At 42.6% G+C, this 71,115-nt stretch overlaps 6 protein-coding genes across 12 annotated transcripts in view; 4 read left to right on the forward strand and 2 right to left on the reverse strand.

Moving 5' to 3' along the window:
* The first annotated feature begins 1,349 nt into the window (after positions 1-1,349).
* Positions 1,350-2,560, forward strand: apoda.2 (apolipoprotein Da, duplicate 2). The gene is made up of 4 exons (XM_012815283.2): positions 1,350-1,469; positions 1,731-1,849; positions 2,060-2,148; positions 2,270-2,560. The coding sequence occupies exons 1-4, from the start codon at positions 1,350-1,352 to the stop codon at positions 2,506-2,508; spliced, it is 567 nt and encodes a 188-aa protein (XP_012670737.2). The 3' UTR covers positions 2,509-2,560.
* Positions 2,561-10,010: 7,450 nt separating this feature from the next.
* On the forward strand, positions 10,011-18,861 carry samd7 (sterile alpha motif domain containing 7). The gene is made up of 10 exons (XM_012815284.2): positions 10,011-10,472; positions 12,907-12,990; positions 13,748-13,858; positions 14,204-14,327; positions 14,522-14,646; positions 16,232-16,310; positions 16,594-17,282; positions 17,541-17,662; positions 17,788-17,898; positions 18,120-18,861. Exons 3-10 carry the CDS (start codon positions 13,756-13,758, stop codon positions 18,357-18,359), a joined length of 1,593 nt encoding a protein of 530 aa, XP_012670738.1. The 5' UTR covers positions 10,011-10,472; positions 12,907-12,990; positions 13,748-13,755; the 3' UTR covers positions 18,360-18,861.
* An 89-nt stretch (positions 18,862-18,950) lies between these two features.
* On the forward strand, positions 18,951-25,321 carry sec62 (SEC62 homolog, preprotein translocation factor). The gene is made up of 9 exons (XM_031560354.1): positions 18,951-19,211; positions 21,246-21,354; positions 21,580-21,685; positions 21,858-22,080; positions 23,558-23,653; positions 23,779-23,839; positions 24,053-24,172; positions 24,543-25,037; positions 25,302-25,321. Exons 1-9 carry the CDS (start codon positions 19,176-19,178, stop codon positions 25,319-25,321), a joined length of 1,266 nt encoding a protein of 421 aa, XP_031416214.1. The 5' UTR covers positions 18,951-19,175.
* Positions 25,322-28,385: 3,064 nt separating this feature from the next.
* nadkb (NAD kinase b) lies at positions 28,386-46,026 on the reverse strand. 6 transcript variants are annotated; one of them, XM_031560515.2, is made up of 12 exons: positions 45,901-46,026; positions 38,405-38,680; positions 38,145-38,228; positions 37,367-37,496; positions 36,318-36,426; positions 35,915-36,000; positions 35,502-35,604; positions 32,301-32,452; positions 30,372-30,471; positions 30,054-30,211; positions 29,673-29,755; positions 28,386-29,409 (listed from the first exon to the last, which is right to left on the reverse strand). In XM_031560515.2, the coding sequence occupies exons 2-12, from the start codon at positions 38,677-38,679 to the stop codon at positions 29,250-29,252; spliced, it is 1,440 nt and encodes a 479-aa protein (XP_031416375.1). In that variant the 5' UTR covers position 38,680; positions 45,901-46,026; the 3' UTR covers positions 28,386-29,249. The 6 variants fall into 6 exon arrangements, with proteins under 6 accessions (XP_031416375.1, XP_031416377.1, XP_012670836.1 ...); XM_031560517.2 differs by lacking the exon at positions 45,901-46,026 and adding an exon at positions 45,698-45,821; XM_012815382.3 differs by lacking the exon at positions 45,901-46,026 and adding an exon at positions 39,503-39,663.
* Positions 46,027-57,990: 11,964 nt separating this feature from the next.
* gpr160 (G protein-coupled receptor 160) lies at positions 57,991-67,361 on the forward strand. Its single transcript, XM_031560355.2, has 4 exons — positions 57,991-58,497; positions 63,270-63,508; positions 65,990-66,301; positions 67,047-67,361. The coding sequence occupies exons 2-4, from the start codon at positions 63,299-63,301 to the stop codon at positions 67,359-67,361; spliced, it is 837 nt and encodes a 278-aa protein (XP_031416215.1). The 5' UTR covers positions 57,991-58,497; positions 63,270-63,298.
* Positions 67,362-67,915: 554 nt separating this feature from the next.
* skila (SKI-like proto-oncogene a) overlaps positions 67,916-71,115 on the reverse strand; it is a 34,560-nt gene continuing 31,360 nt past the window's right edge. For both annotated transcript variants that reach the window (XM_031559274.2, XM_012815303.3), the window contains one exon: positions 67,916-71,115. This exon is cut by the window's right edge and continues 750 nt beyond it. The gene's annotated coding sequence lies outside the window, so the exon portion shown is untranslated.

A 71,115-nucleotide genomic window follows, 5' to 3' on the forward strand; every position in this document is an offset into this window, starting at 1 on the left:
ACATCTCTGACGTTTATAACAAACCAACCCGTTTAAAAATCGGTTGAAAATTGAGCAAGTTATGGTTATTTAAAAAGTACATACCACTACCAACACAATGATATGGGTGAGCGAGCTGCCTGGGGCAAGATGGCCGCCATGTGCGGACGTTCGACTCCATTGGCTGGCAACGCGGACGAGTCATCTAGCCTTTATATATATCTATGGTTTGCCCTCCTCCCCTCAGGGAGGCTCTACAGGGCCTTCCGTTCCCGGACCAGCAGGCTCAGGAACAGCTTCTTCCCTGCGGGTGTCACCCTGTGTAACTCTGCACCACGGTGATAGCCCCCCCCCTGGCTACCTCCTCACACTCTTTCCTACAGTGACTGTATTCCCCCCTCTACCCTGGCCTGACTGCCACACACCTCCCTCCAGCCACTGAACATTTGCACTAAATTGTTCATTTGTCTATATCTATTTAAAATTGTTGTCCATATCCATATTCATCGTACTTATATCTTATCATGTCTCCTACCTCATTTATAACTTTATAACTTCTACTGCCACCTTCACCTGTACTCCACCTGCACTTTACATATATCTATATCACATCTGCACTAATCACCATTATTGCTGCTCATGTTCTTACTGCTCATACCACTTATATCGTATGTCATACTGTATATATCCTATTTATCTATATTTATATTACTATTATGCACATACTCTGCACTCTTCTGCTTTGCACTTCTGGTTAGATGCTAACTGCATTTCGTTGCCTCAGTACTTGTACTCTGTGCAATGACAATAAAGTTGAATCTAATCTAATCTAATCTAATCACTAGCAGCACAAGAACACTTTCCTCCTGGGCATCTACATCTACACTGTCACAATCAATACATATTGTACTATAGGGTCAGACCCATTCTTGTATCTGTAAAATCCCCACTCCTTGTGAACATGTTCTCCCTATGTGTATGTGATTGATGTATGTATGTCTGTGAGTTGTATAAGTGTATAAGTGTATAAGCTACAGGATGACCTAAACATCCCTCAGGATTAATAAAGTCTATCTATCCATCTTCACTGCAATGCACATGTTATTGACTGACATAACACCCCCCCCCCCCCCCCCCCCACACACACACACAAGCATCGGTTTTGTTAGCACAGGTGCCAAATCATATATTTTGCCAAAAACATTCCCAGAGGTGCAGGCCTGTGGCTTTATTTGGATGGACTGGGGTTTGGTCTGTGGAGAGAGAGAAGCTGAGCGTGAGCTATAAATTCACTCCCTCAGTTTCAGAAAAAAGCGTAACTGCTACGGCACGAGTTCTTATTTTCTCAGTTTCCAGGTGAAAGCAGAACCATGCAGACTCTACAGGTGCTGTCTCTGACCCTACTGCCTTTCCTGATGGCCAACGCACAGGTCCTCCATCCAGGGAGATGCCCTGTGCCCCCAGTGAAGGAGAACTTCGATGTTTCCAGTGTAAGTATCATTAACATGCAATGCATGCTGTTTAAAAGGAAGAGGGTAAACAAAAGGTTGAATAATTAAATTTTAATTCATTTTCAGTATTCTTATTCTATTTTAATAATGTTCCTCTTTTCAGATCTAACAAATGCATTTATCCTGACAATTATTTATTTCTTTGAGCAAGAAAAAGGCACTTCAGCCTTGATATCTGATGTCATGTAAAAAGTGCAACTGCCAGCTGTGAGGTTGAACATTTTGCCCTGCCTTTCGCAGTACATGGGCAGGTGGTATGAGATCCAGAAGCTTCCCTCAATCTTCCAGAAAGGCGAGTGTGGCCAGGCCACCTACACCCTCGGTGATGGAGTTGTGCATGTCCTGAACGCTGAGCTGCTGTAAGAGCTGTGATTAATCCCTCTCTTAACAACAGTGTAAATGTAACGTGGTATGATTGTAACATGGTATGCGCAGTTAGTTTACTGTATGATTGTAACATAATATGCGCAGTTAGTTTACTGTATGATTGTAACATGGTATGCACAGCTAGTTTAGATGTGCCGCACATCTCATTGAGCAGTGTGTCTGTTGCTTTGTTTTTGGGTCAGGGCTGATGGCACTGTTAGTCAGATTGAGGGCTCCGCCAAGCCTGTGGATCCTGCCCAACCTGCCAAGCTTGCTGTTACCTTCTTCCCAGGTAATAATACCCAAAGCATACAATACAGCTTCATTCTCTACTAAGTTCAACATTACAGTTAGATTACAGATCAGGTGTGAAATATCAAAATCCCTCAAGATCTCACGTTGACCTCCCACAGGGTCCCCTCCTGGTCCTTACTGGGTTCTGGACACTGACTACGACAACTACGCACTGGTCTATGGCTGCGAGAACTACGGTGGTCTGTTCTACGCCGACTTCGCCTGGATCCTGAGCCGTTCCCCTACCCTAACTGAGGAGACCATTGAGCAGCTGCACAACATTATGACCTCCAATGGCATCAGCATTAACAAGATGACCACCACCAACCAAAGCATCTGCAGCTCCATGCCTCAGTAAGGCAGCTAAGTAAAGCAGCTGAAATTAAGGAGAAAATAAATCATGTATCTGTCATCTATAAATCATTGGTCATGAAATAAGCAAGCAACCTAAGAGTTATCTCAATTTGTTTCTCACTATCTGATCATTTCAAATGTTACCATACAGAGCTCAGAATCAGCTCTGAATGTGTATTACTTTACAAGAGCTTGCTTTTGTAATGCTAACTATGCTAATGCTAATAACAAGTTCTTCTTGTTTTTTCTCACTCACAATTCAACTCAATTAAATTTTATCTATTGACGAAGATCATTTCGAAACACTGTTAATGACTTAAGAATATTAATCAAGTGCCTTGTATTAATAATTACCTTGTATGAATCATGTACTTATGTAAGTAGGATCATGGCTTTTCTCTGTTTCTGTGTGTGTGTAACTTAGATTATTAGGCGCCACTTAGTCTGCATATTTGCAAGAGCATGTTTGGGTCAGAGGTTATAAGAAGGGTCGAACTGTGCTTGTTGTTGTTGTTCAATAAACATACTTATATGCAACTCCGGAGTCCTGAGGTAACTTGAGTGAATTTTCACCTAACATTTATATAGTGCCAAAACAATACAATTGTCTCAAAGCGCTTTACCTAAGTTTATGTGGAAAATTATTACTACTTTACCTCCACGTCCTGTACTGTGGGGCATGTGGCAGTTAACATAACTTGGTTTTAGCTAGTTTTCAATTTCAATATTGTGGTCTGTTATCAACTAATTTACAAGTGCATCTTTTGATGTTAAGGACCGTATGTTATTAAGGCCCAACTTTAGGTTTGTATTTGTAGCGTTTTGTACATTTGTAGCGCTTTCCTGTCTAATACCTCCTAATGCCTCCTGCTCAGACAGAAGGTAGTGGAACTAGAAGTCAGGTTAGCGAACCTCTACCAGATCAAGCTGGATGAGCAGTTCATTGACTCCATTGTCTCTGTGGGTCCTCTTCACACACACACACACACACTGGACATCTCGATTCCACTCTGCCCTGCATGAACACAAACCCAGACCACACCACTGCTCCCTGGCCACTGGTGGGGACCAAGCCCACCCTGCCGGTGAACTCCACTCCTCACCAGCCCCAGCCATGGAGAACAGCTGGCAGAAGCAAGCGTGATGGAAGGCGGTCGGGACGACACACTGAGCCAGGCCAGCCCCTGAAACTGGGAAACCGCTACACCACACTGATGAATGAGGAGGAGCCCCCTGGGCTTGATGACACCCCTCCTCAGCCCGCCCTGCAACGCCCCCGCAGACCGGCTCCAGAGAAACAACGGCATCACACTGACATCCAGCATCGCCCACGCCGCCCTGCTTCCCATCCTGGGCCCTCAACACAGTCAGCATCCCCTAGACGGCTTCTCCCACTTGACATGACAACCTCCACCCTTGTCATTGGCAGCTCCATGATCAGAGATGTCTACATCCCCCCTTCACCAAGCGGTCCCTGCAAGGTCCACTGCTTCCCCGGAGCGAGGGTCCGTGACATTCAACGTAGACTCCCAAGCATCCTCGCCGGCTACACCAAGGTCAGCACCATAATTGTACATGTGGGCACAAACGACATCAGAGCAAGACAGACAGAAGTCCTGAAGGCAGACTTCACAGCCCTCCTCACTACCCTCATGGACACAGGAAGACGGATCGTCATCTCTGGGCCTCTCCCTACCTACCGGAGAGGTGCCGAGAGATGGTCCAGACTTTTCAACCTCAGCACCTGGCTGCGAGCGACCTGCGCTTCATTAGACATTGACTGTGTTAACAACTTTGACCTGTTCTGGGAGAGGCCCAGCCTGCTGAAGCATGATGGCCTCCACCCGAACTGGATCAGAGCCAGTCTGCTGTCGGACAACATGAAGACCACCCTAAGGCATTGACATCCTGTAGAAAACATCACAGACTCATGCCCCCCAGGTAGTAACTCTAATAACACTGTTTATGAAAATGAATCTGAATCTGTCAATGTTTTCTACATAGCAATATATGACACCACTACCTCAGAACAGGCTGCTTCATATAATATTATGGCATGCGCCTATAATCCTATTCCAGTTTTAATCTCTACCCAACGCACAGTTAAAAACAAAGGCCATAGATACAATAGAAACAATAGAAGCCCAGCAAATATTCTATCTATACCCCGGCATATTCCTCCTTCCTGTGAGCCACTATATCCAGAAAATATTTCAATGGCAATACTAAATATTAGGTCACTATCAGGGAAAACATTTCTCATTAACGATCTTATATGTGAACGTAAATTAGACTGTATGTTTTTAACAGAAACCTGGCTAAACAAAAATGGGTCTGCAGCTCTTATTGAAGCATCCCCTCCCAATTATTTTCAGTCCATTAGAACAGGTAAAAAAGGGGGCGGGACAGCCACCATAACCACGGATGCCCTGTGCTGCAGGAGCATCTCCTTCGATGATTTTGCCTCATTTGAATATCATGCCATAGTTCTGAAGTGCCAGCCTCCTGTTCTGACAGTAACTGTGTATAGGCCACCCAAGCAATGTCCCACTTTTCTAACAGACTTTTCAGAACTACTCTCCATTATACACACAAACTACGATAAGATTATTATCACTGGTGATTTTAACATACATGTTGATAATGGGAACGACTCAAAGGCCCGGGATTTTATGAATCTCTTGAATTCCATGGACTTTACACAACACATCACTGAACCCACTCACAACCGTGGCCACACCCTTGATCTAGTTATTACAAAGGGTCTTACAACTGTTATATCATCTATCTGTGACCTTGCTCTTTCTGACCACTTTTGTATTTTAGAAGTTAGAAATAGTGCTGAATGTTTTATTAAGAAACGCTATCTTAACTCTGCAGCAGCTGAGAATTTCAAAGTAATGATGAACATAACTAGTACAAAAAACCCAGATACGGGGCCATCATGTGTTAATGATCTAGTAACTACTCTAAATACAAAATTAAGGACAGCACTTGACTCTGTAGCACCATTGAAACAAAAAAAGGTTTTAGCCAAACAAAAAGCTCCATGGAGAAATGAGGAAATGATTAAACTTAAGAGATCCTGCAGAAGGTCTGAGCGTACATGGAGAAAGACCAAGCTACAGGTCCACCTTGATATCTTTAAGGATAAACTTTCAGTCTTTAATAAAGCAATAAGAAATGCTAGGAAGGATCATTTCTCTAATTTGATATCTACAAATTCTAACAATTCCAGGGTCCTCTTTTCAACAATAGACAGCCTTATAAATCCTGCACCTAAAGTAGATGATAGTCTCTTTTCCACCTCCAAATGTGAGGAATTTGCAGCATTCTTCAGAGATAAGATAACGAACATTAGGAAGAATATTGCTCAAGAAATTCCAAATGTCTTGTTTTCTGATCCCCTTCCACCATGCTGTAACAGTATGAGCTTTTTTTGCACTGGCTGATATAGAAATGCTGAGCAAAGTAGTGTCACAACTGAAGCCGTCTACATGCCCTCTTGATCCCCTTCCCACCAAATTTTTTAAGACCATCTTTGTCTCTGTGTCTAAGGACATTCTAGCCATTATAAACTGTTCCCTGCTTACAGGTATTTTCCCATCAGAACTTAAAACTGCTCTGGTGAGACCCCTCCTGAAGAAAAGCAATTTAGACTCTTCAGTTCTAAACAATTTTAGACCCATCTCTAACCTTCTCTTTCTAAGCAAAATCCTGGAAAAAATTGTCTTTAATCAGTTAAATAATTTCCTAGATGCTAACTGTGCATTTGACACCTTCCAATCTGGTTTTCGCTCCAATCATAGCACAGAAACGGCATTAGTCAAGGTTGTAAATGATCTCAGGATTAATGCTGACTCCAAAAAACTATCTGTCTTGGCCCTTCTGGATCTGAGCGCAGCCTTTGATACTGTTGATCACAATATCCTTATTGATAGACTTGAAAATTGGGTTGGCCTCACTGGTCCGGTCCTAAACTGGTTTAGGACCTATCTAACTGGCCGGGAATACTTTGTCGCCCTCGGAGACCACAGCTCAAAAAACATTTGTATGACCAGTGGGGTCCCTCAAGGATCCATTTTAGGGCCCTTACTTTTCAGTCTATACATGCTACCCCTTGGTAGTGTAATTACGAGGCACAACATCGACTATCATAGCTATGCAGATGACACCCAGCTCTATATTTCTGTAACACCCAACAACTACAGCTCTATTGATTGTTTGGTAAATTGCATTTCTGATATAAATGTATGGATGTCACAAAACTTTCTCCAGCTAAACCAAGATAAAACAGAGGTATTAGTCATTGGTGAAAAAAACGAGAGAGAGAAATCTGCACACTTAAAAACACTAGCACTTAACACCAAGCACCAAGCCAGAAACCTAGGCGTCATACTTGACTCAGATCTCAATTTTGAAACCCATATCAAAAATATAATTAAAACATCTTTTTATCACTTAAGAAACATTGCTAAGGTGCAACCGTTTCTCGCTCAGGCTGACACCGAAAGACTGATGCACGCGTTTATCACGAGCAGGCTAGACTACTGTAACTCGCTTTTGTCTGGTCTACCAAAAAAAGCCATTAGTCAACTACAAACAATACAGAATGCAGCAGCGTGAGTCCTCACTAAAACAAGACGGAGAGCGCACATCACACCAGTATTAAAATCACTGCACTGGCTACCTGTTAGTTTTAGAATAGATTTCAAGGTTCTCCTACTAGTCTATAAATCACTCCATAGTCATGCACCTGAATATATAACAGACATGCTCTCAAGGTACACACCCAGTAGATCCCTGAGGTCCTCCGGCACTGAACTTCTAACAGTTCCAAAAGCCAGGACAAAGAGACATGGGGAAGCAGCTTTTAGTTTCTATGCCCCCAACCTTTGGAACACTCTGCCAGAATACCTAAGAATGGCTGAAACGGTTGAAACCTTTAAACATGCCCTTAAAACATACCTCTTTGATCTCGCTTATCACTCACTGTAAAATGTATTTAACATTTATGGAACATTTATTTATTTACTTATTTCTGTCTCTTTTCAAGTGTTTGTACAAATAAAGTTTGATTTGATTTGATTTGATTTGATTTGATACCTCTATCAGTGTGATTTACAGTGTGCTTAGATGTTGTGGGTAAAAATATAGTTTGTATTTGATTGAGTATGGGCAATGCTTCTATAATATAGGGTAGTAGTACTGCCACCTAGTGTTAATGTTGGATAGTCAGCACTGACTACCACAGGTGATATTTTCTCTTTATTTCCTGGATCTCTATTCAATTGTCTAAAAAGCGCTGTAAAGCACTTCAAATTACAATGTTTCAAATGTGCTATACAAATACAGATTTGATTTATTAATTTGTGTAAGGTGAAGTCTGTTACATTGGATATAGAAGACCTTTATGTTTATGGGCATATTTATGGTTTGTCCTTGGTTGCATGCTTACACCTTTGCTAGCTGGTTTATTTTGAGAAAATGGAGAAAGTATTGACATTAGTATATGGTAGTGTATAGTTATCCTGGTGTATTTGTGGCACACTTTACACAATGTCCGAAAGTCTCTCGATAGCAGTACATGGCCCGACCCATTGGCTCATCAGCTTAGGAGAAATCCCCTTCTTGTGTTCAGAACTGAAAACCCATACCTGTGAACCCAGACTGAAGCTTACTGCAGTGGGTGTCATAAGCCCGCTTCTGTCGACCCCGGGGTCAGCAGTAGCTTGCTTGACCTGGTCAAGAAAACTAGAACTACCTTACTGTTCTCTGACTCAGTATTGCCCTCACTGCTTTACCTGACAGCTCTCTCCCGCAACTGACTCCTTCAAAAAACTTTTCTTACGGCAGCAACTTGAGAGCCTGTCTAATATTTCTAGTAAGCCAAGAATGCACTGCTAACAGAGTAACATAGTTTATTTAGTGCAAGCAGCTGCAACAGGAGTGAACAAAGCTAGTTAGCACAGAGACTACTGGCACTCTGCAAGGAGAACAGGACTGAATTTGTGTCACTGGTAAATATAGTGCTTAAATCACAACACTGACCTCCCCAAGAGAACACAAGAAGGGAGTCAGAAAACACCAAGAGTGGTCATCATACCTTGGGGGTATTCCAAGTAGGTGGCTTGGTGACAAACCTGGGTAAGTAACTCATTCTAGCAAAATAAAGCCATAGGGCTTTTCTTTTAGGAGGTTTACCACCAACTCTGAGTAAACTTACCCATACTTGGAATGCCCCTTCGGGCTGACAGGAGAGTTGCATCGGCCCTGAGTGTTTGCATATTTATTTTGATCTTGCGTTGTGGATTTAGACAGTGCAGTGGGATTATCGTGTTGTCATCTACTGAGAAGCCTCAAAAGAAGCGGGAGAATTTATAGCTACAGCCGTTTTCAGGTTAAACCCACTTTTATCCCTTCGCCCCACTGTGACTCCATAATGCAGAGCACAAGCAAGCCGGACAGAAATCCCTTCTAAAAAGCTTACTCAGGCAGATTCCCAAATTAAGGGTTTAGATGTCTTAATTCTCTGTTAACTTAATCTGTAAACACGTTATAAGAGATTCCTCTCTTTTTTGATGTGTGCGTCCCACTTGTTTGGATGAGGCAGATGGCACAAACATAAACAATAATGAATTAACATGGTGTGTGGAACAGAGTAGGAAATAATGCCCCAGCAGATAGACTATTTCAAACAATTAGCCTAATCCTACTGAGCCAATATGGTTTTGAAACCATTAGTAAATATCAATCCATTTTTGGTTCTGGAAATGATAATACTGTAGGCTGTATTTTTTATATTTAAAGTATTATAAGTATATAAATATATATATATATATATATATATATATATATATATGTGTGTGTGTGTGTTTATTTATATATGTGTGTGTGTGTGTATATATATATATCAAATTATTACATTTGGATTATTTTATTAAAAGTAAATCAAATCAAATAAAAATATAGTGTGTGTGTGTGTGAGAGAGAGAGCGAGAGAGAGACGTTAGTGTGAAATACTCTCTGAGTACATCAATTGAGGTGCACATGCAATACCGACACTGCAGTAACGAGAAGCCTTTTCAGCTCTGCAGGAGGTGACTGGTCAGTGGCAGACATGGTCATAGTCTGACAAACTAAGTGTCTGACACAGGGCAAAACACCCATATCCCACCAGGCGGTCGCACACCTACATCTAGAGTCTAGACTAATTCCCCTTATCCCCACAGAATTAAAAATATATAATTCCTGGGATTGCTGGACATATACTAAAAAGTTGGTGAGCACAAACTGCCAGATTAAGAAGTCTGAGAAGATGATCCTCACAACACATTAGGCAGCATATTTGTTAAATTACCTGCAAGCGGTTTGGTGAACAATAAGCTAAAAAAAAACATTTACGAAAACAAACCTGTCCACTGGAAAATACTGAACACCACCCCCACCCTCACCCCGGCATGCCTTCTCACAGTGACTTAGAGCGCCACATGCTACTGGAAAAGGAAGTTAGGCATTTAGGTGTCTTACCCACGGCCTTCAAAGTGCTAACAAGGGATTACTGAGGTAAATGTTGAAAGAGGTTTATCCCCAATGCTTAGGCAGTACTCTTAATTACATTTCAAGGCAGGGTCCAGCGCACCGGTGTAAGGAGAGATCACAGTGATGTCAGGGAAGGGAGGGCTTAACAGGAGAGATAAAGCCAGCTAATAGCGATAGAATGAATCGGTATTTAAAGGTCTTTTTCAGTTAAGGCAGCTTGCTGGCACAGGAGTGTGAGGGTGCTGTTTTGTCCGAGGCAAAAGTGCTTTAGTGCTGGAGGGCACTGGTGTGGTTTCAGTAGTGGGCCTTCTCTGGAGATCTACTCGGGTCGTTTTCTAGATTTCTTTGTTTTTTTGGGGAGTACATTTCCTCTGCCTGGCCAGCACAGTTGAGGATCCTGCTCAAATCCTTGGCAGGAATTTCAAGGTGAGTTCCTCACATGTGTCTTTTTTATAATACAGTGTCCTAATTTAGCTTTGTTGCTGTTTTCAAGACCTCCTCTTCCTTCTTGTTTGGTTTTGTTGTTGTTGTTGTTGTTGTTGATGTTCAGTCAATAAATGTGTGTAATTTTAAGGTCAGTTTACTCTATCTTGGACGCAATTTCCACATATATGTTTTAGTTATAAATTATTATATATTATGTCTTATTATACATTAAGCCAGCTATTCATAAACGTTGGATATTGCCTTGGACACGGGGTGATAATTGATATGATTTAATGAGCTACCAGTAAAATCATACAAATAATTGTGGAAAATTTACAAATTACATATTCCTGTAGTGATTGTGGTTAAAAACAAACCTAGACTTTGTGACACAAAAAAAATATTTAAATTTCTCTGTCAACTCCTTGTCCTCCATCTTGGTGTCTTATTTAGTATGCAAGACAGATATATATTTTTTCACAAGGTTTAAGTTATATTATACAGTTGTGTGTATCCTCAAAGATAGTGTGTGTCGCAGGCAGCATAGTTACAGGGACCAGACAGTGATAATATCTTGTCTGATATGACCTCCGCAAATGTACCGCTTAATACAAGTCGTCAGCAATTTTCCTGTAATTCATTCATAATGAGATTAGCGACCTGCAAATCCAGCCACTCCGAGCCCGGTGCTTAGACAGTGAGTGGCTTCACTTTGTCACATGAATGCCAAAATCTGGACTTGCCATGGAAACATGCCAGACTGCTTGCAGCTTACAGACAGCTCTTTAGATGCCAGTTCTAGCCATCTAAATGCCTTTGCACAAACATGAAGACCCTGCCATTACTTACAGGTACCTCATACCTGACAAGGACAGAAACTGCTTGATGCCAAGTTGTAGGGGCACACTAATGTGCAGTATGTCAGTAGGATTGACCAGTATGTACAGTAGGATTGACCAGTAAGTACAGTAGGATTTACCAGTAAGTACAGTAGGATTGACCAGTATGTACAGTAGGATTGACCAGTAAATACAGTAGGATTGCCCAGTATGTACAGTAGGATTGACCAGTAAATACAGTAGGATTGCCCAGTATGTACAGTAGGATTGACCAGTATGTACAGTAGGATAGGTTGTCATTACAGCATGAGGAGTAACATTGTACGTGAATGCGTGTATAAGGGCCCAAGTTATGCCATAAAACAAAACAAACACATATGACTGGATTGACATCATCAGTCCCCCCTCTGTTCACACATAGATAGGAGCGCACATATTGCAGTCCTGGCGGGTGTTGCCACAGCCACCATGTTTTTCAGCATAAACCGATTGCCTCCTCAGATTTATTCCCCAAGGTGTTTTGGGGACATCTCTGGGGCTAATAGAGGTTAATAGGATTAGCACTCTGGGTGTATTGTCCAGTATACTTACAGGCAAGGTTTGCTGAGGGTAAAACTCTAAACGCAGGGATTACCTCCCACACATCCCTTTAAAGTGCTGTATAGTCAGGATTTAGCTAATAGGATCCAGGGGGAAAGGGGGGCCCTGGAGGTGGTTGGGGGGTTGGCCGACAGCCGGGCCTGGATGCATGCGGGTCAGCAGATGTTCTTGGCAGGCTGCTGGGCTAACAGGGGGATTACAGGCCCCAGATTAGATGGGCTCCTGAGGGAACTTTAGGCACTAGGGCTAATACACAAGGGCAAATCTTATGCTCTCTTATAATGGAAGAGGGTGCCTTGATCTGGATCCGCTCCAAAATGTAAAGGGGTTCTTCCTTGGCCCGAGCCCCACACCTCCACCATGTGTCAGGTTTGTTTGTGTGTAATCCTGCTGACAAACAGACAAACAAAACAAACCGAAAACATAACCTCTTTGGTTGAGGTACAAAACAAACTAAAGAAATGTAGAGTAACACACATGATGAACATTGCCTTTAAACAAATATAATTAAAATCAATATCAAACATTTAGAGCTCCTTAATTCAGCATGTGAATTATAGTTTCTGTGTACTCTGACCCAAATTTAAATCCTCCCCTCTAGATCTTCATTGCAATATCCTCTCTTTGCATAGCCAAAAACAAGTAATAAAGTTGACTGCAAATAGAAGTGTCCTGGCAAAGCTCTGAAACTTGGTATTCCCAGGCTGGACTTCTAGAGAAATTCTAGAGAAACTGATTTTAGTTTTGTACCCGTTATAGGACCCTTCAGGACAATTTTAATCTCTGTCTCTCTAGCTATCTCTCTTCTCATCTCTTGATGTGAAGATATGTGTCAGATATGTGTTGTAAAAGATTATGTGTTGAGTGTGGATGCAGTGTGTTGAAATGTCACACCCTCTCTGACGGCAGGACAGCAGTCCTCAGTTCTGCCCAATAACACGGCATCTCTCTCTTATTCACTGTCTTCACCCTGCTTCTCTGCCACTCATTTTCAGAAAGTCGAGGATTCATACTGAGGGAGCGTTGGGGACTAAAGCTGTTATATATAGAGGAACAGCCCCACAAATACAAAAGCTCAGGTAAAAAAACTGCTTTCAAAATTGTGCTTATAACATACCATATTTTTGCAATTGACTATACTTCATGGCATGTTATTACCTCCTGCATTCCCACATCTCACTGTATACTACAATGACTGCTATGTGCTAATGTACTACAATTATACAATACTAATACTACATAATCATCCAACTTTAATACTAAACTTCCTTTAAATAGTAAACAAAGTATCTGCTCTAACCTGCCTGGGGTGATATTAAGTGAAATATTATTCCTATGACTGCTGTTTCACATCCCTTTCCATACTCTGAAAAGCTCCCCTCAATACTCCCATCTAGAGGTGACTTTGGTTTCCTGTTACACACTAAAAATACCAGTTTTATAAATATGATTATGTTACCAGTACAACCCCTATTCCAAGGTCCACGCTGTGGCATTAGACTTTTATTGGGCACCTGTGGTGTCTACAACCAGTATCCATCTGCAATGCTAGGCCCACAGAGTAAAGCTGCTGGAACTGTGCTACACAGGGCCTCCTGGTGGCAGCTCAGTGGAACAGGAAATCACCTGCCTCTTTCACCACATTCATTCTCTCTGTACATGTAGCTTGTGAACACTGCATGTACAGCTGGTGCACGTGAGCTCATAATCTAAAACTGCTGGTTAAAAGATGTTGACTTTTCGTTCGTATTCATGTGTGTCTTTCTTTGTGTGTGTGTGTGTGTGTGTGTGTGTGTGTGTGTGTGTGTGTGTGTGTGCGCATGCGTATCAATGCAGGTTGTGTCATGACACCGCGTGAGCAGCTGAGGAAGATGACGTCACTAGGGGAACAGGGAGCCCTGGATGAGAAGAACTGGTACCGCCTGGTCAACGGCATGTCTGCTGGAGGTAAGTTAAGGCCACTCTTCTTCGTCTGAAACAAATAGGCTGTTCTGTAGCTGTTCTACAACCTGAATGCAGGGTACTCTCCTCCTGTCCACCCTCTCTTTTTCTGTCTTCTGTTCTGGCCGGCCCCAAGCAGATGGGTTCCTCCTTTTGAGTCCTGCTTTAGGTTTCTTCCTGTTAAAAGGGAGTTTTTCCTTGCCACCAAGTGCTTGCAGTAGGGGCTTCAGGCTCTGGGCTCTGTAAAGTTCCTTGAGACCATTTCAATTGTTTTTGTTTGTTTGTTCAATTGTTTAGTAGGGCACTCTGGGTGGAAGGTAATGTGTTGTTTGTCTTTATGCCGTGTGGCAGAGATGAGGCAGAGACAGGAGCTGATGATGAGGAACCAGATGGCAATGGCCCCCCAGATCCTGGCCCAGGGGCAACAGAGGCTGCAGGGCGTGCCATCCCAGTTTGAGCCTCGCTTCATGGAGCGGTGAGTGCAAGACAGTGGCACCCGGACACATCTCTCTCCGGCGCGTTCCCCAAATCTTAAAGGCTTTGGTCTTGACCTTAGCTGCCTGTTTTAGGTGGCTGAGCCCAGCTTTGGTACTGGATGCTCATTAGTAATTAGGGAATTACGTGCCACTCAAGTACCCTTCCCAGACTCACCCTGTCTCTTCTCCACAGGGAGCTGGGGCCCCCCACTGAGATGGTATCCTCTGATGCCCGGCAAATGCATATGGGTGCCCACCTTGGACCCCCCCTGCCACCTCATTCAGGTGTCATGCCTGGCCGAGGATTTCCTGGAGCAGGTGAGAACGTACATTACCGTATAATATATCTGCAGCTGCTGGGCTCCCCGCTGACAGTATGCAATCAAGATCGCCCAAGCGCACAGCCTGATAGGTCTGCAGGGAGGTAACCGACAACATAGCCCCAGCCATGGTAGCCTGTGCGTGGTAAATCTTCTCCAAGTTGTGAAGAAGAACAGCAATGTTTCAATGGAAGAGTCGCTCGGCCCATAATCCCCAAGTTGTGAGAGGGGGCCATAGAAGGAGAGTACAACAGGCCCGACTTCTCAGCTCCGTCGCGGTCCAGGAGCTGTGTGTAACGGTTAGGCAGCAGTTACTCCAGGACGATGTCAGCTCCGTCACAAAATCAGGAAACAGTGGCAGACACTGTTTCACCATTGTAGGAGTTTGGGGCATGGAGAATCTGGTGGGTCTCTGGGCTGGAGAAGGAGAAGGCCACTCCACATCCAGCTTCTGACCTGCATGTCGGTAGAGAGCGTCTATCCCGTCTGTAGCTGGAGATTCACACTGAGCTCACGATGAGCAGTTCTGTTTCTTGTTGGACAGGCAATGCTTGTCTATACCCAGGTCAAAAATATCCTCCTCATCACCTGGTGCTTGTTTCGCATGCTGCTGAGACTGGAGAGACCAAGGTGCTAGCTGTAATTGGCACAGCTCCTCCATCTGATCAATCCAGCTGGCAATCACTTCTCCATCTGACACCTCGCCCTCAGAGTCAGACTGAGAGCAGTTTGGTCGATTAAGAGAGAAGAGGGTCATGCTTGACCAAACATTTTTGTGAGTCTGACAAAAAGCACACACATAAGGCTGCGCCAACCCTCTTAGAGCGTGGACAATTCCCAGGCAAACCGGGAATGGGCGATCCTTCTCCTGGGGGAGAAAAAACATAACTCTGACAGGGTCGAATGCCTGGTTTAGTTGCACTCGATGGAGGCAGCGAACTCATGCTAGACAACCATTAGCTGGGCTAAACAGTACCTAGTTGGAAACGCACCACATGTTGAACCTGTTGCAAACAACTCTCAAAAAAAGCAGAAACGGACAAATGGAAAGTCACATGTCAACAAAGGATGTTGTTGATTAAATCCTGTTTGGAACAGTTTAACCAGAGATGTTCTAAAAAGGGATGTTCCAATCTTCGGGTGAAAACGTGTAACAGCCATGGACTCTTCGAGGGGAGACCAGAGGCTGTTCTGTTTGATTCAAATCTTATGGGAGAAGTGGCTCAGTACCGTGATCAAACTCCTATTTTGTGAAAATAGTTGGTTTTACAACAATTAGACTACCTCTGTGTTTATCTTCAAAATCTGATCCACAGCCAAGCTCATTATGATGCCATCTACTAAGATCTAAAATGAAAGAATGATCGTTTTGTGAGACAACTGATAGTTGGAGGTGTTGCGACAGATGGAACACATTGGCTCTACATTCTGTTATGTATCGCATATGCACAAGATTGTCGCCTAATAAAAATAAACATATACAATATATATTATCTTGCATCTTGCGTGTCAGAGAGAGAATCAACTAAAAGGGAACGAATCTCAATGTAACCCTTCTCTTTCTGTTTCTCTGGTGGTAACAGGGTACAGTTTTCTGCCGTCTGAGCCTATGGAGACCGTTGCCAGGAGACAGGAGCTCATTCACAAGCAGAACATAGCCAGGTACAGGAATGAAATGCAGCTTTGCATATGAACTACATCTACCCATGTGTAAAAGATTCACTTTTAAGAGTGTTAGAGTGTATAGTCAATTTCTTGTCATTTTCTTGTAAGGTCATTTTATTTATATAGCACATTTAAAAACAACAAGAGTTGTACCAAAGGGCTTTCCAGTCAAGTTAAATAAAGCATAGAGTAAAGAGAGTAGAGTGCAAGCAATACAAATAGTGATTTCATTAGTAGAAGCCAACTACTGACTTGTGGTCTATCTGTGTTCTCCAATCAGAATGGAGATGAACGCTATCCTGCACCAGAAAGAACTTGAGAACGCCCATCAGAAGGGACTCATGGGTATGGAGAACCCAATGATGTACCCAGGCATGCAGGCAAACCCCATGGCATTCAGGGGGCGGCAGCGGCACCCGGAGGGGCACGACGTCTTCGTCCACCGCACGACTCTCGACGACCTCCAGGCCAATAGCCTGCTCATGTCCACCAGCCCCTACCCACCAATCAACAGCCTGCAGAGGGAGAGGAGCCGCCGGGTTGGCAGGAGGGCGCCTAATCACAAGACAGTAGACAGCAACAGCTCCGGCCCCAAGGGCCCGTCGGAGGACAAGAGCGTGGACCAGAGCCCGGGAGGAGCCTCAGGGGAGGAGAAGGAGACGGAGGGGAAGGGAGTGTTGGGCGGGGACACCTCCGACAGCAAGCCGCACCAGGTTAAAATGGACACTGAGCTGGTGTCCAGCAACGGCAGGAAGAGCTACAAAGAAGGCGGCGAGCAGGGCCTGAGGAAGGCCTGCATCAGCAGCCAAGATGTCTGCTCAGATGTGACCAACTGCAGCTCCAGTGTGGGAGACAAGGACATGCCCAATCAGTGCTCTGCGTTCCAGGAGAAGTTCATGTTCCCAGCCGGGCCTCTCGCAACCCTGCCCTACATGTTCCCAATGCCAGGAAATGGCCTAATGCCATCTGGTGAGTTTAGTCAGTCCAAAAAAACACTGGTAAAAGATGTAAGAATAATAATAGCTATCCTCAGGGGGAAGGAGGGGTATAGTCAAAAAGTGATTTGGGAAAAGATGAGCATAAGACTATTGATATATTTTTATAATTACAAGACAGTGTCCATTTCAGGGGCTTACTGAAATTTGAGTATAACTTCTCAGATTTTTTACTGCTTGTATCATTAACCACTGAGATGTTACTTACGCTGATATTATTAATTCTAAAAAGGTGCTCAAAATGTTTTCCTCAATGGAGAAGAGATGTCAACACTTGAAGATATCAGGAAGTGGACTGTTGATGATGTCTACAATTTCATTGCGGAAATACCTAGCTGCTCTGAATATGCACAGGTGATTGTCCTGTGCCCATGTTTATTCATGTCTGTTCTCGCATTGCTCTTATGAATTATGGAAAATATAGTCATTATATTAATACTATTACGCAACCCTGACTTTGTTGTCATATTTTCTTTCAGACGTTTAAAGACCACATGATAGATGGAGAGACATTGCCCCTTATGACAGAGGAACATCTGCTGGACACGTTCAGTATGAAGCTAGGACCGGCCCTCAAAATAAGATCACAGGTACAAACCTCAGCATTTATGTAAATGAATCATGACCACTTAAGTCTTCTCTTATAGATCAGTGATCATGACTTATTGTCATGAGATATTTCTCATTGAAAACCAGTCACGGTCACACACTCTGTGGGCTCTGTAAAGCGCTTTTAGACAATGCCTTTTGTTAATGACGCAATATAAATCAATGAAATTATATTTAATTGAATGTAATTGATTCTGAGCAGGTGTCTCGGCGAGTGGGCAACATGATGTACATGATGAACATGCCCCTGCCTGCCCCTGTGCTGCACCCCACGGCGGAGAAGGCAGGTGGGGACCGCTCCTCAGAGATCAGCTCCCCCCTAAACTGCAACAGCGCGGAGCTGCTGGGAAGCCCCTGCACCAGAGACATGGAAACCCTGAAGCCATCTGAGCCTGCATCAGAAACTGAGAACCCTCTCTCTCCAGCGAACAAAACAGCATAGTCAGAACTGGTGCTCTTACTGTGTGTTTGAGTGTGTTTGTATGGGTGTGTGTGTGCGTGTGTGTGTGCGTGTGTGTTATCATTTTGTTAAAAGGCTCCCATTCACAAAAGGGCTTTTATTCTCACTGATTTCCACTTTCTGTCTGATATATAATGCAAAGTATTTTTAAACTATAATATTAAACTTTGGGGGCATTTGTAAGCCTGTGTTTTATAGATACTGTCTATTCAGAATGATGAGTCATCTTGCTATTCAAATGACAAGGGACTCATTTTCGTAAAGATATTACCGAGGAATGTCGTGACTCAAGACTCCATTCACCATGCACCTGTCATTCATTTGCTGATAAAGTGATGGATGAATTGCTGTACTCTATAGTTTTTTTAGTTTATGTTTTCATACTATACTGATACATTTTTATTTGTAAATGTTTTATTTCTTAGACTTTTGCGGCAAGATTGTACATTATTTTACACACTGAAAAATAAAAGTTTCAAATGAAGATTTTAATTCCTTTCATACTCTAAAGCATTCCAAAAGACTACATTATGTAAAGGAATGTGATTAATCCTATCGAACACCAAAATCAGTTGAAGGTAACCAATCAAATAAATGATAACCAAAAAAAACATAGTTTTCAATTGGCCTAATTCGAAGAGCCTGATCATCAGTCGACTTCTAGTAAAAACGAAATCCACTAGGTGGCGCTATTGGGAAAAGGCTAATCGCTTTAGATCACGGTCTGGTTCGGGTTCTCGCGGTACGTTTAGCTTGTCGTGGCTACCACGTCAAGTGGAGACTTGAGAGCGTTGGATCATGGCGGAGCGCAGGAAGCATAAGAAGCGAATTCAGGTATAGCTTCAGCATTTAAAACATGCTTTGGTATGATATATCCATAGTGGAGTTTCTTGTTTCTTTGTCATTTAGGATGTCTATATGTGAGAGAATGAGAATACAATTAATTTCTAGATTATGTCCACAGTCTCCCAATACTGAATACTCTTCAGAAACTGGCTAGCTAGCTAGACAACTATCTCGGAACTAGCTAGTTTATTGTTTTTAATGCATGGAGGAAGTGATACTCGTAAAGTGTCGTTGGTTGATAAACAGATTGACATTATTTAAATGTTATTCTTGGAGTCGATACCAACTGGACAACAAACGAATGTTCCTAGCTTATAACGGGAATAGGGGATCTGTACACCCTGCTAACCAAGTTGGCCATCTTGGCTTTAGTTTAGGTTGCAGAGTTCCTAGCATAATTTCACCTAGAAGGCTAGCTAGCTGGCTGATGTAAATAAAAGAGCACTGGATAGTTTGAGTTGCCAGCTAGCCCATTAGTTGTGACGTGAATGGCTAAGGTGGTGCCTAGACATGTTCATGTTTACATTTTAACAAACAGTACTGTTATTATGCAGCCATGCGAATGCTGTGTGACACGGACACGTCAATACTCATTCAAGCGCGATGAAGCAACCATGGCAATGTTGAACCAAGCTAATTGCCATGCTGGTAACAGAAATGTTCTGTATCGCCTCACTACAAGCTGAAAATAATGTTGGCTAGTTGCAAGATTAGCATTTACTAGAAAGTCCAACATAACATCTGAATGTGGTGATGTTATCAGCCGTTTGACAACAGCTGTTTTTAACCTGACTGTCTCTGGATGCCACATTGTTCCTTAGCTGGCTTATAAGCGAACAGTCTGTTAAGCGAACAGTCTGTTATCTTAGCGCTGATGGAAACTAGCCTAAACAGTTGCAGAAAGATGGATTTCATTCAAAAACAAAACTGATATCTCTCCGTGGTGACGTTAGATTTTTATTTGTTTTGATGGCGTTATCATTCTGCCTGCAATAGTGTTGCTCTATATAGAACTAACATTAACAGAATGGACTCGATGGAATGTTTCTTATTAACCAGGGCAACTTTTGTGTTTCATAAGAGGTGGTAGAATGCTGCGATTGGCAGAATTCTTTAAGCTTTTGTACACGTAAAAATAGTTCATTGCCCATCTGCTCGCCATGGGAAGCGCTTTCTTACCTTTCCACCTCGTCCATTAGCAGCTAGACACGTTGGCGAAATTATGCAACCGCTAACTGTCAGTCAACGTTTAATCAGAAAGAACACACCGGAGTGACTGGGGCATTTAGTATTAAATAGAATGTTGTAGTTCTATTCAGTTTCACGTACAGATGCACGATCTGGTGGTTATTCCATCAATCAAATAAAAAATGAAAAACAAAAACAATAATTGTATAACTGACTTTAATTGTTTGGGAATATGTCACTGAAATATTGGAATCCGATGTTGGTTGTGTGTTTGACTGATCGAATTGTCTGCATTCTTGCTTCAGCTTATACACTTACATCTGCATCTCCAGAGTGATTGAGGAGACAGAGGTTGGCTCCTTGGGCTGGTGGGCTTTGCCAGGCAGTGTCTTACAGCACTTGGATACTGATATTTCATGTAGCTAAGATCGGCAGTTTCAGAGGGCAGGGGTTGACCCCAGAGTTCACCTGTTGAGTCTTTGAGAGGAGAGACAATGGAGATCTTCACCGATCACATAGAGCACAGCATTTTTCTTAATGTCTTCCCTAGCTCCCCCATTTCACAGTATTCTGTTCACAGTTTATGGAAAATCCAAAGACAAAGTTATTTTCCTCTCATCATTCTCATCTATATATCTGTCTTAAAGATGATCCTTATGCACAGAATGTCTCAAAACATGTCTTCTGATATAGATGTTTTCTCTGGATCCTGTTCTTATGTCTGTGTTGAACAGTAGTCATTGTAATGTGGTCCCAAAAAGAGAAATAAGGCCTTAGTGACTGTCGTAGTTTGTCTCGCCTGGTGACTGACCAGGACTCGTTGTGTGTGTGCAGGAGGTCAGTGAGCCCACCAAGGAGGAGAAGGCGGTGGCAAAGTACTTGCGTTTCAACTGCCCCACCAAATCCACCAACATGATGGGACACCGCGTGGACTACTTCATTGGTCAGTGCATTTCATTCGCTCAGGGCGTCTGTACACAGCGGCAAGACTGATTGCACACATTTCACAGCTTCCCCTGTTTTACCTGTCATTGCTCTCCCTCTCTTGCAGGAAACGAATGTACATTTGTATGTCCTTCTGTAAGGCGGCTGTCAAGCGATAGTTTGAATTGTCTCGTTCAGTGCTGTGTACTTGGTGTGACGTTACTGTCTGTGTTTCAACTGGCAGCCTCCAAAGCTGTGGACTCTCTGATGGACTCCAAGTGGGCAAAGTCAAAGAAGGGGGAGGAGGCCTTGTTCACAACCAGAGACTCGGTGGTTGACTACTGCAACAGGTAGGGTAATCCCCAGAACAGAGTAACCCAACTGAGATATTGAGCTCTCTGGCTGTGCGATGTGTGTGAATGTGAATATGAAGTAATAAACCACAATGTACAGGATATACAGTGACATGGCAAATATTCTGTTATCTGATGTCGGCCCCTGGTGTGTGGTTTCTCTGAGCAGATTACTGAAGAAACAGTTCTTTCACCGGGCCCTGAAAGTCATGAAGAAGAAACCAGAGAAGGAAGTCAAGAAAGAGAAGGAGCGAGAAAAAGAAAAGGAGAAGGAGAAAGAGAAGGAGAAGGAGAAGGAGAAGGCCAAAGGAGACAGTGGTAAAGAGGAGGAGAAGAAGGGCAAGAAGGAGAAGAAGAAAGATTCCGAGGCAGAGTCCAAAAAGGAGAAGAATGTGCGCCTCCTTTCTCTTCCTGTTTCCATAACTTAACTAATGCATGTCATGACAGAACACAGTAAATGTCTTGGAGGCCGTGTTTAACACTGCAGGTCTTCATGCACAGTTCCAACTGTGTGGTTACACTCACAAAAATAAGTCACATGTATCTGATTGGTGTATCTGATTTGCACTGTATGTGCAAAACTGACCCTTGATGTTAGTTATACACAGGAGAAGATGTTACATTCTCTGTGCTATTGGTTGGGGTCTTCCCACAGCAGCCAAACCTCTTGCTGTACTGTATGCAAGTACTCATTCCTATTTACCTAGTCTATCTATTATAACACATCAGGGTATCACAGGTTGTATCACAACCACCATACCGATACTTAACAACAACAACAGCAACAAATAGACGCCTTTTTGAGCAATTCACTGGGGTTGTCAAGTGGGTACGGTGCTTTGACTGTGTTGCCCAACCTGTGGTGTCTGGTGTCCCAAGCCCACCCCCTTCGTACTCCCAATGGGTTAACACCCATGTCAGTAGCAGAAACAACACGCCATACACCTCAAGATAGACCACAAGCATTACTGAGAGACTTTCCCAGCAACCATGACCCAATGATAGCTCAACAGTGACACAAGTGTCCTGATCTTTGTGTGTAGCAATCATCACTGCACACGCAGTGCTGGCGGTTGTGCGTGGATCCAGAGGCAGTTCCCAGTAGATTTGTTTAAACCCCTTGATAAGGGCAACATGTGATGAGCTTTCAACCGCAAAGGGAAATATTTCAAAATGTGTGCAAAATCTATACACCTATACAGACACATTTATATTCACACATACACATTTTTAATACGTCATACCACTGCTGCAGAAATTACGCTGGAATTGCATGTCCCTTAATATTCTGATCTGTGAGTTTACACAGCAGCCACATGCATATGTATTTGTTTGTATTTGTTCATTCGTATCCAGTATCGTACCACACACTAATATGGCACAGATGGGACATGAAGATATCCGATTTCATGCATTTTTCTATGTGTGCCACTTGGGAGCAAGAAATGGAGTTGTGTTTACCATGCAGTGAAAACATAGCCAAAGTGATTTGCATTAATACTGAGGGAATAGCAGGCCTAAGGTGTAATCATACTACAATTAAATGGTTGTATCAATTCATTCCACATTGACAGGTTTAAATAGGCACCTCAATGTATTGTTTTGACAGTAGAGAGTGAAACAAACACCCTTTATCAACTTTCTCGTAGTTGCTAAAGAGGAAATAACGCAGCAATTTAATGCTCTTAAAATTGCCTGTGACTACTAAAGCACAGCTGTACTAGTGCACTGAGTGGAACCTAGCTGTTCTGCAGGGGGGTCTGGTGGTTTATTGCCTAGTCCTGAGTTTGACGTTCATTTGGAGATGTTGTGTTCTGCTCACTGGGAATGCCACCACCACCACCACCACCACAACAACATGCGCCACAGGAGGATAGTCCAGGCTCGCCGAAGAAGAAGAAGGATGTCAAGAAGAAGTTCAAACTGGAGCCCCATGAGGATCAACTGTTCTTGGACGGTAATGAGGTGAGTGCTGCACCCAGAGGGTTCTACACCGTCCCTCCGCTGCCCTGAGCGTAAGTGATGGTTAAACTCCTTTGGTTAATTGTTTTTAATCTGGTGTCTGTGTGTCTGTTTGTCTTTTTCCCCAGGTGTTCGTGTGGATTTATGACCCAGTGCATTTTAAAACGTTTGCCATGGGACTCATACTGGGTAAGGTCATTTTGAAGCTTTTTGAATTATATTTTTGCTCATAAATCCTGTGTTTGTGAGTAGTTGACATGCCGATGTCTCGAATAATTTGCTACATTTTCTGTTGTCTGACTTGAACTATCATGATTGTCAGTTCCACTTAACAATCCATCCATGCTGTTAGTGCTTGTGCTCTAACGCTGTATGCGTGTGTTATGTGTGTGTTGGTGTCAGTTATCGCTGTGATCGCTGCCACACTGTTCCCTCTGTGGCCTGCGGAGATGCGAGTCGGGGTGTACTACCTGAGCGTGGCTGCAGGCTGCTTCGTGGCCAGCATACTCCTCCTGGCAGTGGGTAAGACATCTGCACTGACACACAAACTCTATCCTCAGGATCTGTATACCATCTTAAGGCTAGGCTTCTCAGTCGCTGCTGCACTGAAAATGTCCTTTGCTCCGAGCACACCTCGTTAAACCTGGTGTCGTGCTTATGGTCTTGATGAGGTAAAAGAACACTACTGATGAATTCAGTCAGATAAAAGAGCAGGGAATGATGGAAACCTTGAAAGCAAGGACGTTCTGGAAGCAGGATTGGGAATCCCTGCATTAAGGTATATTGTTGCTCAATAGTACTTTTTGATAGATCAAGTGATTCTGTCAATATGGCGAAGAGTGTCAGTATGGTGCAGATGGTAACTGAAACCCTGGTCCATGTTCCCTCCCAGCTCGCTGCATCCTGTTCCTGCTCATCTGGCTGGTGACGGGCGGTCGGCACCACTTCTGGTTCCTGCCCAACCTGACGGCCGACGTGGGCTTCATCGACTCTTTCCGCCCGCTCTACACGCACGAGTACAAGGGCCCGCGCGGCTCCAAGAAGAGCCTCGGCGACGGCAAAGCCCTGGACGGCACCAATGCGAACAAATCAGACAGCGACGAGAAGTCGGACAGCGAGAAGAGGGACGAGGAGGACGAAGACGAGGAGGATAGCAAGGAGGCAGAGGGCGGCGGCGATGGCGAGGGTGGTGACGTGGCAGAGGGCGAGGGCCTGGCAGCGGAGCGGCACTCAGACACAGACAGCGAGCGGAGGGAAGACGAGGGCTCGCAACACAGCAACGGCAACGACTTTGAGATGATCACCCGCGAGGAGCTGGAGCAGCATACGGAGGAAGAGGAGGAGGAGGTGGAGGAGGCAGCCAGGGAGGAGGAGGAGGCGGCAGCCAGGGAGGAGGAGGAGGCAGCCAGGGAGGAGGAGGAGGCAGCCAGGGAGGAGGAAGCGGCCAGGCAGGAGGACGAGGACGAGGACAGAAAGGAGAGCAGTGGGGCCAAGCCTGATGCCGCTCAAACTTAAAGAAATTAAACAATACAAAACAAAGACATGCACATTTCGCCTCAAGCAACACGACGCCCACGCACTCCACAAGGACCTGCTAACAGTGCTTATGTGATGTCCAGGAGTGACTCTCATTTTCTGTGTCTGTGTTGAGATCTTCCAAACCAAGAATAACAGAAAACATTTATTATCTTGAAAGAGAAGAGAGACCAGCTATGACAATGAAAATGTACAAAGCTTCTTTCTTTTTGTTATCTAGAGAATCTCTCCCATATATGAAAAAGCATAAGTATGTAGATGAGAACCTCCTCTAAAAAGTCTGTTCATGTCATATTTTTACAACTTATGTTTTAGTAATGCATTTACCCTAATGAATCCATCCTTTAAAAAAACATCAGTTTACGAAATAAGAAAGTACGAATGATGATTTTCTCTTGAGAATTGTTCTTTTAGCCTTCACATTGCTCAATAGACTTTGCCGAAAGAGAGAGTGGTGTGTGATTTGGCACGTGCCAGGCGATTGCAGGGTAAATCTTGAGTTCATAGCGCCCTATTCAAGACCAAGTTTTTTTTGGTTCGAAGCCATTATGTTAAATGGGTTGTGTGATGAAATGGGTCGTTTCACGGTGGCATGGTTGGGATATGTATGTGTTGATTGCTGACTCTAATACAGTAGTCATCCTGTTTGTTTGGACCAAAATCAATGTGTTTTGACCTGGTTAGGAAAACTACTTTGCAGAACTGTGGTCATCACACGAGCAGTGTTTACATTTGTCTCAAAAGAATCTGAATGTTGTATTCGGCACTCAATCTGCTTCTTTGTTCACCCCTGTAAGGGTAAGGCTGGGCTTGTCCTAGTATGTGCACAATCTGCCTCCACTAGCCCCCCCCCCCCCCCCATTTGGCCCCTCTCCAGTCTGATACAGTACTCGAGATGATATGAATCCAGATCTGTGTTGATTTCATAAACTGTTAACATGGAGCAGCTGTTTTACCCAGTGACATTGGTACAATTTAGTTACAATGTTGTTAAAATGATCGTTTTTGTTGTTAAGATGGTCTTTCGTGGCCACTTGATTACTCCAGTGTATTGGAAAGACCTTAGGAAACGGTGGCAAAGAAAAGGAAAATAGTGTGGGGTGATCAGCAGCATGCTTTCACGCTAGTGCCAAACATTTATCATTTTTGTTTTCATTAGTAAAGACTTTCATATAAGGACTAAGGGACAATTTAGTACTTTTAAACAGTGTGCTCAAGATTTCATGAGTTGTCATTCCAACAATGGAACCCCCTCCCATCAGACACAGTTAAGAGGTCAGGGACACTGGCAAGGGGCATGGCAGATGAGTTGAAAGACTAGCACAGATTACCAAACGTAAAATGATGCTTCAGTTTCGGTTCTCTTGCGGATGGAATGGCTGTTATGGAGTCGCTCATTAATTGAATGACTGGTAATTCAACGGTGTTGTAAAACCTATGAAGCGGTGGTCCAATATAACCTATAAACAGGTAGTCATCCTTACAGGGCTGGGGTCCAATTCTGTCCTAATGTAGGGATACATTCTATGATATTTATTTCACATTAGATGTTCTTTTACTTATAGTGAGGATAATATTTAAATAATTGCAAATATATCGTTTATATAGAAATCTATAAATATATCAAGATGTATACATGCCAACAGTTCGATTAATGATGAACAACTGCATTGAACATAAACAATTTTATAGAATGTCCACGAGTCAACTTTTTTTTTGTTTTGTTTTGTATCTTCTTTTGAAACCATAAAATGTTATTCTTAATACCATAGACTGCCTGGCATCCGGATTCTAACGGTTCATTAGCCAAATGACAAATCAGGGTCAGCTTCCTGTATGCTCCGCTCACATGCTTAACCATGAAGAGGCAGAAGTTAATCAGACACATTTTTAATTCACATACATGGTACATTTTCAGTAACCTGGTATAAATATGTACTTACTGGCATAAATATGTACTTAGTATCTGGTTGACATGATAGATTTGTTTGAGTTGTCCCTCACTCTCATAAGACCATGAAAATGTAAAATGTGAATGTTTGCATCTCCAACATTAGAACCAGAACCTGAATCCTGACATTCTTCGTATCATACCCCCCACACCCCCCCAATGGTGGGAAAAAAACCCCTGTATTGTCTAAATAGAGATCACAAATCAATGTAATTTCTCATGAACAATGTTTTTCATACCTTTGAGAACTAGGATCTGAGTGAAAATGAGTGAGTTTGACCACCTCACCTCCATTGCCTTGTCCCCCATTCTTACTTTCTGAGACGAGTGTAAACCTGTACAGGACAAATGTAGTTAACACTGCACATCTGACTGAGCTGAGCAGATTTCCTCCTCTCATTACTCAACACAGTGGATATTCTGTTCCCTTTGTTTCTGTTGTTCTCGTCATCCTTCTTTCTCCGAGGACAAGCTGCCATTGTGCCAGGGCCAGTGTCATATTTACAGAAAACTATTTCACGGGAGCGATCGTTGTTCTCGAGTGTTGCACAGTATCTGTCTGTTGTATTCTGTAGTATTAATGTATGCTGCTTCTCGGCCAGCATTTTTTCAAGAGGAAATGGAAGAAAAACCCTTCAAACCCCCCCCCTTTTTTTAAACGGTTAAAATGTCTTCAACTGCTTAGTTGTCCATATCTGGATTAATATCATATTGAAGGCTGTCTCTTGCGATATTTGGAGTATAATTTAAGTGATGTCTGTCTTGAGGTATATCTGTATTCTTTCATTGCAATAAAATATAGAGAGCAAACCGACTGCCAATGAGTGTCGTTGTATTTGTATTGCCTGTACCGTTCACAGCACAGTTTGTTATACACAATTGTTAGTGAATGCTGAAAAGGTGCAGTTAAGTAATACTTTTTTTCCTAAACAAACTACATTTCCAGAGAGCAAAGTAAAAAGTTGTTTAGCAACAGCGCCCTGCATTCTATACATCTTAAACTGTTTTAGGCATCCGGGACAGACAAGTGTAAAAAATGTCTTGTAAAAAACAAGATCTCAGAATGAGATCATCCTCATAATTATGTGTCTATTAAGTATAGCTGTGTCATTCATTTTCATCCCAATTTAAATTAAATGTAAACACACACAGCCTATCTCCATTATGTCCATTCTGCTTCAACCTCCTGGACCTCTCTGGAAATAGTGACAAGCTACAACAGGCCAAAGAAACACATGAAAAAATGTCAACCTTTCATTTCAATATTTTATTTGCAGTAAAAGTGTGAAGACTAATGGTGGTAATTAGTAGAAATATATACCTTTCTCGTCCCATGTAATGTAGAGGAACTGTGACGAGTACTTTTTGTTTTGTTTTAAAGCAAGTTAAACAGAGCCCCACTTCGTTAACAATCTCTATGTCCTATTAGATACACTGTGTAATAAATATGATAAACATAATTTATATTTCATGTTTAAACTCTAGAATTTCTCATAAGCACAATTCATAGACTTCTAATTAGCCGTGTTATCTCACATAACAGAAAAAAAGTAAATTACATCATTCTGTCTTCAGGATGTTAATTGTAATAACCTAGTCTGCATCTCCATCACCATTGTAAGAAGTGAAAACTAAAACAAGTTAAGATGCATACCAGCCATAAAGAGAGGTACAAAAAGGTCCCTCCAGTCAAAAGGACAGAGAGGTAAGCCTTTTTATTAAATGAGTTAGTCACACTGCACAAGCCAGACAGGTCTTTCTGTTTTGGAATGTATGAATTAGGCTGTAGCTGTCACAAATGTAGCAGTCTACAGAATGATTACATATGCGTAAAAAAATAAGAACAGAAATGATAAAAATTACGTAAGCGGGGCAGCACTGCCCCTACAGTGACAATGAAAAGACGACAAAAATGACTTTGCACAGAGTACTGACAGTGCTGAACATGCCCTCAACGAATAAATACAGTGCTACACAGCATGTAACAACTCAGTCCTATGTCTGTCCACTCACCCTAGAAGAGAGATGCAGAAACAAAAATAAAACCAAAACAGACAGACAGACAAAGAGACAAACAAACAGACAAACCAAGTGGGCAGGGTTGGAGCACTGTCAGTTCTCTGTGTCTGAGGAGTCGGAGGCCTCGGACAGACGTGTCTGCTTCTTGCGCACGTTCCAGTGGAGACACTGGGCCAGACTGTCGAACCAGTCGTACACCAGGTCGTGACAGCAGATGGAGGGCACCGGGTAGCAGGAGGTGGTGATCTTAATGCTGCGACAGACAGAGGGAACAGCAGGAGCGGACACAACAAGAGGGATATTTAGCACTTCAGCAGGATGAGGAGAGGCTTGACTGAACATTTCATAATGCAAGAACAGCTGCAGTCATTTATTTAATTGTATCTTTCCAAGAGGTATAGAAATACATGAAGGATGAAGCTTCATAACCATCCACCTGTCACCTATCACATGAGTGAGTCCATGTGGGTATATGGCGGTGTGACTGTAAAGGTGGACTGAAAGGCCAGTGGTTACCTGTCCCCGTGCTTAATCTCCTGCCTCTTCCTGCCGTCAAATGACACCCAGGCTGTGTTTCGTGCATCAGGAGACAGCATGATCTACGCAGACAAAACAGAGATTAAATAAATATGTGGCAATGAAGTTCCCTTCACAACCCAGACAAAACAGACCAGTCCACAGAGGTCTCTCTGACATCATTCTTATCATGTCTGAACTAAATATGAACATCAGCAGGCACTATGGCATGACAAATCCTTCATCTTCCTTTGATTTTGCAGTTTTGATCTGCTACAGACCCATTTGTCCATTCTTATCTTTCGTCCCCTGACCCATTGCCATCACTACCCACAACTGGCCACACACCCCCCCTTCCCTCCTCCCTCCTCCCTCTCTCACCATGAGCTCCACCCCCGCGGGCACCACAATGGGCCTGAAGGATAGTGAGTGGGGGCAGATGGGGGTGACCATGATGGCCGGCACGTTGGGGTGGATCATGGAGGCTCCGGCGGCCGCGGCGTAGGCTGTGCTGCCCGTGGGTGTGGACACTATGACTCCTGAGGGACGACACATGTCTTTTAGAACAACTAGGGTACTTGCAACAATGCAATCAACAAAATCTGACCCTGCATATGGGCAGGGAATCAGCCAATGACCCCATCTGAATGTGGATCCCACCACCATGGTGGCAACTTTGCATCAATGATGTCCCCTTACCGTCTCCCTGCACGGAGGTGATGAGACGTCCATCCAGGTACAGGTCCACGTTGGACAGGTAGGACGAGGGGCCTCTGTCCACCACCACCTCGTTCAGCACCTGCACAGACAGAGGGACGGTGCTCAGCAGTAGGGATGGGCATTTCAAGCTAAAATGCTACATATTGCTACTCAACATCTCCCCCTGCACATACACACCATACCGGTCAAGTTTTAGCCATAAGACTCAAGAATTTTAACGGACAACACTGAATCTCACAGATTTTTTTTACACTCAATATCACAGAATAATAAGTACTAGTCCGATAGAAAAGACTTCTGTGTTTGCAATGTGTCTGGCCCACTATGTCTGCGCAGCAGTTACAGCCTACTACTAAACGCTTCAGTATTTAGCAGGTCAGCACTTTCATTACTGAACAACTTCTTATCTCTATGGGTATGAACATAGACTGCGTGTCAGGGCGGTGGGGGTGGCTCATGGATTGAGCACGGTCACGTTAACTTGACAGATACAACATACAAAGAGAGAGAGAGAGAGAGAGAGAGCGAGACCCATTCACGGTTTGGGCTGCACTGTTTTCATATTGATGTTATTTGAAGGAATTCTACACAGAACTTGTTTGACAGCTTTGCATGTTTCCCTTGTTTGTACAGGAGAACATCTAATCTCACAGTGCACACACATTGTATCTACGCCTGGTAGAAGTTCTTCAACTTTTTCTTTTATTGTTTAATGACGGTTAGCAAACAACTTTTAGGTGCAGCTGGTGGAAGAATCACGTTGCTTACTAACAGGTGCTGATAAAAAAAACAGGGAAATATATATTTTTAAGACCAGATGACAGTCATGACCCATCCCTTCCCTGCACAAGTGTCATATATAAGCTGGACACTTCAAGTTCTCTCTATATACTCCTCACTAGGTGGACTACACAAAGAAAATGTTCAGCTTTCAGTGAGAAAATGAAAGCGGTCAGATCCAAACGACAGTGACCGGGTTGAGTGTACTTCAGCCTGCCTGTCCTGTCCAACATAAACATTACTAGGTTAATTTTTAACATTGCCCTTTAAGCAACCTGAGCTGTCCCCAAGCATCTGAGGCTTCTTCCATAGGGATTGCGCTGTCTGCTTTGCTTACCTGCAAAATCAGACCATCTGCTCTGTCAATAACACACGCTCACTCGACTTTTATGACAGTCTCCATGGAGATAAAATGGTGCGGGGGGGATTGGGTCAAGATGCTCCTGGTGTTGATTACCCTACATCATGAAAACATGCCTGGTGTCCCGTAAATGAAAAACCTGTATCCATGATTATTTGAGAACCATGAAACCTGAACCTGTGGAACCATTCTTGTGCGTTATTGTTCCTTGATTTGCACAGCATGGAAATTCATGTAAAGCAGCTCTGGGGAAACAACTAGAAATGCTGCCACAGCCTTTTCAGTCAACTGTGATGACATTGCTGTGCATTCCTAGAAAACTAGCTAAGCTTACACCATCACACCTCAGTAACATTAGCAGTTTACGTCCTTGTGGTGATCAGGATATAACAGGAGTACCGCTGTGGGAAGTCCCCAAACAGCACAAGGAATTTATCATCTTTTCCTGTGTACAACCAAAATGACTGGGTGAGTGAGTGAGAGTGTGAGAGTCTGTGTGTGTGTGTGTGTGTGTGTGTGTGTGTGTATGCCTTTGTATTGTCTGTGTGTGTTGGCAGACCTGCAGCTGTAAAGTGTGTGTGTATCTGTGCTGTGTGTGTGTTTGCAGACCTGCAGCTGTAGAGTGTGTGTGTGTGTGTGTGTGTGTGTGTGTGCATGTATCTGTGCTGTGTGTGTGTGTGTGTGTTGGCAGACCTGCAGCTGTAAAGTGTGTGTGTGTGTAGGCAGACCTGCAGCTGTAAAGTGTGTGTGTGTGTGTGTTTGCAGACCTGTAGTAGAGTGACTTTGCCGGCCTCGCTGCTGCCATGGCCGTGAGGCTCTAGGCCGTTCTCATCGGGGCCGCCGTCCTGCTCGCTCCGCTCTGGCACGTCCTTCACCACCTTCACCTTGAGCCGGCTGCGCAGGATGATGGCTGCGTTTCCTGCGGCACACACACACACCGTATCTGACCATCCACTAAACACTTTATTAGTTTATCGTTCATATTTCCTTGATCATTTATGAATCCATCAAAATAGCAAAAACAACTCAACAACTCTGCTTAAGTCAGAATGCCCCTTACACTTTGTATTTGCCCTTCGTAAAACTAGAGCTGCAACGATTAGTCGACGTAATCGACGATGTCGATTATGAAAAATTGTCGACGATGATTTTTATTGTCGACGCGTCATAAAATATATTTAAAAAAATATATATATATTTTTTTTTTTGGCAGACGCTAGCAGAGCTACCGGTAATTTTCATTCGGCATTGCAATGCACTATAGGAAGTGCGAAATAGTGCATCTTTAACTAATAATAATTGACCATCATTGAGAAAAATGGAACAGAATCTGCAAATAGCCTAGCATACAAATCATGCACCGTTTTCTTTGCCCTTCATGTGCTGCATATCAGAAATGACCGACTGAAAAGCAAATTATTCTGAGACGGCTCATGTTACCATGGAAACAATAAACAAAGCTAGCTTTAGTAGCTGCTGCATATGAGATATGGCTAACAGAAAAGTTGTCATTTTTCTCAATGATGGTCAATTATTAGTAGTTAAAGAAGCACTATTCCAGTATTTCAAAGAGAATGAGCTGTGGGAGCACAAGAACAGTGAGTGTCTAGCAGCAATTATCATAGACATATATGATATATCTATAACTTATAGTAAGGTTTATTTAAGCTTACATGTTGCAAACAGAACGTCTCATGGAGGATGCTTGCTAACGCTATTTCATTTATGTTAAGTGCAATGTAGTAAACCTGTATTTTCGTTTGTTCTGAATAGTTAACCTCCTCCACTTACCATTCTTCAAACAAAAGATTGTGTAAAAAAGGATATTTCATTTATTACATATTTTATTACATATTTCATAAGTTGAATTTGAATGTCACTTGCAGCCCAGTTATTCTTGCGTTATTTTGCACTTGCAGAGGCTTGATTGCTAATTTGAGTTACTTTTAAAACTTTATTTGCACTTTCTCTTTACTTTTAAAAGCATATTTGCACTTTAATTTGTATTACTATTTAATTTATGTATTATGATTACATTTGTTACTCAAATACATTTGAAATTCAAATTCCAACATTTTGAGTCGTTATTTTAATTTGCTATGGGAAATAATCATTAGATTAGTCGATTAATCGAAAAATTAGTCGATAGATTAATCGATTACCAAAATAATCGTTAGTTGCAGCCCTACGTAAAACAACATCATATCATATACTACAGACACACTATTTTGAGGATGAAAACGGCTGGGAGAAACGGGAGCGCATGCGCATGGTTGCTCAAGCGGTAAGCGAGCTGGTAAGGTGTGATCAATGGCACTAAGTGGGCAGAGCCAGGTCAAAGTTAATTCTGGAAATGTTTGGTTAAAGCCGACCAATAGCATTGTCGAGCAATCCCTTCAAACTGAATGCATCGGATAAGATTACAATGTAAGAAAATGACAATATCGCCTTAGGTTCTGGACAGTTTTACAAGGAATAAACCCTAGGGCTTGTTCCATGGTTCCATACAATTAAATTAATTGAAACAAAATTGTAGCCTGTCGGACCTGTTTTAAAATGCTCTACCACATCCCTTCAAACTAACTGTTATATTGGTAATCATGGTATGTCATTTTGAGGCTGTAAAAAAAAAAAAAAAAGCATTTCGCTCACAAAACATGTGACATTGTCACAAATGACAAAACGTATCCAGCACCATCTGCACTGAGCTTTAGATCTCCTCCACTGCACTGAGTCAAAATGGCGACCCTTCAACTTCATCTTGGGGAAGAGGAAGAAGTCGCAGGGAGCAAAATCCAGCGAGTAGGGGTGGTGGGGAGCGACATTTGTGTTGAAAACTTGCGCGGTGTGAACGTGCCCGTTGTCATGATGGAGCACCCAAATACTAGCAGGACTTCCATGGAACGCTCCACACTTGGCAGGAGCACGGGGAGCAGTGTATTACTGCCATTTGTGCATGCAGAACTGAACAGATGAGTAAAAGCCTGTTTAGCTGAGCATCGTATCAACGGGAGAGTGGACACAAGGTATTTATTTGCATAGCTACAGGTATTTAAATATACTAACAATGGGATATCCCATAGACCAGTGGTTCTCAAACTAGGGGTCGGGACCCCAAGTGGGGTCGCCAAACGTTTTTTGGGGGTCGCGAAATGATCTTGCTGCCCTGTGCATCAACATATTAGGCTTTGACATGCTGTATAGTCTATCAGAAATGGTGTTTTCTACATCAGGGTGGATAATATTGAAAACTAATATTGTCTCAGCAAGCAGTCTCATCATTCAAGATGAAACTGAATTTAGACCTATAATATCCTGTCAAAATGTGTGGGGGGCCGCGAGACTTGGCAAATGGATTGTATGGGGTCCCCGGACAAAAAGTTTGAGAACCACTGCCATAGACAGGAAAAAAACCTGATGCATAAAATGCAAGGGCAGCAGTATCCTAAATGCCATTTCTTCTTCTGTCTAATTGATTACAGTATTTTTTTTGCCAGGATAATTGTTCCGAAGATATCCGAGATACACTGACTGCATTAACCCCGTAACACAGGTTTGCTCCTGCTTCCTTAGATGTGTAGGCAAAAAAAGGAAATGTGATCTTTTTTGCCACATAAATTAATCACATTTGGGGAATGATGGTTTATGACCTGCACAAACGGTGCATTCTAATGTTATCTGTCAGAGAAGAATATTTTGCCACGCCCACATTCACATCCACTTGAGCAGAGTTTTGTTTATTGTTGGGGTTTAGTCAACCCCCCCCCTCCCCCCGCCATTACTGTCCTCAAAATAGGAGCCTTAAAGTCTTAACCGCGCTCTATTTGTTTTTCTGAAGGTCTGCATTTCTACAGACACCCACTAGGAGGACACATTGACTATGCCACACAGCACTATTATCTGACACCCCATGAGGTCAGTAGAAGGCCACCAATGAATCTGTCACTGTCCTGTGGGGGAATTCTTACCTTCAAACACTTTGGCCACTTCTGTCCTGTAAGACTCAAACTTGAAGGGCGTGAGGAAACCCAATGAGCCCAGGTGGAAAGCCATTACGGGAGGAACACTTCCCTGTGGACACACACACACAGCCAATACCCATGAGCCAGACTTCCCTGTGACGGTAACATGCTGTTAACAACACTTTACTTCCTCAAAGGACAATATCTGTCATCTATTAACTCCTTCCTTACACATTCCTCCAGAAAGGCTTTGGCATTGAATAGGACAAACAGAATACGAAAAAAATTTCAAAACTACACTTAGCATTTCATTTTACTAACTGTCCAGGATTTTTTTAACCCCTTACTTGTCTGCCCCAGGATACATTGACATAAAATGCATTGAAGTGTGGACGTGCACATGTAAACCCTTTCAATACCTGGAATAGGGAGGATGCGTACAGGAGGGTTCCATCTCCACCCAGGCAGATGATGAGGTCGATACAGTGGGATATGTCATCAAAGCCTACCAGGAAGAAGAAAAGGACCATAAGTTCAAGATCTGTAGAGAAACAACTCGAGCTCTGGCTATGGTTCCACATAGTAATGGTCACAGAGACTGGGACATGTTTTAACATGGTGGAGTAAGGCAATTATAATTTAAAAGAGAGGACTTAAAGACATATGGGTGTGTACACTGTGATGGGGAAAAGATTGTTACTTTCACAAAGCTTTCACAGATCCAACTCAGGCTCCTGCCACCACGCCTTTCACTTTGCAAATATAAGCAATGATTATGCATAATCTGGGAGTTAGGTGAAACCAAGCCAGGAGAAGTCTAACCTTCTCTGAAAGTGCAGAGTTTTTTACAAATAGAAGAGAAGGCCTCATCGTTTGTGAGAGTGACGTCATCAGCAACTTTCTTCTCGACAAACACCATCAACTTCTTTTCCTGAAAAACAGCCAAGTCAAGATCTTTGTTCAGACTCTTTTGTCATATGTACTGCCTACGGCTTGGCATGCCATTGTGTCCGGACAATAGAGCTGAGACAAAGAACAGAAAAATGAACAGATTGAGGAAAGACAATATGAATACTGAATGGAATACTAATGTCTAAATCAATAATGATGTTGGTACGACATAAAACTATGAACAGCAGTTTACTGTCAGCCTAATCTGAGATTGCAGAGTACAGAACAGTACAGTACACTGATTTAATTTTTTTATGCAATCAGGCCTGCAATGGCAGTTCATCTAACACTTTTCCAGATATCATTCCAGTGTTCCAGTGGCATATGAGTCATATGAGGGTAATTATATTGAAAAAAATACTCAGTTTTACTCAGTTTCAGACAGGTCACTTGTTCACTGGTGGGTTCTCCTTGCTTTACCTACTACTTCATCACAGTTTGTCATTACATCTCAACCTGGTGTCTGAAGACCACAGAAAACAAGGTGTTTCCCTAGACCTTAACTGAAAGCATCAGCCAGTGGTTTAATATTGATCTGTGGAGTCCAAACAGGTGTGGCTAAAGAGGAAGACATCAAAACCATACAGGCAACTTCCCCCAGTGTCCAGACCTCTTTTAACACACACCTGAATTTCAGTCAATTATCACAGCCATCACAAACAATGAAATAGCAAGTCACATCCTTGAAATACTAGAAAAACCTGAAATCAACTTGTTGGCCAGTTGTTGTTCACTACTGAACTCAGTACTTTGTCCGTCAGAAAATAAACCAAAGCTTAACATTTTATAGGTCATGGCTACACACACACACGCGCGCGCGCGCACACACACACACACACACACACACACACACACACACACACACACACACACACACGCACACACGCCGAGAATCTTTTGAATGATCCGTGTTACAGTACCTCCACCAGGAACTGGCACAGCTCTTTGAAGGGCTCCAGAAGACTGTCGTCGCGAATCTTCCTGATGACCAGGACATTGACCGGCGGCTTGTTCCAAGTCAAGCGCTGACTGGCTGGGTCTTGGATATGCCTACGGTGAGACATGTGGTAAAATGTTCATAGAAGTCAGAGCATTCCACGTGCGATTTCAGCAGTAAGTAAATGCTACCTCCCCCGCTTATGCAACACACAGCTCAAAGGGCTTTAAACCAACAGAGTGCACCACAAACGCTCTATTTTAACAACAGGCCTTCCCAATTATCCACACAGGCTAACCACTCAAATCCTACCAATTGAACTGGTTGAACTACACTGTTCAACTGGTTTGACAACTGTCATAGTTAGCATAATTTCGAAATCTTTTCACAAAGCTTTACAACTCAATGGAACACATTCCAAATATTAAGTGCAGCAAGCTTGTTGTCATCCATCAAATTTACCATTTTTCCCCATCCTGTTCAGAGCAGTGAAGAGCTGGCATTTTGACTGCAGGGTGGGGAAAGGGTTGCACCTCTTTGCACTAGGTGTGTTGACTGGATGTGAGGTCCAGGCTGGACAACTGTGATTTATTCTGGGCAGTGTACCTTCCCACCAATCCCCAACAACCAATCAGAACTAAAGCTTGCTGCCTTATCTTATCGAATGACATGGGAATCAGGAAGGCAATAACAAAAGTAACACATGATGTCTCAAGCAGAAGACATTCCTTGAGCGTGCAAGAACAATTTGTTTAACTTACATGATTGAGGTTGGGTTGGGAAGAATGCAGGCTTTGGGTCCAAAATGAGTGGTTGGATATGGTCCATGAAGAAAATGGCCTCGTCTGTAATTCATGGCATGGACAATAAAATAAGACTTTGTTATGCTTTCAGCAATCCCTGCCCTGCCACGGCATAAGTTGTTTTTCAACCAACACAGTGGGTGGACAGACCTGCTTTATTTTTGTATATCTGTTTTTTTTTTTTTGCAATATTATAATCGTTCAATAACTGAATCTACCTGCACCTATCCCATCTCTTGGGAGAGCTATCAGACGTCTCTACTGTCGAGCCAGTAGGTTCGGAGAGCTCATGTTGCCCAGGTAACTTCCGCTGCTCGCAGCCCCACAACAGCTGTTCTTGACCATCTAGTCGTCGCTGCGACCTCTTCACTTCACGCCGCCTGCGAGGTGATTTCCCCTGTCGCTCCCTCTGTCTAGGTGGCCGGGCAGACGCTGTGCAATTCGTCTTGCTTTCTGTCTTTTTGATAGGTCGCCTCTCCTCCACACCTTCCATTCTGCAAGGCAGTAAATCACGTTACAGAGTTCAGCCCTCTAAATATAAGGACGCTTATCTACGTCGGTTAGCTAACTGCTGAAGTAAATAGATTTCCATCAGATATAGCCAACTTGCTAGTTCAATCCAGCATGTTGATGTAACAATACAAAACCGGCAATTGCAAGACAATATTTGCAGTCTGGTGACAACTTGTCAATGTAAATTAACATGGTTACAAAGTTGATACATTGTTGGGGAATGAATATTGCCTTTCTAGAAAGCTGGCTATAAGCACATATCCAGTTTACTCGGCCAACAACGTGATGCCTGTCGTTACAGGTCGAAACCAGTCATTGAAAATAGCTTTTAAGTCGCTGGTAAGACAGACGAAATTGATCTTTTAAACTGACATGTCTACAAACAACATCACTAGCTAGCTCTCTAAAAACTGCCAAGCAGAACGCCATATCTTAGCTAACTGATAGCTAACGTCAGCTAACTTCACTTCTGAATTGGAAATCCACTTGCGACTAGATAACATTAACAGCTGCATAATTGAGAAACAGCTGAAGTTAACTAACAACGCGCAACATGGACTTGGGTAGCTACCTTCTGAAACGCTAACTTACAGTTACTTCCTCGGAGCATACTGTTGCCTATCTCACAAGATATCGTTAACAGGATTAGCTCATTTAGCCATCGTTCGCTAAGTAGGTAATGCTAGCTAGCTAGCAAGCTAACTACAACAGGTTTGAGGCGAGCTACCTCGCCGTTGAATTTCAAAATGAATTATCTTAAAGTATCACGTGATGTGTGACAAACAATATAATAATCATATTACCTAAAATAACGATACAAAGAACGCAGTTGTGTTAGCCATCTCCGCTGTACGAGCTAGCTTACGCTTGTGACTCAATGTTGGCTACCTCATGACTGAATGCTGTATGATGCCCTGACGTCATGCAGATGAAGTTTTTTATGTGTGTGTGTTTTGGGAAACATGTCAGGGTTTAACGAGGGCCTATTTGTAGTTGCTTGGTTGAAATATTAAATGCGTCAATATATCAAATATTCTATTCGCCGCCGAATCGATTTTGTGAAAGGATGACCGCTTCTACTTAAACACGTGTATGGGCAAAGTCCTCTGTGGGGTTTCCGTTAACCATCTTAAGCCTTGGTGTGTAACCTGCATTGGTGTGTTTAGTTTAGACCCTACAGTTTCCCCGTTTGGTTTTCTGATTATCGTGCCAGGAAACCTTTCTCAGCTCTGTTTCACAATCAGTGGGCCGTTGAGAACCGCCAAATCCAACTACTTCCTGCAACAAGTTTCGGCCAAAAGAGGGATTCACCCTATGGCTCATCCCCGTCTGAGGAGACCAGGGAAAGTCTGCTCAAGCCAGCTAATGATAGAAGGCTCGAAACAGAAGTCTGGGCACTGCAGCGCCGTGATTATCCTCTTTGTAAGCTATTTCTAACCCACTTATACAACCATAATCACAGTTGCACTTAAACTACGCCTGCCTTTCCTTTGGCCCATTAATTATCTTGTGTTGAACGTCTACATCGCACCATGATATTTATGACAGCGCTTTATTTGTAAACACTCGCATTATGTCCCCTTAAGCCAATGTGCCCATAGCCAACCAAATAATAACCCTTAATGTATTACCCCTCGAGTCCATGCACAATCTGCGAAACATTTCCTTAAAACTGACTGTATTATAGTGCATTGAAATAGGCCTAAACCCTAAATATCAAAATTGAAATAGGCCTATCAATAGTCTGATCTCCTGATGTAAATTACCCCTATCGGCAAAGGCAGACAACAAATAGTTACCTACAGGAGGATTTTCAATGTTGTAGCATGATTGCAGCCTGAATAACCATATCTCCTTAGTTTCAAAGGTGGTGCTTCAAACCAATGACTGTTAAAGCAACACTATGCAACAATTTGACACTTTTTTAGGTATGGTTTTATAGGCAACTGGTTTTGGTACCATCCTGAAATTAACTTTGATAGCATATGGTCATGTGAAGGACAGATAAACACCTGTGTCTTTCCCAGTAGCCATCCAGGATATGCACTATGTAGTTCTGTGTTCCGGGCTGGTACACCCTGCAAATATTGAAGAAAAGCTTTCACAGCATGACATTGCCGGCTATACTGCCAAAAGACATAAGTTAGTGTGTTTTTATCAGTGCCAACTGGGCTGTTGGTGGTGTTGGCAAGGTTTTTGCACGCCTTTTAGGTATTTAGCTTGCTAGTTTTGGAACAGAACTACTTATTGCTGCTTTAAAACTGTTTTTTTACAGTCATTGCTTCACACTCATTGATCTTGTTTGCTTTCATGGCATTTATACAAATGGCCAGGAGATGTCACTGGAGAGATGGTTGTCAAATTTATTGAAATCATGACGCCTTTTTCCTTGTGTCATGGCACCTTGTGTCATGGCAAGGTCAGCTGTCTGTACCTCACCGCCTCACCACAGGGGTGCCCCAAGGCTCGGTGATGGGACCACTTCTCTTTGCCATTTACACCACCTCGCTGGGCCCTATCATCCGCTCGCATGGTTTTTCCTATCACTGCTATGCCGATGATACCCAACTGTTTCTGTCTTTCCCTCCTGAGGACACCACTGTCTCGGCGCAGATCTCGGACTGTCTTGCTGATATATCCACATGGATGAAAAATCACCACCTTCAGCTGAACCTGGCCAAAACGGAACTGATGGTCTTTCCAGTCAAACAGGCCATCCACCACAACATCAGCATCAATATTGACTCCTTATCTCTTGTTCCATCCAAAACAGCAAGAAACCTCTGGGTCATTATTGATGACCAACTGACTTTCACGGACCACATTGCCTCTGTCTCCAGGTCCTGCCGCTTTGCGCTATTCAACATCTGCAAAATCAGGCCGTACCTAACCCAGTATGCCACCCAGCTGCTGGTGCAAACCTTGGTGAGTTCCCGCCTTGATTACTGCAACGCCCTCCTAACGGGCCTGCCGGCTTGCGTGGTGAAACCACTACAAATGATCTAGAACGCGGCGGCGCGTCTAGTGTTTAACCAACCGAAAAGGGCACACGTCACCCCGCTACTCATTGACCTCCACTGGCTGCCTGTAGCTGCTCGAATTAAGTTCAAGTCACTTATGCTTGCCTACAGAGTGCTTGATGGTTCTGCTCCCACCTACCTAAATGCCCTTGTAAGGGCAAAGGTTACACCCAGGATGCTGCGCTCTTCTAGTGAGCGTCGTTTGGCACTGCCGTCTGTGCAAGTACGGCAGTCCAGACTATTCTCATTTGTAGTTCCACGTTGGTGGAATGAACTACCTAGCACTACCAGAGCAGGGGTGTCCCTCCACCTTTAAGAAGCTTTTGAAGACCCAACTCTTCAGAGAGCACTTCCCGTCCTAAACTGGCACTTCGACTAGTGCGTAACTTGCAATTATAGCAGTTACATTTCTGCACTTCTCTTTCTTTTTTTATTTCATTTTGTTATATTTCCTATGTAAAGTAGTATTTATTGTTACACCAGGTTCTATTGCTCGTAGCTTGACCATTCTCTCCCTTGTACGTCGCTTTGGACAAAACAGCTGCTAAATGACTAAATGTCGGCACAATCCCTTCAACATCCAAGTCCCATTTAGGTAATTGGTTTCACCTCAGCCACGTGTCTACAGTCAAGAGATGTTGCTGCTCAGGTTTTGTTTTTTACTTTGTAGTGTGTTTTGTTTGGCTAATGTGTTGTCATTTCCCAGCAGGAATGAAACCTGATCTGGTTCAGGTCTGGTTCACCCCTTTGTCACCTGCCCTCTAAGTCGCGTAGCTGCTCCACAGTATTTGTGATATGCAGAGGAAATTTGCAATACAAATGTTTTGTTTGTGTTCCTGCAGCACTATCATTAAATCAGCCATTGTATATAATGAACTGTATGTAATACCCCTCTTATTAAGCATGCATGTACATGTACACATGTAAAACTAGGGTTGGGAAGGTTACTTTTGAAATGTAATAGATTACAGATTACTAGTTACCCTGTGAAAAATGTAATAAGTAATGTATCTAATTACATTTGATTACTTTTTTGATTGGCAGACTAGAGGAGGTGCAAATTCAAACAAGAGAACCAATCAAAAACAACGCTCAACTTGAGCACACACTGTCAAATGAATGGAGCCCATCTTGACAGGGAAAAGATGCAAAGCAACAGAATAAATGTTCTATTCTACAAATACCTTTTTTATCGAAAAGAACATATTCGTATGTAACCCCTTTGTAATCAACAACATTTTGATTAGTAACTTCAATTTAATTGCATATTTTTCTATATTACAATTATATTTATTTTATAAATGAATTACATAACTCCATTACATGTAACTAGTTACTCCCCAACCCTGTGTACAACTATATACCCTACCAAGCAAGAGGTAAGTTAGACTACACCAAACATTCAAGCTCTACCACTGTTGTTTGTAAATGCATGAGACCACCACTGCCTTCACCTACGATCAAGGGTACTTCTTCAAATGGAAAAACACACATGTACTCATCCCGAGTGTACTGTACTATATGTTATCCTATAGTGCCATACAGCGACAATCAATGTAAAACAGTATTACTTGGCAAGCTATCTAGGCAGCCATATATTTGGCATTAAGCCATCAAGTGAGTTCATATGAGTACCGGAAATTATGCAATGTATGAAATACCCCACTGCTGACATGTTACACAATATAGGTTTGGGAAGAGAAGTAGCCATGGACTGCAAAACCCCCCTGAAGCCACGGCTGTCAGATTTTCTACCTCAAAATGTCCAATATGAAGACATCACTTGAAACTCTGTGGATTTCACAACTTCTCTCAACACACAGGATTCACACAGGACCAAGGTTTTCTCATGAAACTGAAATAATAATCTATGGACTTTGAGCTTCTACTAACTTCTCTACCTCATCTACCATGCTTTTAGTCCCACAAACCTTCAGTCTTGCCATGCCCGTTCACACATCCTGACAAGCCCAATATCCAACCCTTATTAAGTGATGATCACCTTTGAATAAGATGTCAAAGATGCCAAATAATATTTTTGGGTAATTTTCTTCATAAACATATATGCAAACACATATACATATATGGGGCATTCTACCGAATTGGTGCAAAGTGCGGTCCCTCAACAAGAAAAACTATTTACAAAACAATTAAGTATTCAGCCATAGATATTTACTAAGAATATGTTATGGTCTATTTAAACCCAAGGCATTAAATGAGGTAGTGATAAGCTAAATATATACAAAATTATCATTTATAGGGTACTTTCTATTGGGAAGTAGCTGTCCCCCACCCTGACATCTAAATTTCAATTTCTGTAAATAACACTTAAAACTATTTTTAGATTTTTTTCAATGGTGTAATTTCAAAGATCTTTATGATTAAGTTTAAACAGAAGTTGTAAGATTTAGATTTATTGTGGGTTTAATTTTTAAATAAATAAACTATACTCAAAAAATCATGTCCCCAGTTTTCATGACACTACCGAAACACGAGTTTTAGTCCATCGGCTGAGCCTGTTTTTTAGCCACGATCCTGCATTTTTGACCAGGCAGTGACACTGCATCCTGTCCCTCATGGTTGAATAGTAAGTAGCTAAATCCCATACTTTTTATATAAATGTGTTCCAAAGTCTGAACATCGGCCAATAACCTTAAGAATTGTTAAGAACTGTTGGAACACATAGGATCCAAAAGCTCTTCTTCATCAGCGATGGGCCGAACATGCAATATAGAGGAAAGAAGAACTAAATCTCTTGAGCACCATTCCTTTCCAGATGGGATTTACCGCTGTAAACTACAATTTCCTGGAAGCTGGTCACGGGAAAGGGCCTGCCGATGGCGTTGGAGCCACCATGAAGAGAACTGCTTGTACTTTAAATGGTTCTGGATGAACAATTGTTATGTTTTCAAAAATAAAATTATTCTATTGACCACAAAACATTTGTGTTTGTAATATTCCCAACCTAAGGCATGATTTGAGTCAAGATTAAGCAATAAGGTTGAGGAAATATGATACAACCTTGCAAACAAAATACTGTGCTCACTACCGAAAACAGTGCAGTCACTACAGAAACAGTGCAGTCACTACTGAAACACTGGATGTTTTGTAAAAAATTAAGTATATTGAGTTATCAATTAAAATGTTATGATACTGATCAATTTCATCAATCATCAACTCTGGAATCAATGTGATCAGTATTTTGCATTTTACAAAGAAATATTGCACTTAGATTTTGATGAATTGTATAAATTGAACTTTGAAATTTGGTAAACATTTCATTTTTATTGATTTAATTGTGAAAACCTTCAAGAAATATTTGTAAAATACTCTTCAGAGAAGGGAAGGAAACACAATCTGAACAGGTTAATAATAATACTTTTTTACTATAGTGTATTACTATGTTTCGGTAGTGACAATTTTTGGGAGAGGAAAAACATTCCAACACATTCTGAAAATACAATATAAAAATTGATGGTTCTTTTACTAGATATGTGTACTTTAGATATGGTACAATATATATACGGACAAAGTTTTGGGAATAAAACATACAAAATTTCAAAATATTTCCAACCTGACTTTGAACCAATTCGGTAGAATGGCCCATATACACATAAGTATATATTAGTGATTCTCCTATGCATGGCATAGTTGAGTTTCATCTATCCCAAGACTACTACCTCTCATGTAAACAAAAGTGTGGGTGTTAGTGGTATTGCTTTGGTGAACTCCACCCTGCACAGCTAGTATCGCTCCCTGAAAGATGAAAAAAACCTGCTTTACCAGTCACACCAAACTACCTGTTACCTGAGAGTCCTCAATTAAGCACTTGGTTATTTTAATTTAGCAACTACTTACGGTAGAACATGTTATCAAGTTAATTATCTGAAGATATCCACATCCTTCATTCACACAGTAATGACAAGAGCCTGGAACTTGCTGACCAGAGGTACCGAACATTGCATAAATTACACTGACCTTGCATTTGGGTATGACTTCAGAGGCACTCAACAACCTAAGACTACTGATCTTATTTGCATTTGTCTGCCTAGGCTGACTCACTCTAAGAGTGTACACTGACTAACTGGACATTTTACACTCTAACAGTGAGACACAGGTGTTTGAAGGCTGCCTTGTTGTCCTTCATGTAGTCTATCTGCAGGACGCATAGTAGCACTCACCACTGTGGTAGCTTACTTCCTCTTGGCCCACGAAAGCAGCTCTCAAACTCACAGGAAACGCTACCACCAGACACACCAATCCCCACTGCAGGGCAGCTGGTCGATCACTCTCTGAAATATCATTAGGCCGGAGAAGAGACAGCTGTTGTCGTGTCATCATCATATAGTGGGGAAGTCAGCAGCCTCCTGGAAACACACACAAAGATTATTTGTGTAAAACGCAACCCACATCCCAAACTGTGCTCTGAGGCCATCACAGCTTGCCTGCTGCTTGCCACATCTCGGGGCGCTTCCTCCTGGCGTAATCTCAGGCCGAGTGTCCCCAACAGCCAACCCAACCTCCAGCACAGGGCAAAAACATCCTGCACAAGGCAGGGAAAGCCCGTTCTGTAGGCATCTGCCCCATAGCTGTACAGGTTTTCTCACTCCAGCACTCCTTACAGTTGGGACAACTGTGGCAGTGCCCTATCTTCCATTTCACTGAAAACAGTGTTTTTAATCCATCAAGTTTGTTATCTAGTGAACCATTTATTTCATAAATAATTTGACTCAACCCCAACCCTAACGTACACACACACACACACAAGCACTCCAAAGTAGATGCTATGCATTTGCTTTGTGAAATAGATAGCTCAAATGACCTGTATGATGCCATTACAGACTTGTAGACAATCTGGTTACTTACAATGACACAATTCAATTTGAATGAGTGAGTGGTCTTTTCAATCCACCTGGGTCTACATATTAAGATATTATGGAGGCAGTGGGAGGGGATGTAAATGAGTTGGTCTAGTCATTGAATTATCCATGGCCCATATACAACAGACCTGCGCTATATTTAGATTTAAATATTGTAGCAACAGAGCAACCCGATGGCTTCTTGCCGTTTATTTAAGCACACACAGAGTATTCAGGGGACTGGTACAGAAGGCAGACAGTCTTATATGTGGACACAACACACTTGCTTGGGATGGCCAAATATGTTAACAGACATATATATACATACATCTAGGTACATACAGAATCTTTTGTCCTTTGATCTACTGTGAACTGCCACAGAAGAAACACGACATACTGAAACAGAGATATCAGCCTATCTGTCTCCATCTCGTTCGCTCTCCCTCCCTCTCTCTCTCTCTCTCTCTCTCTCTCTCTCTCTCTCTCTCACACACACACACACGCACGCACATAACATTCCAGCGCAGTATTCTAGAGTTCCCTAACCAAGTAATAACTTGCTTGTTTTTCAGTGCTCTGGCAAGTAGTTATTGTACAGTTAGTAAGTACTAACTGGCAAGCTGACTTCAATTTCAATTTGTGTATGTTCCAAGGTCCTCTTAAGTCAACATATCAGCTTTTGGGTCACAATTCAAATACCCTTTGTAAGTATGGAAATTCTGAGATATACTGGGGCTTGTAGGCCTATGGATTTTTTTTCTTGTTCTCTGATAACATTTGATATCATACCTACCGCAAAACACATCGACCCAATACAAATATCCTCAAAAAAAGTTTTGTTTTCTTTAACGACCCAGTCCTTGATAATAATATATTAGGGCTGTCAAAATATTTAAACAAATTAACTAATTAATCTCACATTTTGAAATTCATTCATCTAACGATTAAAAGTTAGTTTTTTTCCAAAGACTAAATCTTAAAATTAACGAGTAATCACTTCAGACAGCGTGTATTTTAGACACTGTTGTTTAATTGTATTTCACCGCCAACCCAAACTGCTAAAGCGTTGTTAAACTTTTCACGGACTGGTCTAGTTATTTTCCTAGAGAAGTCGTGGAGTGTGGGTTGGCGACCATCTAACCTGGGACTGCTTTCTGTCGGGTGCTTTGCATTAAGGTGATAACGCCGCCGCGTTCTGGATCATCTGTAGTGGTTTCATCACGCAAGCCGGCAGGCCCGTTAGGAGGGCGTTGCAGTAGTCAAGGCGGAAACCTTGGTGAGTTCCCGCCTTGACTAGGCTACTGCAACGCCCTCCTAACGGGCCTGCCGGCTTGCGTGGTGAAACCACTAGCTACAGATGATCCAGAACGCGGCGGCGCGTCTGGTGTTCAACCAACCGAAAAGGACACACGTCACCCTGCTACTCATTGAGCTCCACTGGCTGCCAGTAGCTGCTCGCATTAAGTTCAAGTCACTTATGCTTGCCTACAGAGTGCTTGCTGGTTCTGCTCCCACCTACCTAAATGCTGTTGTAAGGGCAAATGTTACACCCAGGACGCTGCGCTCGTCTAGTGAGCGTCGTTTGGCACTGCCGTCTGTGCAAGCACGGCAATCCAGACTATTCTCATTTGTAGTTCCACGTTGGTGGAACGAACTGCCTAGTACTACCAGAGCAGGGGCGTCCCTCTCTACCTTCAAGAAGCTTTTGAAGACCCAACTCTTCAGAGAGCACCTCCCTTCCTAACTGGCACCTGACTAGCGCTTAACTTGCACTTCAGCAGTTACATTCCTGCACTTCTTTTTCCTTTTTTCTAGGTCGTTGTTTTCTAATTATCATGTAAAGTAGTATTTATTGTTACACCATGCTTTTTATTGCTCTTAGCTTGACTGTTCTCTCCCTTGTACGTCGCTTTGGACAAAAGCGTCTGCTAAATGACTAAATGTAAATGTAAATGTAACTTAAAGCAAGCTGCTTCTGTCATAGCTAAATTCAGCTTGACAAATGCTACATACAACTTTATGTAACTTTCTGCCCAACAATCCCTCAGCTCTCTCCATCTTCAACTACCGTCTCAGTCTCTCCTATCTAGGTGGTGGGCCCAAGCCTCGTATCTGTTCAACTTTTGCCTGTGGAGCTGGTGGAAGTGACATCCAGTCCACCTCATAGAGCTCCCCAGCCATCTTCCTGCCATGATTGATGGGAGGGGGAATGTCTGGGTAACACTCCAGGCTCCTCCTGTGCACTGCACCTGGTAACTTGCCAGCTGAACATGTTTCTGCAGAGAGTCCTGGTTTGGAGACAAGTCTCGCTCAGAACTAGGGATGGGCATAATTAATCGACGATCGATTAATTGATCATTAAGAATTTCCTCGATGAAATTATTTTTTCATCGATTAAAACTAATGCATGTTCTGTTGCGTAGTGTGCGTGTAATTTATTTATTTTAGGGCTGTCAAAGTTAACACGTTATTCTATGAGATTATTGTGGCCGAGATTAATGCAATAAAATATTTGAACGCAGTTAACGCAACTTTGTTTACTTCCGGTGCGCGTTGACCCATGGCACGAAACTGCCGCGTGTCTGCAAGTCAGTTAGATAGAAGAGACCGAGACGGTAGTTGAAGATAGAGAGAGCTGAGGGATTGTTGGGCGGAAAGTTTCTGTTTAAGAGGCAAAATGACAGAACAATCGACAAAACTAAAGTTGTATGTAGCATTTGTCAAGCTGAATGTAGCTATTACAGAAGCAGCTCGTCTTTAAGTTATCACCTTAATGCAAAGCACCCGACAGAAAGCAGTCCCAAGTTAGATGGTCGCCAACCCACACTCCACGACTTCTCTAGGAAATTAACTAGACCAGTCCGTGAAAAGGTTACCAACGCTGTAGCAGTTTAGTTTGCCGGTGACTGTCGGCCCATCAACATAGTTGAAGACGGTGGGCTGACTGAGGTGATTCGAATTGCTTCAGGGGACAATTCTTACGATTTACCGTCGAGGGGCACCATTGTGTCTCGCATATATTCCTTGTATGACGGCGAGGGAGCACGAAAAAAATACAATTGAACAACAGTGTCTAAAATACACGCTGTCTGAAGTGATTACTCGTTAATTTATAAGATTTAGTCTTGAGAAGAAAACAAACTTTTAATCACGATGAATCTAGATGAATGAATTTCAAAATGTGAGATTAATTAGTTAGAGAGAAAAAAAAGTTGTGTTTATGAGCACCGGCTTCTAGCTGTCGGCTCCGCTGCTTAAGAGTACAGCAGCGCATATTTTCAAGTGTAACCATTGAACGGATCCCGTTTAACTGCCACAAGAGTTGTCCATCTTGTAAGTTTAACTGCCACAAGAGTTGTTCATCTTGTAATAAAGATCTCAATGAGGAAACACGCTGTGTTTTTTTCTATTTTCACTGCATTTTAATATAGCCTATAAATAGTGAATTTTAATATAAAAATATTAATGATTAATCGAAAATCGATCGTTAATTCTCCCGACGATCGATTAAGACAATTTAATCGAATGCCCATCCCTACTCAGAACAAATGCCCGACTTAAACATTGTAGCCCTGGTCTTATTAATGTCCATAGAGGTCACACGTGAGTGCCTCCAGTGCCTGTTTGAGGTCTTCCGATGGTGTGAAACTCTCTCCCAATTGCCGAAACAGGTAATTGTATTCTTTTTTTTTATTTAGTTTTTTGTATGCTTTAATTTTTCCAACACCATACAGAGCACTGACTGTATCACACTCGGAAAATGGATGGAGACCTACAAGGGCATCACACTTCTCCTGTCCAAGATGGCTGTGCAGTTTTGATAGATCTGTAATTTGGGACTCTCTCCCCTTTGCAGTGTGGAAATACAGGTTCACATTGATGTGGCTACAAAAAGACAGTGCCAGTACAAAGACATCTGTGTCTGGGCTCTTTATCACAATGTTGGTCCAGGTTTTTGAGGCATGAGCGACATGCAACAGCATCCTGGTGTCTGCCTCTTCTTGGATAGTTTCAAGCTCCTTGAGCTCTTGAATTTCTACGGTTGTATTCATCCGGATGGCATGGCATTTGCTGCCATGTGCCATGATGACTGTCACATTCCCAATTACAGTCTTTGCAGACGTGGTCCAGTGTTCAAATAGATAATTTTGCAAATTTTCCTTGTTTTCCCCACATGCCAGATATTGTTTTCCGTTGTTTTGGTGTTTTTTGTTCATTACCGTAAATCCTTATCTTTTGAAATCCCTGTTCTGCCCGTCTGCCTCTCTCAGCATTTTTAATGCTGAGGTTGCTGTACCTGTCGCATACAAAATGTGTCAGGGGTCAACGCACACCGGAAGTAAACAAAGTTGCGTTAACTGCGTTAAAATATTATCCCATTATTCTCGGCCACAATAATCTCATAGATTAACGTGTTAACTTTGACAGCCCTATAATATATACATAAAGTACATATATACATGAAAACCTAAAATGATTTAAGTGCAAACTGAAGGATGTGGGTTTCTGTCTGTCTTCATCGTGTGTGATATGTCATTTAAAAGAGAAGACAGCTGTTGTGGTCAGAAATGAAGACTCCTTTGGAATGTATTGGTAAATTAAACGGAAATGTAAAGTAAAGAACTGTAAATGTATTTCTAGTAATATACTGTAAATCTAAAATACAGTACTTTGCTGGCAAAGCTGCTGCCAGTAAATAACTGCACATTTTTAGTGAAGGTCAACATCAGACCACAGAAGCCAGCCCCCGACGCCATTCATCAGCCAGTGACGTACTACCTTGATCCTGCCAGGAGGGGTAGTAGTGTGCTGCTGAAGCTGGTGAAGGTGTGCCAATGGCAACAGGAAGATGGAGACGTATGCCATCTTGGACGACGGTTCCGAGCGCACAATGCTGCTTCACAGTGCTGCTCAGGAGCTGGGTCTTCACGGACGGAGTGAGGAGCTGGCACTCAGAACCATCCGTCAGGACGTCAGGGCTGTGCCAGGGAGGTCAGTCTCATTCTCTGTGGCATCAGGCATTCATCCTCAGAGCGGTTCAGGATAGAGCAAGCTTTCACCTCAACAGAGCTTGGTTTATCCACTCATTCATATCCAGTCAAAGCCCTTCAAAAAGCCTATCACCACCTCAGAGGCCTGCCCCTTCATTCATTCAGTCAGGCCCAACCACTGCTCCTCATCGGGTCTGACTACCCTCATCTCCTCACCCCAGTTGAGCGAGTGCATCTAGGCCCACCAGGTGGACCGGCTGCGCTGCGCACACGCCTCGGTTGGACACTGCAAGACCCTTTCAAGGTACCCATGCATCAGTCCTCCACCCCTCAGTGTCTACTCACTGGTAACGAGACTCCTTCCACTGAGCATCGCTGTCAGGTGACCAAACCCAGGCAGAGGGATGTCATCAGGACACGGCTGGGTCAGGAGTCCATCCGTGCAGAGGCACGGAGCAGCAAAAACACAAGGAAGAAGCCTTCCCCGTCAGCAGGAAGGGACGGGTCATCAATCCACGAGCCTGCTGACCTGCGGAAGTCTTCAGTGGTAACGTCTCTGTGACCTCTGCTCAGTCTCTTCCAGATCCCGGAGGTTTCAGCAGCTACCAAGAGCTGCTGGAGGCCTCTATCAGAGCATGTCATGGGGCGGCCACGCCCACAGACCCCGCAGCAGAGGACGTCAGGCAAGCTGAGCTTGCTCTCCTCCGGAAAGTTCAGAGAGACTGCTTCCCGGAGGAATTCATTCTTCTTTCAACAGGGAAACCTGTCCCTGCAGCCAGCAGACTGCTCAGGTTGGCTCCTGAGTTCGACGCAAAGGTCCAGCTGATCCGTGTGGGGGGGGGCGGTTTCGCAGGTGTGAGTCCCTGGAGGAGGTCGCATTGCACCCCATAGTGCTGGATCCGCCTCACCCCATCACCAAGCTCATTATCCAGGATGGTGACAGCCGGCTCATGCATCCAGGCCCGGACAGGGTGGTTGCTGAGCTAAGGCGACGGCTCTGGATTTTGGGGGGGAGACAGGCCGTCAGGAAGCACCAGCACGGTTGTGCTGAGTGCCGAAGATGGCGCAGCAACTCAGTCATCCTCAGAATGGCTGACCTTTCACCCATCAGGTTGCGGCTCTCCAGGCCGCATTCTATTTCAACAGGTGTGGTTGCTTCGAACCATACCTCATCAGCATACGGACAGCGCAGATCCAGGTCAAGGACCGGACCTACACGCGGCCCGTTGCCATCCGACTCCCATCATTCCCGCAGGATGCAACTGGCTCACTTCAGGAAAACAACTTTGCTATGCAAAGTTGGGGCGGCTGTTAAAAATGCCACCAGTTGCATCCAGCTGGGCACCCCGCTGTGCAAGCCACCACGGGACCTGGGGACCAGGCAGAGGTCAGCCTATCAGTTGATCCCAGGTGTCCGTGGGGCTCGTGCACAGTGGAATTTCACTGACCAGATGGTTAACCCCATGCTGGGTTTCTCAGAGCTAGCCTGGACTTGTTCTCACTCCCTCTCTCCACTATATAAGGCCGACCCTCCTCATCAGTGACGTGCGGTGATGTCAGTAAGAGGGTAGGCACTGAGTTATGAAAGCCAGATTACCTAATGTATTGTTTAGGCCAGGGGTTCTCAAACTTTTGCATAGATAGATAGATAGATAGATAGATAGCATATTGTTATTGATAGGCCTGACATGTCAAGGTTAGGCTATTGTTATTGTTAGGCCCATAAAGACAATTATTATAACTATTTATTAGGGTTCCTCCGTCAGGAGGAAACCTATTGTTATTGTAGGTATTATTATTATTATTCTAGTGCAATGGGAGTCAATGGCAGCCCCTAGAACCGTATGGTAACTTTTTCTGAAATTTGGCACACCCATTAAGGACAGTCCCTTCTTCACTCACACCAAGTTTCATGTCTCCCACTAGACCACACTAGCGCCACCAACGGGTCAAAGTTGGACTTTTGTTAACACTGTAACTTTTGAACCGTTTGACCGATTTTCAAAAATGAGGTACCATTGGATTCCTTGGATCAAGACGAATTCAACACACCCTATGGCGTAAATTTCCGGTTATATAGATTTTCCGCAATTTCCGGTTTTATCAAAAACCTTTGAAAGGCATCAACTCCTACAATTTTTGTCAAATCTTCTTCAAAATCACCAGAGATGATCTTCAGACCAAGCCTCACAAAAGTTCTTCAACAGAATTTTGATCCTCACAACCGTTTGTCCGGTACAGCCACTGAAATTCAGCAGAAAAGATGCCAAACAGGAAGTAAAGTCATATCTCTGGCATACGTCTCCAATCTTTCAGATATCAACACCAAACTTGGTAAACACGTGGGAGACACTACAACATGTTCCCATGTGCAAAGGCAACTTCATATCTTCAAAAATGATTGATATAAAGCAAATTGCATTAATCGCTAACGCTAAAACAATGCTTTACACATTTTTCATTCAAAAAGTGATACTCTGATTCAATCACAAGTTCATATGAAGACACTTGAGAATGTTTAGTACACAAATCTGAAAAAAAGTTGACTGTAAGATGAAAAGTAGATTTTTGGTGAATATTTGAAACATGCATGCTTGGCTAATTGCTACCACCATTTCCATTGTAATGTCTCCCTCTCTCCTCCTTCGCTCCCCGTGCGGCTTGCCCCAATTCTCACAGACACAAACTTTCACCTGACACACCAAACGCTTGGCAAGACGCACACACACCATTTCATGACATTGTGGCCTGACCAAGGCCCCGCTCTCTCCTTAGCTTGAAGCTTGTGGATCTTGACAGTATTGCATTTCAAATTGAATATCCCATTGGTAAGTCTGCAGCATGGATTTTTTTATACAGTGACAAATTGTGCAGAATACACATTTTTCCCTGGTTCACAAAGTCTCAAGAACCCATAATGTCACCAGCATGGATATTTCTCGACAGTGACAATTTGTGAATAATTTTAAAAAATGACTTCAAATCAGCCATTGATCCAATTATCTGTCCAATGTTGTGTACATGTATGAAATACATGTCAGTGTCATGTCAATTTTGTAATGATTGGAATGTTGAGGAGGAACCCGCCATTGCTGCCTGCAGCTATATTTATTATTATTATTATTATTATTGTTATTATTATTATCAGTAATAGTAGGCCTATTAGTAGGCTATTCATTATTATCACCATCATGATGTTATTATTATTATTATAATTAATGATTATCGACCAATTATTATTATTGTATTATTATTATCATAATAATAATTAGTGTTATTATTGCTATCATTTGGATACTGTTATTATTATGGGCCTCTTGTGATCTGTACAAAAAAAATCCTACAGGTCTGTCAATGTGAGACATGAGCCAGCTTTGCACTGCAAAGGTCCTCAAATCTTGGGGCAATGTTTGACAAACATATCCTCAGGTCATCCTCGATCTGTGCCCGGTTGCGGTATTTCGTTTTGAGCGCAGTCAGTCTTGAAAAGCCTGCCTCGCACAAATATGTCGACGCGAAAAGGAGGAGCATTTTTAAGGCTATGTCGCAATGCTGATCATTGCTATCCAGAATGACGAAATAGGGGAGATGCTTAAGTCTACTGTCACTCTTCAGCTGCTCTTTCATGTCTATTGACAGCTCGTCTGCTGAGCAGAGAAATGGATCCCGAACTCAGGCGAATGAACGGTAGTCCTCTTTGAAATAGGACCCAAACTGATTTCTGATATTCGGCGTGATACAGTGTCATTTGACATAGGTATTGCGCTGAGTTTAGCTCCTATTCTACACGTCTTGCGCGGCCGCCGGCCGCCAAAATCAGTGTTTCGGCAATTGTATGGGGTTTGCCAAGCTTAGCAATTCTATGAGCAACTACATAAGATGCCTCCAGACACTGCTTGGAGATGGTGGTTCGTTGTTGCTGGAGGCCATCACGTTCATGTTTAAAGAAGTCCACAGGCTTCTCTTTCTGACTTTTACGAATCTGAAACGTGTCCATAGTTGTGTTTGTTTGCTGATACAGTGTGTGTGAAGTTAATAAAGTTCTAATTTCAACGTCGTGTTCTTGTATGTGTGGTTGTGAACAACACGAATAATGGATAAGGATAAGGCTGTGCTAGGCAATGATTCCTAACAAAACGAACTGTACACAATGTAGACAGGGACAGCACAAAATAGTATTCAAGTGCTGGTGTTTTATTTGTTGCAACACAGTGGATGATACAAAAATGTAAAGGTAGGTGTTAAAGAGAAAAGGGCTAGCTGCAGTTGGAAGAAGGTAGCTAGCTAGGCTAGCTCTCGGGGCTACGAGCTTTTTCAAAAGACTGTGGAGCAAATTACTCCTTAGAATAGGCTACGAATAGACCTACTGCAAGCGCAGTAAGGTATTACTAAGGAAGGAGTCTTTTAAAGCAATGAATATCTGAATGATACAGGAAACAAGATAAATTGAACAAACTCTGCAGAGTGTCGTCTCGGGGTGAGCGCTTACCAATGCCTGCGGTTTTTTTTTTTATACTCGGAAACTTAGGTGCAACTCGCGTTCAAATGATAAAACTCCGTTTTGATTGGTGGATCAGGAGCAAATCAGTATTTGATTTGTTTGGGTCAGTCCAGCCCCTTGCATTTCGCCACTGAGGGAGCTTTCACTAACCAGTGACAGGTCGGTGGTCGGTTTTTTTCTTTCTCCGTCTGTGACATCGCGCCCCCCCCTGGAGAGTGTTCGCGCCCCCCACTTTGAGAACCACTGGTTTAGGCTAATAGGCTACATCAAAACAGTACGCACAAGCGTGGCACACACGCACGGTCGATATCAAGAAATGTCCAATCAGGATGACACATCATCGCACACGCACGCACGCACGCACACACACCAGTTAATGTCCAGCATCAGAATGCAACCATCTTTATCCTTAATTATTGCACAGGGGAAATTATGTTTGTCAGTCAGCAACAATGAGAACACACACTGCTCAATTGAATATGAAGGCAAATGGCTTGTAGTCGGCATTAACTCAACCACACTTATCAATTCAAAATTAAGCCCAAAATAGTTTCTGACTCACCAATCGGTATATTATTTATATATAAAATCCATCCGCCGCTCTTTCCTCGTGAAGACGTCGATCACAGCATTGTAAAACTCCTCTTTACAGGCCTTCAGTTTGCATAGTCTCTGGCTCTCAATTGATAGAATGGCAAGGGCTGAAAGACGCAGTAGTTCATGTAAGGTTGGCGTAGGCCTCCCTCTTGCTAGTAACTCATGTTTTCCATTAAAATCGAGCTTGGAGAAATTTCTCAGTTCTATGATATCGTTAGAAACCGCTGCTGTCATTTTGACTTTGAATTTCGCGGGGATTACGTTTAGCTGGTGTAATGACGTCAGCTGCGCAAATGTCCAGCAATATCTCGATTTTAATTGGTCCATGTTTGATACGTAACGTAGATGATTACTGGCATAACATATTTACGTGCAAAGGCACAGCAGAGTTGTGCTTTTCGACGTACATGTTAAAGAATACATGGTCGAAGTGCGCATGCGCAACATGAGTTTTTCGTTGTCGTCCGCAATGAATGGACAGTAAAAGCACTGCTTATTCTACCATTTTTGGGGGATTTGATTATGCGTAACTGCTACATTTGTCATCGTAGCGTCTAAACAATTGGAATAACACACATATATATAATCAGTAAAAATACAAATACAAGTTTATTAAATTAAATTATTTAATAAACATTTTTACGTTTGTATTTTGGACCTTGCCTACCCTGACTGCACGTCACTGCTCCTCATGGCCATTTGTGGGTCAAGTAAGCAGTTGGAGTTGGAGAGGAGCATCAGCCATCGGGAGTTCATCAGTTCAATTCAGAGACATTCGCGATCATTCTTGCCGTGCGTCATTGAGAATGTGAGTGTTTGTGATATGTGTCATCTGTATAATTTGTATTTCACTTGTTACTGTCACTTCAATCAGTAACTGTTATTACGGGATAAATGGAATATTCACCGTTACGCGGCACGGTGTGAAAGTAACATATCCGTAGTTAATCATATCCGTAATATTCATAGTGTATATACTGTTTCATTCTTGTCGTATTTGATTGTTAATGTTTGTATATATTTGTTATATATTATTTCCATAGAAACCACGGATTCATGTGTGTTAGTAGTCCTTTACACGGATAATTCTTCCATTCATTCCACCGTTCAAATCACGGATACTCAATCACCGTTCAAACACGGATCAGTACACGGTCAATCAAGGATTCAAGTGTGGATATGAGTCCTTTACACGGATAATCATATTCACAGTTCATTATCATTCAATTCAAGTCTTGAGAGTGTGTGTGCAATAAATACTTCGTTACATCCGTCATCATTGGGACATTGACATCATTCTTGTTCTAACCGGACAGACCTGTGGCGATAGTCACCTATTTCACAACCAGTAATACAGTCCTTTTGGGTTTCATTCAATTCAAATATCACCCTATTTTATAGAAGGGATCTGTCACCTAGGCTTACTCGGTAACTCAGTAGCTATTTTAGTGGTACCAGCTGTAAATAGAATAAGTAAGTAGGCTATGAAAAAAAAAATCACATTCGTTACCAGCGCACTGCTGCAGTTTACAACACAGAAAAAACGCATAGAAAAAAAAGTATACCCAAGACAGAACCAAACTTTGGGGGGAAAGAGCCCGTCGAAGTCAGTTTGACTTAAACTAGCCCCATATGTGTATCCCACGTGTTCATGTCAGCGAGAGAAGTGAGCACTCTTGCATCGTGTGAGCAAGACGGAAAAGGAGGACATAAGAGGAAGTTAATGTGTAAATAATAGAACAGAAAAATACGACTGAATAGTGGACCAGTGAGAGAGTGTGTGGTGTGTCACAGAACCTGTTGGAAGACTTCACCAAGAGCCACCCAGAGGTATGTAACCTCTTCATCACTTAATCATTAATCGTTTCCCCCCTTTCTACTTTGTCCAGTAATAGTGACCAGGAAGGAGAATAGAATATTTTCCTCCAAGCTATCCACAGAACGGATTAAACTACAGTAACATCATATGTAATATCTGGTGGTATTATATCTTCTGGATATTGTCAAACTCTGTAGAAAGTGTTTTTTTATCAGCTATGTTCTCTCTATATGAACATCTTTGGGAAAACATAGGGCTCTCAAGTGTCACGCATTGAGCGTGACAGTCACTCATTTCGGTCTTTAGTCACGCACTTCCGCCACACATCGTATTTCTCACGCTGAAAAAAACCTCTAGGCTATTTAACGTGCCGCAGCGCGCAAACATGACCTGGCCGTGCTGCCCTCACCATGGAGGAATCAAGCACGTCTCCCCGAATCCCCTGGAGTTCTGCCGTGAGGTGCCACTTATCAGGCAATCAAAAAATATATATATATATATATCTGTTGTATCTGAGTAAGATTTAAAAAAAATAAAAATCCTGGATCCTGGCATCCTGAAATTGCGCGCGATTGATCTTCCGAAAGTTTTGTTTACCTGAGGAAACCACTGGAGCTCCGAGCATCAGTCTTCTACAAAGAGTAAGTCTTCTCCTGTTATAACGTTACAACACATTCACAATGGTTTGGCACAAGCAATGACAACTTGACTGTAGTTAGAGAATATTTCGCAGATAATTAGCATCAGTTTTTAATGAGTGTTTGTAGCCAACACAGTTTTAGGCTACAGCCTGCCTTTTCACTATAGCTTTGACTCCGAACTTCATTAATAGGCTATAATAAATTCGAGTAGGCCTATTAAAAATATATATAGCCTATAATTCGAACGAATATTAGGCAGCCCTTAATATTCAATGATGTTATGGGCATTATTTTTTGTAAATGTGTTTGCTTGAACATTCTATTCAGATTCCGAGGCTTCTTCACGCCTGGTGAAGTTGTGAATCGCGAGCTCATTAGGCATACTAGCATGTTATAAATATCCTGGCCATGGATGCATTAATAATTGCATCTGTCTTTCAAAGATGTCAGGTAAAAAACAAATAAGCATCCGGTCCTTCGCCCAAAGAGGAAATTAGGCCCAGAGAAGGTCGTAAACACATTAGAGGAGGAGATGGTGGAAGAGGAAGAGACAGTACAGGTGGAAGAGGAAGAGACAGTGCAGGTGGAGGAGGAGGAGATGGTGCAGGTGGAAGAGGAAGAGACGTGGAGGAGGAGGAGACGGTGCAGGTGAAAGAGGAGGAGACAATACAGGTGGAGGAGGAAGAGACAGTGCAGGTGGAGGAGGAGGAGACGGTGCAGGTGGAAGAGGAGGAGACGGTGGAAGAGATGGTGGAAGAAACAGTGGAGGAGATGGCTAGAACAAAAGGGAGAAAAGTCCCAGGAGCAGCCACCTACAAGACCTCTTTTAATAGTGAATGGACCTCTAAATGGCCATTTATTACTGTAGGAAGCACCAGCAAATATTACTGGTGCTCTATCTGCTGCCAAGAGAACTCCTGTGCCCATCTAGGTGTGCGGGATGTGACAAGGCACATAGGCAGTAAGGGGCATCAGGCCAAACAGCAGGCACTGAAGTCAACCAGCACAGTCAAAACTTTTACTTGCCAGTGACTGCAGAGATGAGTGTGCAAGAGGTCAAGGTACATTTAAATCCATAAGGTTGACTACAATGTTCATGAATACCATTTTTCCTAATTAATACATCCAATTCTATGACTATGGCATATATAATGGGAATCAACACCAAAAATGATAAAAGAATCCAAAAAGGCAACAAACACCTACAATAAACAACACAAGTCATAATTCTCTCTCTCTCTCTCTCTCTCTCTCTCTTTCTCTCCCAAATTGAATAAATACTTTGTAATTGGTTGAATTGTCAGTGCCATGTGTCAAATTTTTTCAGAAAGTCTGAGTAATTATTAACAACAACAAAACTAATAATAATATGGGGGGAGGGGCTGGTCTATGGGCATACGACAGGGGCGGGGCGGGCGGAATGGGGGCGGGCCGGGGGGGGGGGGATATGTCACTCTTGTCTTCAAAACTTGAGAGCCCTGTTATCAGGGGTCATGTCGGGGTCCTGTCTGTCCCGTCGGGTTTTAATTCCCTTATGTTCGAAATGGTAGGTAGCTGCCTCGATGCCCGATGCCGTAATAGACAGGTGTGGTGTATAGCAAGACATGTCTTTTGGGTGAAGGCATCTTCAAAAACTGTTGGTTTCGAACGGCCTTTTAAGATAGCATTTACGGTAATGTGTGACGTTGGTACGCTGCAAGAACCTTAGGCTATCTAAAAGAGATGAGGGAAAAGAGAGGAAGACAGAGGAGGACAGAGGGGAGGAAAAAGAGAGATGAGGGAAAAGAGAAAAAGACAGTCGTCTGAGTCTGTCAGGATATTAATGTCAGATTTAGTTCATATTTTACTGACATTTTAGATTTGTTTCTAGAGAGATATCCATATATTTTAATATATTTAAGTATTTTTACTTTGAGTTTGATGTTACGTTCCAGATTTTTATTATTATTTGTAGCTATTACCTTGACGTAGATGTTCAGTTTGACAGATATGTAATTTATCAAATATTGTTGTTTTATTGATACATTTTCAACTGATTTTCAAACAGTGTTGTTTGTCACAAAGTGTCAGATGTATTTTTATACAGGATACTTGTTCTGGACATTGACAGCTTCTTTGGGAAAACTAAATCTTGGATAATTATGTATATTGGCTTTATTTTAGTTTAGTAATGGGTGTGTGTTGCAAAGGAGCGTAAGGGAGAGAGAGAGGGAGATAGGGCCAGACAGCAATGTCCCCTCCAGGAATTACTCTCTGAAATTTTACTGTTTATTGTCCCCCCCAACAATGAAATGGGACTTTCGCCCCTGACTGTAAGATACAATCTCATTTCCTCATCTATGGAATGTCACTTTGCAACTGCCTGGTTTGATCATTATTTGATCACGTTGATCAGAAGAACTATGTGACACTTTGACACTTCTTTCAGATCTAGATTATTTTGGATGCAAGTGGGAAATTGAATTGTTTGAGTCAGGTTTTTAAATACAAATGTGTGCCCACAAGGATGTGCCATCACCTGAAAAATGGACACTGAAATCTCAATCAACAGTTATTCAAGTTGGAATAGAGTAATGGCAAATGTATGTTTTATTTTTCAGTTATTTTCCATAATTATTGGGCAACAGTGGTTCAGGAAGTATAGGAGTCGGAACGACTAATGACTAAAAAAGCGCTATATAAATAAAAATACATAACAGAAATGGTAAGATGTGAAGATCCACTTTACTATTCTGTACTTCAAGATTATTATTCTGCACAATATGTTGAAATGTTATACATGTTCCTGTTGATCTTGCAATCTGTACAAATGAGCAGAGGCTGTATTTACGCTTCGTTTCAGCAAATGTAGATTATTGTTTGTGCGATTCTGTTAGTAATTCAGGTGGATACTTTTTATAAATGTATTGCCCTTTTATAATACCTTGTAAGTTATTTATGCACCACAGTATATTGTGCTTACTCTTTGAATATATATTTATAATTGATATGTACTTTTGTGCACTTGCTTTCTATTTATGTTATTATGTTTACATTCACACCATTGTCACTTTTTATAAGTGAGAATTATAGGTGTTCCACTTGGAGGGTAGGCTCCTTATAGTTTCTATCTCATGAGATGTCCCAGTGCTTTTTAAGCCATTTGTAATGAAAGAATAATACTTCCAAGCACAGTGAATAAATATTTGTAATGATTCGACAGTCCCCTTTTTCATCTTGTTAGTCATTGTTGGAAATCCCTTTTATAAATAAAATATTATTATAATATATTTTACTGTGGTTAGAATGGGAGGTATATGTAATTTTATACATGTGGTTTTCTAGAAAGATAAATATATTGCTTTATTATAAGTTGTCTAATTTCTCAATTAGAGTGTTGGCGGTCATATTTGCTTAGCACAGTGTTCCAGAACCCTCTGGCAGAGTTAACACTGTGGAGGGCAGCTGAGGTTTACACAGTAGGATTTGTTTGCTTTGTTTGCCCATACGTATTGAAAGAGTTTTAATTTTTTGGTTGTGTATTAATACTGCAGACCATTGTCCCACCTCCACGCGGTATGTGTACACTCACACCTAAATGTCAACATGTGGCTGGGCGATAACTGGATGGGCCGTGAAAAACTGACAGATGGAACCAAATGTCCTGTTTCTGTGTAAAAGCTTTCCAAATGTTCTATTTATTCCATTAACAGGCCAGAGTGACATGTCATGATCAACCATGTCGGTGATGAACGTGTTATTTGCTTTCCCTGCCGAAAAACCCCACAAAAGAATGTAAAGCATTGTATAAATTTGAATGGTTCCTCCACAAATACAATAACAATTCTGGTAATTCTGGCATTACAATGGCTCTTTCATCAACAGATGGTCTCCTCCACTTAGCCTAGTGTGTTTTGGGACCCATTCCATTACGATTTAATGATTTGTATAGGTTTCCAGTATGTATTTGTATTTGTTTTGTTCATTTTATCCACTTGGTGTGATACCACATTACACAGTAAATGCATTAGCAATGGAGGCCAACTGGGTGCATTTCAGTGTCCATTAAACCCGTTACAATTATATTTAAAACCACTTAGAACTATTAGCAGGGTTTGAATATTTTCCTCATTTCCTGTCTTTGCCTTTGTCAAACGCTGCAGGTTCCCTCAGAGGTGTGGCTTTCTGGCTCATGTGGGGCAGTCTTCAGCGCGTGCCTCTCCAGTTCACTCTGCCACAGCCAGCTGCAGCCGTAACACCTACGGCACCAGGCTTGGCTATGGACCTTCCGATCCCGTTCCTGCTGCTGGTCCAGGGCATCAACACATTGCTTAACTGGTCCCTGGTGCTGATTCAGAGGGCCCACCTGACCAGCAGCTTCATGGGGGCCTTCTGTGTCTCTCTGACTGACCGTGGTTACATGGATTCGAATAACTGCCTTAGTCGGACTGAAATCGCATTATCCGTTTCATGTAAGCACCTTAGTCGGATCGTAGTCGGACCGCACATAGTCGGACTAACACCCCTGGATAACTCGATCCGATCCAGTTGATAGTTCGACTATTGCGGCATGTAACGGTGAATTGGATAAGGAACTGGACTTTGCGTCTTTGCGCATGCTTGAGATCCCGCCGCCATCCTCCCTCCCTCCCTGCCAGGTCGTGACCCGGAAGACGAAAGAGACGATACGTTGTCTCAGCTGTTCATACTAATGACACGTTTATTTATGAATATCCTGCAGACTGTCTCACAAGCTTATTCTTGTTGACTATGAACAAACATAACAGAAGAGGTCCGAAGATATGAGTACCTTTACAACCCCTCCTTAAAAACGTATAAGGACGTTCAAATTACGATACTTATGTGGTGCCAGTGTTGACAAAAACGTTGACTGCGACTGTTTGGACAGAGCGCGCTAATTCACCGAACAAATACTTTCATATTAATTTCCCACCACTTGTTAGTCATGTCATCCATTCATATCGATGTGAATCAATCAATACTAATACATCTTTAACTGTGATGTGTTTTTGTTTCATTTCACAACGTATTTACTGTATAATCAACGATAGCAGGTGCCCGCTTGTAAACAGTCCACATTTTATTTGCTTAAAACACACAGCAGTACTGTCAAATCAGAAAGCAAATCAGCTGTTAAAGGGCTGTTACCTGACCAAATACCTTTCAAACTCGGTGATAGTATTCACAACTAATTTGTTCTTCATTCTATCAAATATGATGAAGTGTGGTCCGCGACGGCCACAAGTAAATTATTGCGACATTTCTACGACATTATTGCGACATGGAGCAGGGTTCCAGATGCTTTGCCTTGCGCATTGTCATATCTATAACTAGCCTACTGGTACGTACAAAAGGAGAGCCCGCGAAAATCATGTGTGCGCTAACAATTGTCTGGCGCCAGGTCTTGGGTAGGAGGCATGTTGTTCCGGGGATATTTAGTTAAATGGTCCGCGAATTTTTATTGGCTAAGTGGTCCTTGGTCTGAAAAAGTTTGAGAAACACTGCTTTATAGACAATAACGATCATACACTCCCATTGCACTCAAACAACCACACTCAAACGAGGAGATATTGTATCAATTAGCCTATTAAGTACTGTATTTATTGATTGCAAAGAGTTCAACGTTACAGCAACATAACTTTGCTCCGGTCGCTAAATCTGATATATCCGTGTGCATCATCGCTCTCCCTCTCTCTCTCTGCCACACCCACCCTGTAACCTACGTGTTTATACATTATAGAAGCAAGACCATTATATTGTAACAAATCACGGAAGCGTGGTATATTTGTTATGGCTTTTTATTAAACACAACACACTGTCACAATGCCCACGAACAGACTGTGCTACCGTCACCCACCTGTATAAGCTCTGTCCCAACACAGAACAACGACATGTAATTAGAACGGTAAGGAACATATAGCCTAGGGAACGTCATGCATAACATAAAGTATAACAGTATGCGCCCGCTGCACGGCATTACGGGGCGACTATGCCGACAAGTTATAATATTCTGGTTTAAAGTTAATGCTTGTGAAATCAGCTGTCACTCGACTATTACCTGACCAATACCTGTCAAACTCGGTCATAGAAAAATATCATGAATGCATATTTATTACGATGGGGAAACTATAAAATCGGAGTACGGACAACTAATGCCCAGGTTTGACGATGCAGATATAGAGCTGGAAACAGCTAAATGACCTACAGCCCAAATGCAGTGAGCTTTATCAAGCCCTGGAAAGTTCGGCACATTTGCCCGTTTCCACAGCGTCTGCTGAGCGGTCATTCAGTACAATGGGGCGTCTTAAGACATATCTTACGAAGTACGATGACTGACAAAAGACTGACTGGACTTGCTCTTATGAATATTCACACAGATTTGGAAATCGACAGCGAAGAAGTACTTAAACAATTTGATGCAACTGCCAGAAGGGCAATGCGTTTTGGCTGTAACCCATTATTTGCGTGCGTGTGTGTGTGTGAATGTGCATGCGTTTCTCTCGCCTTTTATCTTTCACCTTTGAATAATGTAACTTATAAACACATCGGCCTGGCAGAAACAAACAAACAAACAAACAAACAACCCAAGAGGCAACACGCATTTCTGGACCGATGAACAGACGCGATTCATGCTCAATCAACTGTTGTTGTTATTGGTAGTGGTGAAGAGGTCAAGCGGAAAGGGCTGTATCACCACTAGTTGTAATAAAAACAGCGCCACCTATCGTATCGGATATGACATGCTTTCGGCCAATGATTCGATTTATTCACTGCCATGTATATTGGGATAATAGCACCTACCCTCGAAAGAAAGCATAGTCCGACTAAGCAAAGATTCGAATTATACCATCATGTAAACACACTGACTGTGGTCGACACCCTCTTCACTGCCAACATGTTGGCCATTTACAAACTGCAGGATTTTAGCCTCTTTGGCATGCGCTTCACCAGCCACCACATATGCCTGCTGGTGCAGATATCAGGTTTAATCTATGGCGTGCTGCAGTGGCCCGTGCTGTTTGCGGCAGGACTGGATCACTATGGCTCTTTATCGGTTGGCCCAAAGCAGACTCACCAGGTTTGGAAGCTTCACTATGCAGCCTGTGCCAGCATCCTGTGGGCTTCCGCACTGCTCTATGTGTTTTTGGGGCCCGGCTTCCATCTAGTGTTGGAGGATTCGCCTCACCTGCTGTTGGACCACTGCCAGACTCAGAGTGACTACGCCAGTTCCCAGATCTCCATTGCCCTGCTGGTGACTGTGGGTTGTGTCACACTGTACGCTAGGATAATGGTTGATGAAGACAAGCTCATGGAGGAAGTTCAGAGGCACTCTGTGCAAAAGTCTCAAAAGAGTGAGATCTCAAGGACATCCGTCCTGGTTCAGGCCCTCATCACGTTCACCAAGACTTGGGCTGCATTTCTACTATTGGTGGTGGCTGTTCTGGCCTTGCAGATAGACATGCCTTCACACTTAACGATGAATGTTCCTTGGCTATGTTTCCTCAACAGTTTCCTGATAAGTGTATCTCTGTGCATACATTACCAACAATTAAAATCAAATAAGATCTCAGCACTTACTGATGGCTTCTGCCAGTGGAATATTACTTTTTCCTGATGGTGATATGACACAGGGAAGACTGTTTGCACAGCCCCATTGTTTTGAGGCTAACAATTGTTCACTATAACATTAAGATGAACAGCATAACTGATCTTACCACGGAAAACACTTGACCCATCTCTGTTGTGTAATGCAATGATGTTTGTAATCTGTAATGTATTAAAGCCATAACCTTTTGTGTCTCCACTGTGTCCTGAAACTGTGTGAAAGTTTCCTGTAATCAAGGAAGTTAAGACTTCCCGCCAGGCGATATTTTTTGCTCTATGTGTTTTTGGGGCCCAGCTTCCATCTAGTGTTGGAGGATTCGCCTCACCTGCTGTTGGACCACTGCCAGACTCAGAATGACTACGCCAGTTCCCAGATCTCCATTGCCCTGCTGGTGACTGTGGGTTGTGTCACACTGTACGCTAGGATAATGGTTGATGAAGACAAGCTCATGGAGGAAGTTCAGAGGCACTCTGTGCAAAAGTCTCAAAAGAGTGAGATCTCAAGGACATCCGTCCTGGTTCAGGCCCTCATCACGTTCACCAAGACTTGGGCTGCATTTCTACTATTGGTGGTGGCTGTTCTGGCCTTGCAGACCCCTTGTGTCTCCACTGTTTTGATGAAACTGTGAAGGTTTCCTGTAGTCAGGGAAGTTAAGCCTTCCTGCCATTCTATATTTCTTGCCCCACTGCACTCCAAAATTACAAGCACTCCAACACTTTCACTCCAGATTTGAATTTATGCCAACAAAACAGCCCTCAGTGAGTCCCATATACCCCCCACAGGGATATGATAAAGGAATTCAAAGCATGAGTTGCAAGTGCAGGATGTCTGCTTTTTGACCTCTGCTGCCCTCCACTGTCTGATGTCTGTGATTAAACTTAAGCTAGAGCCGAGTGCAGAGGCATATTCGCAGGACAAGTTTTCAAGCACCATCCATTTCCAGAACATATAGTGTATATACTGCATAATTTACCATTTGCTTTTATACAACTAGATGACAGAATCCTTCTAATGAAGAATTAATTGAACTATAAAGCCTCTGAATACCCTGATACCTCACATCTCCCTGTGCTGACAATAACAACAACAAAAAAACTACTGACAAATCTGTCTCAAACTCAGTTAAACCATCTCAACAGCCATGATTCAATTCAGGAAAAAAATCTCAATGACACAGCAAGCTTGACACTACAGAACTTTACTTGAATTTAATCCAAGTTCAATGTCCATACAAGATATATGTACAAGATCTGAAATTAGGAAAATAAACAAAAACACTAGATACAACTGAGGTATTAGCTAAAAGCATGTACAAGTATGTATTTTGCTAGTAAATATCAATTATGATAAATGGTTAGAGATGCGTCACCGGCTTATAAAACATTTTTAATATCACAACATGAGGTAGGAGAACAGTGTCTCATTTCATGCAAGAGCAAACTTCTTATCACACCGCAAAATTGGCAACATAGTATGCAATGGTCATACATTTTTTGTCCCCATCAAACGTTTTAACAAATATTTTTCAAAAAGGAATATGTTAAAAATCTTCTTCAGAGTGATTGGTTGTCTTTCACAAAGCAAAAAAAAAAAGAAAAGTAAAAATAAATCCACTGCTTCCAAAGCTGGGAGCAAGTGGCACATCCATGCCTCCTTAATATTCATATTTATATATAAAAATCTGTGACCATTCACTACATTTGGGGGGTGGGATGGGGGCTAAGCTGGCCGATACAAATACATCTTGGGGTATATGAAGGTGTTTGTGCACATGGGGGTGGTGGTGGTGAAAATAAAGCCTCCTCATTGGTACTGTACCATAATTCACAAGTGAGAGTGGTCAGTGTGGGTCTTTGGGACTGCCAGCGGCTCTGTGGACTCTTAAGTAAAAAAAATGCCTTGGTGCAGAGGTACAGTCCTTGAAATGTCCACAGTCATGCGACACGCATTGGACAACATGTACAGCAAGATTTATACATTTTCTCCCCAAACACTGCCAGATATGCAGACTGCAAGACCGCACACTCAGTACCTGCTATAAAACGTACAGCCACCCCCCCCCCCATGTATTAAAAAAAAATGCAATTGACACAATGTTCCACAGCATTGACAAAATCAAATAGTCTAGAAAGCTCCAGAAATACACAGAAATATCTCAACACATAAAAAAACAGCATTTCCTTGACCGAGGTAATCATAGCAAAAAATTATAATACTGATTGTTTGTCTTTGCTTTAGGACATACTGACAATGTGTTTAGCTTCCATGTATGTCATTACAAAACATTTGCCATTGGTTTAAATCCCATCAGTTCATGTACAGCATAACCAGCATGCACCACCTCAGAGCGGAGTGAGAGCGTGCATCAGTCCTGTTCTTAGGGAGCTGTGCTTCACTTACTCTACACAGACATGTGCTCTCTCACTCATTCACTCACAGCACGCACACACCTTTCAGAATCCAATTAGTAGGATCTATGGGCAGGATCAACTAACTGAGGCTGCTGAATATGGGGTTACACACATGCGCCTCCCCTCCAGCTCCTGAGCTGTGTGTCAGGACACGTTTCTACTGAGGGACACACTGAGCCCAGTGTGGACCCACGGACTAACTTCATAGTCAGAGAAAAACTAAAGTATGTGTCCATACATGAAAACCATTGCATTTTTTTTGTTCAAATGGCCTTGAGAAATTCAGATAGCTTCTGAAAAAAAGAAGAAAAACAAACAATCTTGTCAATCTAGATATGAATCGCAAATACAAAAAAGGTTTTGGAGGGCAAGGTACAGCAGCAATGCAGTTCATTTCAGTGTCACAGCCCCAAACAGGATCTCCACAAATACAAAAGGTATTCTTAGTTCTTTAGTATAAATGAAAAAAAAAAAAAAAGAGGAAAACCTGTAAGGAGCTGCAGGTATTTGTGTTTTGTTTTTTTTCTGCTTCAGTCCATTTAGCTTTTAAAAGATTTCTTCATATAACAGTTAATATATATTAATGACTACTATATACTGTATATACAAGATCAATATAAATCTTTATTAGTGAATACATTAAATAATTTCTGAATAAATCCATGAAAAGTTTAGGAATCAAAAAAGCAAACGTGTACAGTGTAGTTTTGATCATTAAATTCTGTTATCTTTTCTCCCTTCCCCCTCTCTTTTTTTCCACATATGGCATTGATGGCAAAGGGGGTGGAGTTTCACCTATTCTTCCTTCCTTACCATGGAAACGAAGTGGGTCGTTTGAAGGGGTATGGTCAGGTGGAATATTCTACAGGGTTATGTGTGTACACAAACACACACATATTATTAACTTCAATGAGGGGAAAAAAGGGGCTACCATTTATATAAAAAAAAAAACAACAACACACACACACCCCATTCTTCTCACCAGATAAAGTAAGATGAGTTAGTACAAGCCCACCTCCTGTTCACAGTGATTCAATCCTCAGTCAAACCGTCAGTCAAACAAGTAAACATTCCCAACCCAAAAGCAGAAGTGCTCCCTGTTCCTGCCAGGGGTCGGAGCACAACCACCCTCCACTGCACGGAGAACTGGACTCTGGAGAGAGTGATGGAGACCCCACCTCAAACTCCCCACCAGGACAGGCAGAGAGGTTTCCTCTTCTTGCTGTACCTGCTGTTTAAAGCCCATCTCAATGACACACTGGGCACATTGGAAGTCTGGGTGTCTTACACCATCCCGTCCAGTGGAGGGCGTGTGTGCACATCTGTGCCCGCTGCTCTGCTCCAGCTCAGGCATGGGATTTTATGGGAGTTTTTTTTTTTTCTCTCTTTATTTTCTCTTTCATGTGGCAGAGACGGGGAGATGGAGGTAGGTGAAAGGGTAGACAGCTGATTTCACATGAATGCTCCACATAGCGCAGGAGGAAGGAGAGAAGGGTGGGGGGCTGTTGAGACCAGAGATGATCTTCTCTTCAGTCCATTAATCCTTATTCCCAATGAGGTTACAGAAGATCTCAATGCTCTCTACAATAATTGTCCACATATTACCACGCCCACCCGCCCACAACACACAGAACTTAAGACTTTCATTAATGTTCCAAATACAAAAGAAGAAAAACAGGTGAACTTGCAGGTGAACATGCACTTCCCTGCCGCCGCTGGTGGGGGCCTGTGGCCAATAGAGGGGGGGCTGTCTTGTGGGTTCCTACTGGGGAAGGTGGGGTGGTAGGGGCAGCATCGAGTCAAAGTCAGAGCTCAGGGTCTCTCAGGCCTGTGTTGCAGCAGGGGCCCAATCCCAGCCAGGACAGCACAGGAAAAGAGCTTGCAGTCTTTCGTCTGCCTCTCTGTCTGGAAAGCATCGGATCAGATCCAAAGTCCAAAGAGACATGGAGGAGGAGGGAGGTGAGAGAGTCC

This window comes from Clupea harengus, chromosome 22 (assembly GCF_900700415.2).
Source record: "Clupea harengus chromosome 22, Ch_v2.0.2, whole genome shotgun sequence".
Classification (NCBI taxonomy): Eukaryota; Metazoa; Chordata; class Actinopteri; order Clupeiformes; family Clupeidae; genus Clupea; species Clupea harengus.

Coding starts and splice junctions, on each gene's coding strand:
- apoda.2 (XM_012815283.2), top strand. CDS start 1,350: ATGCAGACTCTACAGGTGCTGTCTCTGACCCTACTGCCTTTCCTGATG. Junction 1,850..2,059: donor GTCCTGAACGCTGAGCTGCT/GTAAGAGCTGTG, acceptor TTTTTGGGTCAG/GGCTGATGGCACTGTTAGTC. Junction 2,149..2,269: donor TGCTGTTACCTTCTTCCCAG/GTAATAATACCC, acceptor GACCTCCCACAG/GGTCCCCTCCTGGTCCTTAC.
- samd7 (XM_012815284.2), top strand. CDS start 13,756: ATGACACCGCGTGAGCAGCTGAGGAAGATGACGTCACTAGGGGAACAG. Junction 14,328..14,521: donor GAGCCTCGCTTCATGGAGCG/GTGAGTGCAAGA, acceptor TCTTCTCCACAG/GGAGCTGGGGCCCCCCACTG. Junction 14,647..16,231: donor CCGAGGATTTCCTGGAGCAG/GTGAGAACGTAC, acceptor TGGTGGTAACAG/GGTACAGTTTTCTGCCGTCT.
- sec62 (XM_031560354.1), top strand. CDS start 19,176: ATGGCGGAGCGCAGGAAGCATAAGAAGCGAATTCAG. Junction 24,173..24,542: donor CATACTCCTCCTGGCAGTGG/GTAAGACATCTG, acceptor GTTCCCTCCCAG/CTCGCTGCATCCTGTTCCTG. Junction 25,038..25,301: donor GGAGGAGGAGGCGGCAGCCA/GGGAGGAGGAGG, acceptor GTCTGTGTTGAG/ATCTTCCAAACCAAGAATAA.
- nadkb (XM_031560515.2), bottom strand. CDS start 38,679: ATGGAAGGTGTGGAGGAGAGGCGACCTATCAAAAAGACAGAAAGCAAG. Junction 30,212..30,371: donor CACCTCCGTGCAGGGAGACG/GTAAGGGGACAT, acceptor GTCGTCCCTCAG/GAGTCATAGTGTCCACACCC. Junction 29,410..29,672: donor GAGATTAAGCACGGGGACAG/GTAACCACTGGC, acceptor TGTCTGTCGCAG/CATTAAGATCACCACCTCCT.
- gpr160 (XM_031560355.2), top strand. CDS start 63,299: ATGTGGGGCAGTCTTCAGCGCGTGCCTCTCCAGTTCACTCTGCCACAG. Junction 63,509..65,989: donor TGGGGGCCTTCTGTGTCTCT/CTGACTGACCGT, acceptor CATGTAAACACA/CTGACTGTGGTCGACACCCT. Junction 66,302..67,046: donor GCTTCCATCTAGTGTTGGAG/GATTCGCCTCAC, acceptor CTAGTGTTGGAG/GATTCGCCTCACCTGCTGTT.